Source organism: Lathyrus oleraceus, chromosome 7, assembly GCF_024323335.1.
Source record: "Lathyrus oleraceus cultivar Zhongwan6 chromosome 7, CAAS_Psat_ZW6_1.0, whole genome shotgun sequence".
In the NCBI taxonomy this organism is placed as follows: domain Eukaryota; kingdom Viridiplantae; phylum Streptophyta; class Magnoliopsida; order Fabales; family Fabaceae; genus Lathyrus; species Lathyrus oleraceus.
Genome location: NC_066585.1, coordinates 343,361,230 through 343,433,318, shown reverse-complemented (window position 1 = coordinate 343,433,318; position 72,089 = coordinate 343,361,230). Strand labels below are relative to the sequence as shown.

Genomic DNA, 72,089 nt, shown 5'->3' with positions numbered 1-72,089 from the left:
TTGGCATATTATGAGATATGGGCCAAAATGCACTTAAGTGGGCTTTTTGGCTTGAAGCCCACACAAGTGATTCTATAAATAGAACCCCTTGGGTAGAAGCATTGTAACTCACTGAGACAGAAAACACAACTGAAGAGTTGGAATTTCGTATCTCTCTCTCACTCAAAGCCTTCATTCATAACAGCTAGCACTGCGATTGAAGGAATCCGTTCGTGTGGACTGAGTAGAGACGTTGTCATCGTTCAACGTTCGTGATCGCCCCGTGGATCTGTATCAAAGGTTTTGATGATTATCAGAGATCTGCACCAAAGGTTTGAATCACCACAAGAGGTAACGATTCTATCACTGATCATGCCCATTCGTAAGGATCACTAAATGGAGAAATTTTTAAATTCCACTGCGCCTTGGATGGCAATTCTCCTACAGTGGTATCAAAGCCACTTACGAAACCATGAATCTGATATTTGTTTTTGTTCTGTAATAATATGATTAAAGGCAGAATGAATCAAAGGTTAAATTGAGATTGATCAAGTTACATATATGTGATATATGTAATCCTGATGCAAAATACATTATATATGATATACTGTTCTCGTTTCGTTCATTCAAACCCTCGATGATTGTTTTCCTTTGAGCGATCAATGGTTGTTTGCTTCTTGATCTGACATTAGTATGGTGAAGCAATGACGTGTTGATCAATCATACTGAATTAACAATCGAGATGTGTTTGACGGTCTGAAATTGGTGCATCAGGGTTAGTGACGGCACAAGGGTTGTGTTGTCAGAGAGTTATGCGATTGGGGTTTGACTGCACAAGAGTTGTGCGTTCTAAACACTTTTCCGAACAGTGTTAACCGGTTAATGCGTATGGTTAACCGGTTAACGAGAAACTGAATATAGCTTTCTAAACATTTTTGGAACAGTGTTAACCGGTTAACGCATATGGTTAACCGGTTAACGGAATGCGAAATAAATTTTTTGAGATTTTCAAATAGTGTTAACCGGTTAACGCATTTGGTTAACTGGTTAACGCAAGGCGGAAAACAGTTTTCCAAGACATTTTCAAATAGTGTTAACCGGTTAACGCATATGGTTAACCGGTTAACGCAAGGCAGAAAAGAATTTTCTAAAAGTTTTCAAACAGTGTTAACCGGTTAACGCATATGGTTAACCGGTTAACGCAAGGCAGAAAAGAATTTTCTAAAAGTTTTCAAACAGTGTTAACCGGTTAACGCATATGGTTAACCGGTTAACGCAAGGCAGAAAAGAATTTTCTAAAAGTTTTCAAACAGTGTTAACCGGTTAACGCATATGGTTAACCGGTTAACGCAAGGAAAAATTCACCCGTTCGGCTAGAAAAAGTGCTTTGAAGTATCAAGTGTTGATACGAAAAACGACGTCAATTTTAGCGGACCCCCGGCTAACTCTGCGTAGTGTGATCGGTCGTCGAAATTTAATTTGATTTTAATTAATTAAAGGAATTAATAATAATAATAAAAGTGTTTATTATTGTCTTGTGGTGATCGGTTATGGCCTTAGTTTTCCTTTATTTTGCTTTGGGTTTTTAAAATACGACCTACGTGTCGTGCCTCTCTCTTAATCTCCCAAATGTAACTTCTTTTCTCATTTCACTCCCTCGTATGTAAAACGAGTTTCTTTTGTAATGTAATGATATGAATAAAGCAAAGAAGTCAGTGCCAAAGGAGGACAACCTTGAAGATCTTGCTTGGAGAAGCTTAGATCGTTGTAGGTTAGCTTAGGTTCTCTCATTGGCCTGGGAGAACAATTGCGCTAGGGGCCATAACTGTTTCATTATGTATGTATGTATGTTGATGCATATGAATGTATGTTGATGCATGTGAGAGACGGTTTATATGATAAACAAGCTGGTGAGATCAGAAAAATTGCAATTCCCTCAAAATAAATATTAAGTTTTAAGCTTTCCAAGTTTTAACACTCATCAAGACTAGTATCGAATAATGTAGGTTTCGCCTACGCGAGGTGCATGTTCTATATTAGTAAGGTGCGATGGGATAATTGTAATATCCAACTGTTAAAATAATGGGTCAAACTTAACTAAACAAATTATAATAAGATTATATATATGTTTAGAAGCAAGAGTTGGGAATGATCCATATGATGGATTGGAATAAGGAGTTATTCACCCAACTGAAATTTTCGAGAGTTGTATGAGATACAATTGGAAGGAGTTCCTACCTAAATAACCTAGTTTTGTGTAATCCGCCTACGCGGACTTAGAACGAAGTGAAATATGGATCTCGACCCACTAGAAAATCTTCCAATGGGATTTTCCGAATCAAATTATGAGGGTCATTTGTTTTGAGTAAAATAGTGGGAGCATACTTAATTAAAGGCCTAATTGAATATGTCAATGATACTTATATTTTCATTAATCCTTATGTAGATTACCATGACAGCAAACACCTCTAACAACATCCTGCGATCAATCCTTGATAAGGAAAAATTGTCTGGGACAAATTTCCTGGATTGGCACCGAAACCTGAGGATTGTCCTCAAACATGATAAAAGCTGTATGTCTTGGAGACACCTGTTCCTGAAGAGGAACCTCCTAGTTCTGCACCTAAGGTAGAAAGAGATGCTTATAAGAAGCATGTCGATGATGCCAATGAAACTGCTTGTCTCATGCTAGCTACCATGAACTCAGAATTGCAAAAGCAACATGAGAACATGTCAGCGTTCGATATGATCGAACACCTGAAGTTGCTCTATCAAGAGCAAGCAAGGCATGAGAGGTTTGAAGTTTCAAAAGCCCTTTTTCAAAGCAAGTTAGCTGAGGGAGCCCCTGTAGGTCCCTATGTACTCAAGATGATTGGGCATGTGGAAAACCTTGAGAGATTGGGTTTTCCCCTCGAAAAGGAACTTGCAACTGATTTGATCTTGCAATCGTTGCCAGATAGTTTCAATCAATTTGTCCTAAATTTCAATATGATTGATATGGACAAATCTCTTCCTGAACTGCTCGCCATGTTAAGAACTGCCGAGTAGAATCTGAAGTCAAAAGGGAAGTCCATTCTGATGATCGGAAATGGAAAGAGACAGAAGAAAAGGCCCACTAAGCAGAGTGATAAGGGGAAGGGCAAGGAAGTTGCCAATCCCAGATCCACTGCTGCTTTGAAGCCTAGTGGAGGCATAACAAAAGAAGGCACCTGCTTCCATTGCGGTAAGACCGGACACTGGAAGAGGAACTGCCCAAAGTACCTAGAAGATAAGAAGAATGGAGTAGAGACTTCAACTTCAGGTATTTTTGTTATTAATTTATCTACTTCTGCATCATGGGTATTAGATACTGGATGCGGTTCTCACATTTGTACAAATGTGCAGGAACTAAAAAGGAGTAGAGATTTGGCAAAAGGTGAAGTCGACCTACGAGTTGGCTATGGAGCAAAGGTTGCTGCTTTAGCCGTAGGAACTTTTGTATTGACTTTACCTAGTGGTTTAATAATTCAGTTAGAGAACTGTTATTATGTACCTGCAATTAGCAGGAATATTATTTCCATTGCTTGTTTGGACAAGTTTGGTTTTTCATTTATAATAAAGAATAATTGTTGCTCAATTTATTTGAATGATATATTCTATGCTACTGCACAAATGAACAATGGACTATATGTCCTTGATCTTGAAATGCCTATTAATAACATTAATACAAAAGGGTGAAATCTAACGAGTTAAACTAAACTAAACTAGGTAAGAATATTAAAACTCTTCGATCAGATCGAAGTGATGAGTATTTAATCCTAGAGTTTGATGACCATCTGAAAGAGTGTGGGATCCTATCCCAACTTACTCCTCCTGGAACATCCCAATGGAAGGGTGTATCTGAGAGAAGAAATCGAACCCTGTTGGACATGGTCCGATCCATGATGAGTCACACCAATCTTCCAAACTCCTTTTGAGGACATACACCATTGACATCAGCTTACACACTTAATCGTGTTCCATCCAAAAGGTTGAAAGGACACCATATGAGATATGGAGTGGTAAGAGACCACATATGTCTTACATGAAGATTTGGGGTTGCGAAGTTTATGTGAAACGACAAATTTCAACTAAGCTTAAGCCCAAATCTGACCAATGCTTATTTGTGGGGGTATCCTAAAGAAACAAGAGGATATTACTTCTACAATCCTTCGGAGGGCAAAGTGTTTGTCGCTCGAACTGGAGTTTTCCTAGAAAAGGATTTTAATTCCAAAGGAACCAGTGGGAGGAAAGTAGAGCTTGAAGAAATTCAAGAATCACAAAGCATCGATACACCTATGGAGGAATTAGAGCAGGAAACACAAGTAGTTGTGTAAGAGCAACCTGCTCAAGTAGAACAATACTAGCGTAGGTCAGGCAGGATACGTCACTTTCCTGAGATATATGGATATCTGATCAAGGTGATGTATTACTCATGGATCAAGATGAGCCTGTGACCTACTCATGGAATCTTCGCCTTGATGAAACAGTAAAATTGTATGGATTCATCAAGAACGAAGATGAGCCTTGTGTCTACAAGAAGGTTAGTGGGAGCATGATCGTATTCCTGGTATTATATGTAGATGACATATTACTCATTGGAATCGATATCCCTACCCTGCAACAAGTAAAGTCTTGGTTGGGGAAATGCTTTTCTATGAAGGACCTGGGTGAAGCAGCCTATCAGAATCTATAGAGATAGATCATGAAATGCTTGGCCTAAGTCAGAGTACATAGACAAAGTGCTGAGACGCTTTAATATGAATGATTCCAATCTGGTTATGTGTTTTGCTTAAATGGTGGCACTGTGAGCTTGAAAAGTTCAACGCAAGATGCAGTTGTTGATTCTACAATTGAGGCCGAGTATATTGCTGCCTTAAGTGCAGCAAAGGAAGCTGTTTGGATCAATAAACTTGGCATAGTCCCTAGCATTATGGATCCCATTGGTCTCTATTATGATAACAATGGTGTTATCGCACAAGCTAAGGAGCCTAGATCTCACCAACGATCCAAACACATACTTAGACGTTGTGTGAAAATATGTAAAGTACCTACACTTGATAATGTTGCTAACCCACTGACAAAGCCTCTTGCGCAGCAGAAGCATGATGGCCATACTAGATCAATGGGCATGCGGGGTATGCCTGATTGGCTCTAGTGCTAGTGGGAGATTGTTGGTGTAAGCCCTACAGGCCAATACTTTTGGTACTTGTATCGAATTATTTAAAGGCATTTTCTTTATTATGGTTGATTAATAAAGTCCCTGGAATAGATAGTCTGTTTAATGTATTAAGTGTGACTTAATCATGAGAACACATTAAACATAAGGACACTATTCTTAAAGTATCTGTAGTCGAGCTTTAGTGTGAAGTGGGATAACATTAAAGCATTAAGACTATTATGTTTGTAGACTGATGATCACATCTCATGGATCATGGATAAAGAGTTATCAAGTCTTAAACATAGGTATGAATATTAGGAGTAATATTTATACCGGATTGACCCGCTATGAGAATACTATATAGAAAGTTATGCAAAGTGTCATAAGTAATTCTCATGGTGATAATAGTGTATACCACTCTTCGACCTGAAACCACTATGGATCCTAGATGTAGAGTCGAGTGCTTTATTGCTGATCCAACGTTGTCCGTAACTGGATAACCATAAAGACAGTTGATGGGTACTCCACAAAGCATGCTGAGGGACATGAGTGTCCTAGATGGAATTTGCCCATCCTGCGTAACAGGATAAATGTCTATGGGCCCAATATTGAACTGGACAGGGATGACACGGTCTATACCTTGTGTTCAATATAGACATAAGGGCAAAGGGGTAATTATACACATAATTATTATCACAGGAGGTTTTGTCATATCACATGACATTTTCGTGACTTGGGTAGCAGTGATGTGTTGCTAGATACCGCTCACTGTTTATTATGTTAAATATGTGATTTAATATAATTGTCAACGCCGCGAAAACCTATAGGGTCAAACACAAAGGACGGATTGATGAGAGATAGAATAATTAAGGAACATCGTAAGGTACGGTGTATTTAAGTAGAATACGAAATATGGTAAGGTACGAAGTACTTAAGTGATTTTGGCATATTATGAGATATGGGCCAAAATGCACTTAAGTGGGCTTTTTGGCTTGAAGCCCCTACAAGTGGTTATATAAATAGAACCCCTTGGGTAGAAGCATTGTAACTCACTGAGACAGAAAACACAACTGAAGAGTTGGAATTTCGTATCTCTCTCTCACTCAAAGCCTTCATTCATAACAGCTAGCACTGCGATTGAAGGAATCCGTTCGTGTGGACTGAGTAGAGACGTTGTCATTGTTCAACGTTCGTGATCGCCCCGTGGATCTGTATCAAAGGTTTTGATCATTATCAGAGATCTGCACCAAAGGTTTGAATCGCCACAAGAGGTAACGATTCTATCACTGATCATGCCCATTCGTAAGGATCACTAAATGGAGAAATTTTTAAATTCCGCTGCGCCTTGGATGGCAATTCTCCTATAACCTGCTCCTACACATCTGAAAGTCTCCAAAGATGTAAATAGTGTTAGTGTAGATCAAAGTCTCTAAAGAAGCATGATAGGAAGTCTGATATATCTCACAGCAAGCATACCTGACATTGCTTTTGCTGTAGGTGTTTGTGCCAGATATCAAGCTGAACCAAAAGTCAGTCACATAAACCAAGTGAAAAGGATACTGAAATATGTCAATGGCACCAGTGACTATGGAATGTTGTATACTCATGGATCTGGATCTATGCTGACTGGATACTGTGATGCTGACTGGGCTGGAAGTGTTGATGATAGGAAAAGCACATCAGGAGGATGTTTCTTCTTGAGGAATAACTTAATATCATGGTTTAGTAAGAAACAAAATTGTGTGTCCCTTCCCACTGTTGAAGTTGAATACATAGCAGCTGGAAGTAGTTGTTCTCAACTGGTTTGGATGAAACAGATGCTGACTGAATACAATGCCATGCAAGATGTCATGACATTGTACTGTGACAACCTGAGTGCTATAAATATTTCTAAGAATCCTATTCAGCACAGCAGGACAAAGCACATTGATATTCGTCATCACTTTATTAGAGAACTAGTGAAGGAGAAAATCATAGCCCTGGAGCATGTTACTACTGAAATGCAATTAGCTGACATATTTACAAAGGCTTTGGATGCTAATCAATTTGAATGTCTAAGAGGGAAATTAGGGATTTGTATCTATGAGAATTTATAGCAATTAATTTGGAGTGGAAAAGGTAATAAAAATATTGTCTGCCCACTTAAAAGAAAGTGCCCCATTTATGGTAAATCATTACCTAGTATTGGAACTTCCATCTATAGATTTTTCACATGCAACCTCAGCTCAAACATTTACACCTTCTTCAAACTTCATCGACCTTCTCTGCTAGGGCAGCAAAAATCCTTTCACAAGCTCAACAAGATGTCACAACATCCTTCATCTTCTAGTTCTAAAAACACCAAACCTGCGTACAAAGCTAGAACACCTTCCATGGATTTTCTAAATGAAGACATTTTGGAATTGATTCCCCTATCAGTCATCCCAGGCGACGCTCCTGGTCCATCCTCCACTGCAGGACATACTCAAGGTAACAGTTCTGATAACCCTACCTCTAAAGATGACATGCATCATACTGATCGTGTCATTAGAAATCTTGTCACGAGGATCCTAAATGAAGGACACTCTGTAAAGGGAGTTTCTTCTCCTCTATCTAGAAGAGACCCTTCTCCTGAGGTTGGACCTCACAATGAGAAAGATGATGATTCATCTAGGTCTGAGAAAGATATTGCTGCAGAAGGGTTGTGTTCTTTAGGGCAAACCTTGTCTTGTAAGAAATCTGTAGATGCTTCTCAGTCTAAGAAGCATGACTCTGCTAAGAAGGTGATCGACTTGAAAGATAAGAGCTCATATGATGAAGATGATAGCTTGCTTCATCACTTGAAGCCAAGTGCTGCTAAAAGGATGAAGACCAGGAAGGGTAGGTCTGTGGCTGAGATGATGACAGCCAAAACTGGTAAGAAGGCTACTGCTGTAGGCCCTTCAAAGTCTTGGAGTAAAGTGGAGGTAAAGAAGAGAAAGGTAAGAGAAAGTTCTGATTCAGAGGAAGATGTTGAAGACGATGTCCTCGACATCTCTCATGTGAAAAGGTCAAATGTTAGAAAATCCCCTGCAAAGGTTGCTGCTATACATTTGGATAACATTTCCTTCCATCTTGAAGATGGTGCAACAAAGTGGAAATTTGTAATCCAAAGGAGAGTGGCTATGGAAAGAGAACTGGGAAAGGATGTTGTGGAAGTTAAGGAGGTCATGGACCTGATTAAGTCTGTTGGATTAATGAAAACGGTTAGTGGGTTATCTTAGTGTTTTGAAGGTCTTGTTAAAGAGTTTGTGGTGAACATCCCTGAGGACATTGCTGACAAGAACAACAAAGAGTTTTGTAAGGTGTTTGTTAGAGGAAAGTGTGTGAAGTTTTCTCCAACTGTGATCAATAAGTTCCTAGGAAGAGGAACAGAAGGTGCTGGTGAACTAGACGCCACAGACAATGAGGTATGTAGGAAAATAACTGTTGGACAGGTCAAGGAGTGGCTAAGCAAAAATCATCTCTCTGTTGGAAAATTAACTGTGAAATATGCTATCTTGCACAAGATAGGGTCAGCAAACTGGGTACCAACAAATCACATCTCTACAATCTCAAATGATCTTGGAAGGCTCATATTTGCTATTGGAACCAACCTTAATTTTGATTATGGTAGATTCATGTTTGAACAAATTGTCAAACATGCTTCTACAAATGCAGTGAAGCTGCCCATAGCTTTTCCCTCAATAATTTGTGGGATAATCCTAAGCCAACAACCTGGATTTCTGAGCACAAGTGATATCCCTAGTAGAAGAAAACCTCCATTGTCAGTTCATTACAAATTATTTGAAGGCAATCATGTCAATGACATTGTGATGACATCTGTTGTGAAGAAGCTAGCCTCTCAAGGTGGCCTGATTGCTGAACTGAAAGAGACCTGTAAGGAATTGGAGATTGGGATAAGAAAATTCATTTCATTCATTAATCAATTAAAACCAATCTAACTAACTGAGTTCATCACTCATTAACTAACTAAGTTTGCAGTTAACTCAGTGAGTCACACCTAACTAACTCCTAACCACACTTAACTAACTCCTAACCTCATCCCAAGCCTAACCTAACTCCAAACCTAAGCTCTATTTAAACAATTCACCATCCATATTTTCATCACTCTTGGAACTCTGCGTGAATTTGCACACTCTCTCTGCAATCTCTTCCCTCACCCTCACTAGAGCTCTATTCTCTCCTTGAAGCCATTGAAGCTTCACATTGAAGCTTCAATTTCGCTTGAGCTAAGCCACACTCTCACTTTGCATTGGTCCAGTTTAGAAGAAGAAGAAGAAAGAGATGAAAAGAAGAAGAAAAAGAAAGGATCAAGGTCATAAAGCTTATCGGCGAACCTTCCGATCAACTTCTCCGGTATGTCATTTCCATTTCAGTGGCATTTTCTTGCTTTGAGCTCACCAAGTCATAGTATCTAAACTAGGGAGTAGAAACCCCATAGTTGTAGGGATTCATTTGCGCCATTCACGATTTAATTGAACTTGTAGATGTTAGGGTTCCTCTCTTTAGAGGTGTGATTCGACCAACACAAGGAGTGTTTCCCCGTTTCATTTCCATATTCATGATCAACTTGGCGTTGTGCTTTGTTGAGATGGAGATTTGGACCATTAGCCAGTACCGGCGCCGATGACGGATGCCGACGCGGCGAGCCAAGGTGGACGACGATGAGTTTGAGTGCGCGTGAGGAATTTCGTTTAAACTCTGTGGACTTGGGCAAGTCAACATAGGTGAGTGTTTTGGGCTCAATCAGCAAGGCCCGTTGTTTTTTTACTTACCATACACACATATTTCCAATACACCTCCCTATTGATTAGGAAGAAGTGAGTTGTGGGCTTGACTAGGCCTATTGGCACTTTTGCTGATTTACCACCCAATTCCAAAGCGCACCCCCTGTTTTGAGCGCTGGGATGTTGTTTGGGCTCAGGCAGCGTATTCTTGTTTTTGCTTCTCACACCCCCTATTTTTGGACATTAGATGGCTGTACAAAAAACAACAATGAGCTCTTCTAGCAGCCCAATAACCATTTTATCATTTTACACCCCTTTACCATTTTAATTGTTTCTTTTATTATTTTTACAATTCAATTAGGAACAACTTACATTTTTAGAATTTTAAGATTAATCTACATCTTAGAATTTTAATTAGGATTAACTCTCATTTTTAGAATTTCCATTAGAATTTAATTAGGATTTTAATTAGGAATTGGATTAAATTCTAATTAGGCTCTTGATTAATTTTAGGATTATGACACTTCTCCACATTAGGTTAATTTCTAAACATTAGGACTTAATCAACTTTAGGCCATGGTTAGAATTTGACATATTTTATAATTGACCATTTTTCCCTTATGGGCTTATTTTTAGTATTTTTGTGATGGAATGACATGATCCCATTAGGATTAGAATGTGACATGGAATTTAATCACTTCCTTATAATTTTAGGACTTATACATAGGATTCTGATCATTCACTTACAATTGTAGAACTTTCAATCAATATTTTGACCAATTTGCACATGCTCCCTTAGGACTTCTAACTTAGAATTTTCAATCAATTTCTAATGCATGATCCCTTAGGATAGTTTTTAACAATTACTAACTTTGATTAGATCCAAACCTAGTTCCCAAAAACAAAACAAAACCCATGATTAAATTGATCAAAAGCAATTTTGATTAGTTAAATCCTTTGAACTTATATAATCCCACAGTGTAAATTGAGTGACCAAAAGACCCTTGGTCACTTAATAAGACTTTTCTTTCAAGCTGTGGAGCTCAAGGCCTCAAGACAAGATCTTCAATCAAGGCATCCTCAGTTATACCAAGCAGCAGATTATCCAAGTATATCAAAGGTGGCATCTTCAAGAACTTGTTAAATCAAAGTTAGAAGCGTGTGACACGAGCCTTAAGCAATAGAGAAGGAGTGGGATTGGAGTATTCCTACCCCCATTCTGAATATCTTTGGGTATGGGACGTATGACCCAGCGCTCATCGTATTCACCTCTATTCATAGACTTCAGTACAATTCTAATCATACAATTGACAAGTCTCTCTCCAGAAAGCAAAAACAACAAAGCAAGGACTACCAACAACTTATCAATCATGAATCAAGTTGTACGATACGGGCCTTAAGTAATAGAGAATGAGTGGGACTAGAGTATTCCTACCCCCATTCTGAGTATCTTTGGGTATGGGACGTATGACCCAGCGCTCATCGTATTCACCTCTATTCATAAACTTTAGTGCAATTCGAATCGAGTGATTGTTAAGGTCTTCTTCAATACAAGAAACAACTACAAAGACTATCCTCTCTCTACTTGAAGTTTAAGACGAGAGTTACATGCCACGAGCCTTAAGTGGTAAAGAAGGAATGAGACTGGAGCTTTCCTACACTCATTCTGGATATCGTTGGGTGCGAGACGTTTGGCTTGTTGCTTATCATATTCCCCCTTATCCATAGACTTTATATAAAAATAATTACTCGATAATTTAAGGTGTCACCAACGACAACCCAACAACAAACTTTCAATAATTATCAACATGCAACGGAAATCATATTATAACAACTTCAATTTAAACTTCAACAAATAAAGTATTAAACTTTAAAAATGCTAAATTTAACATTAACTCAAAACATAACAAACATCTTATTCCCGATGTTATAGGTCAAAGCTCTAAAACCATTAAATTGTGATAAAACAATAAATAAAAGGAAGAATAACTCCAACAAGCCACCTTCCATACACAACAACAACTTTACTCCTGATTATAAGCAAGATGTCCATGGTGGATTACATTAAGTAAAAGGGGTGAGAAATAAACTTTGATATAAACTGTGTAAAGAGTGGAAAGGTAGAGAAACATACAACATGTCATACATTAAATACACAACCAACATCAACATAATCTCACACCCATTCACAATAAATTACAAATATATGTAATGCGACTTATGACACAACATGATACTATGCATGTGGTACCAACTCAATATTTGGTTCTCTAAGATACTAGGTCTCCCATTCTGAACCCATGAGCCCCCCCTTTTGAGCTCCAAGCCCCCCCCCCCCCCTCCAACCTTGCGACAAGCCACTCGTCCCCCTTTCTGAACTAGAGAACCTGCTTCTTTCAACGACACGACACAATGATGCATGTCCATACATATCAATGCAACAACAATAATAATGCTTACGACCCCCCTTCTGACCATAAACAACATGCATTGACACACAATAGTAATTTCCCCTTCTAAATTACTATCCACCAATAATAATAACAATGATCACCATTAATACATAATAAATCACCATATAATCACGCATTCCAACAACAATACAATCACGTTATCATCATGTAACAACATAAAACAACATCGTATGTATCTTATATCATATTTACACCATAGACGACAACATGTAATCAAGGCAATTACCATTCAACTATAATGATTCCAACATAATTAATTAATTAAATTCATAATAGTTAATTCACAACACCAACACACCCAAACAATATACATTCATCACTCAAACAACAGAACCACATCAAATATATGTATCGGCATCTCGAACTACACAAATAGGGATGATAACGCCTCTTCTGACAGCATGACGTGTAACCCGTCACCATGGTGACACCCGTCACCTGGTTAAATTTCTTAAACCATCATTATAATGATGACTAGCTTGGAAAACTAGGCCTGAAGACCATGTCGGTCTCCGCTTCATAACACTGACGCCCGTTAGTGTCTTAAGGTGCATGACGGGTAACTTATCATCTGGGTGACGCCCGTCACCATGCACAAGAAGGCAATAATACGGTTTGATCCATGTGAGTCCCCTTGAACTCCAATTTTCAAACCTCAATCATTCCAACACCCCCAAAAAATTATACCACATAGAATAACATCATCATAACATGCTAAATAACTGTTTTATACAATTCATTCATGATTCTCATGAATTTCATATTATGATCGAACCTTCACAATTCAAACAATGGCATACAAATATATACATATAAATAGAATCATACATATACGAATCCATCCACGAAAATTGGATAAACACGCCTTAAATCATCAATTTTCAGAATAACATATAACAACAACAATTCATAATAATTTCACATAATCCCTAAAGAGAGTAAGAGTCTCTCTTCTCTACCCCTTCATATTATACACCCATATGAAAGTCATTCCCCCATACCTCATATTCCTAGCCAAAATTCAGAATTAGGTTGATGATTTGTTCTTCCCTCTTCAAGCCCTAGCCTCCGTTTTTCTCCCAAAAGCTTCAACTTTACGTATTATTTTTCTCAAGACCCCGCTAACTTTTTTATTCATCTCTAAACCTAATTTACTATCTTGTTAATTACACATAGGCCTAATTCTTTTCATAATCCTCACCACTTCCCTTATTTTCTCTTCTTTTCTATTTTCCACCCCAAAACCTCTTTTATTATTTTATTTAAATTAATTAATAAAAAAAATTATCAATTCAAATTATTTTTAATTAATTTAATTATTTTAATCCTTCTACCACCCCACCAATGCTCTCACGACACCCCACCATACACCACATACACATACAACTCAATATGTATTTAATTAAAAGCACACCACATATTAATTAATTAAATAAAACAAGAATGATTTTATTAAATAACTTAATCAAATTTCAGGATTTTACAACTGTCCCCCACTTAGAGAACTTTCGCCATAAAAAAATATCTGAAGGACATGACGCAGGATACGAGTCTCTCATTTGACTCTCCAGCTCCCACGTCATGCTTACACCAGAAAGTCCTACCCACACCACCTTCACCAGCGTAATCTCCTTGTTTCTCAAGTGCTTCACTTCGCGCTCCTCTACTTTCATGGGAGATGCCTTAACTGTCAAGTACTTTATAACTTGCATATCGTCCACTTGAATCACGCAAGACAGATCAAGAATGTACTTTCTCAATTGAGACACATGAAAGACATCATGAAGATTCAAAAGAAATGACGGTAATGCAACTCTGTAGGACACTTCTCCTACTCGCTTGAGAATTAAAAAGGACCAATAAAATGCAGCGTGAGCTTTCTAGATTTCAAAGCTCGACAAACACCTTTTACCGGAGAACTCGCAAAAACACATGATCTCCTTTTTGGAACTAAATTGCTTTCTTCTCTTATCATGATAAATCTTAGGGCGACTCTATGAAACTTTCATCTTCTCTTGGATTATCTTGATCTTCTCGGCAGTCTATTGAACTATCTCAGGTCCACACATAACACTTTCACCATAATCATACTAACATAAAGGTGTCTTACACCTTCTACCATACAAAGCCTCGAACGGTTTCATTCCAATACTAGAATGGAAATTGTTGTTATAAGTGAACTCAACCAACGGTAAGTAACTATCCTAGTTACCCCACTGCTCCAAAATATAAGCTCTCAGTAAATCCTCTAAAGACTGGATAGTCCTCTCTGTCTAATCGTCCGTCTACGGATGATAAGCATAACTCAACTTCAGTGTAGTACCCATGGCTTCCTGAAACTCCCACAGAACCTCAATATGAATCTCTAATATCTATCAAAAACAATACTCGAAGGAATACCATGCAAGCAAACAACCTTTTCAATATACACTTCAGCCGACTTGTGCAATGAATAATTGATATTAAACGGGATGAAATAAGCCGATTTAGTCAATCTATCCATTATAACCCAAAGTGAATCACTTCCTTTAGAATTCTTGGTAAAACTCGTCACAAAATCCATAGATATGATGACATACTTCCACTCGGGAACACTCAACGGCTGTATCAGTCCCGATGATTTCTGATGTTCAATCTCCGACTTGTGGTAAGTCAAACACGCATAAACAAACTCGGTTATTTCCTTCTTCATTCTTGGCCGCCAAAACATTTTATTTAAGTATTGATACATTTTATTAGCATCAGGATGAATACGCAGACTACTTCTCTGACCTTTCTCTAAAATACTCTTCTTAAACTATGGTACATCTGGTACACGAACTATGTCTCTGAAATGCATCACACCATTCTCGTCGATTATAAAATCACCTCATTTTCCCTGATTGATTAACACCAACCGGTCGATCAATCCCAAGTCAATTTTTCGACCTTCTCTGATTTCTTCAAGGATACCACTAGTGAGCTTCAACATACAAAACTTCACACTGTTAAGAGTCATTTCACACACCAAACCGAGATCTCTGAATTGCTCAATCAACTACAATTATCCAACCATCATCGTCAACATATGTAACGAATTTATGCTCAAAGCATCAACTACAACATTGGATTTACCAAGATGGTAACTCAAGCCAAAATCACAATCCTTCAGAAATTCAAGCCACCTCCTCTGCCTCATATTCAACTCTTTTTGATCTAATAAGTACTTCAAACTCTTGTGGTCACTGAACACTTCAAATCTGGAACATAACAGATAATGCCTCCAAATGTTTTACATAAACACCACGGCCGCAAACTCTAGATCATGCATAGGATAATTTCTCTCTTGAGCTTTCAACTATCTAGAAGCATAAGCTACAACCTGAACATTCTGCATCAACACACCACCTAGACCCATCTTTGAAGCATCACAATACATAATAAAGGATTCACTTGGATTTGGAAAAATCAAAACTCGAGCATACATCAACTTCCTCTTGAGTTCTTGAAAGCTCTCCTCACATTTCACATCCCAAACATAAGCTTGACCCTTCCGAGTCAATTGAGTTAAAGGCAAAGTTAACTTTGAAAAGCCTTCAATAAACCTCATGTAATAACCATCCAAACCTAGGAAACTTATCATCTCCGTAACAGATTTCAGAGTCTCCCACTACAACACTGCATTTATCTTTGATGGATCAACAACAATATCACCACTAGAAATTACATGTCTGAGGAAACTCACATCTCATAACCAAAACTCACATTTGGGTAACTTCGCATATAACTTCTTTTCTTGCAAGGTCTACAACACAACTCTCAGATGTTCTGCGTGCTCTTCATCATACTTAGAGTATATCAAAATGTCGTCGATGAACATTGTCATACCCAATTTTGTCCGGGCATTTTAAATTTTCATGCATCCAACTTTATATTATTTTGTCTAAAATAAAATTTCGGTTTTACAGATAAATCGATTGAATCAATTTCTTAATCGCGTGTTAAATCAATGAACATTTTTTTTTCAGGTTTCGGTCTGTAATTATGTGTTTTATTGATCTACATTACACGTAGTTTAATCTGGCGTGCTCGTTGTATTTTTTGGCATATTCGGACGGTCGAATTTTGATCTGTCCGAGCTTTTTCATCCGAGTATTTTTAACTGCAAGATTTGATCAACGACTGTCTGTTTTACATAACTTTATTTCGCGTAAATTATTTTAATGCGTTCATTTTATTTTTTCGCGCATTTTTGGACCCGACTTTTATTCGATTTAATTTCTTTTACTTTTGTTTTTATCAAAATGTCTAGAAAAAATAAATAATCAATTTGGTTTTTATTAGTTTTTATTTTTAAAAAAGATATATTATGATTTTATTTTTTCAATTTGGTTTTAATTTGATCACAAAGTATTAAAAGGATAATTGTGGAATTGTATTAATATTTGAAAACCCTACCTATCCACTTTATATTGCAACTTACGCATGGAATTGTGAAGAGACCAATCAACATAAGCCGCCCACACATTCTCAGATCCATCTCTCTCATTTCAAAAGTAACTAATAAAAAAAGAGAGAGAAAGTGGTAGCAAGGAAAGAACGCACCATCATGAAAATGTTCTTCTGCGTTTCCAGCATGTAAATCCCTTCCCACCTCTCATCATTTTTCTAGCACACACTTTCCTACTAACACCATCCCTCTCAATCTCTTATTCACCTTCATCCTCCCTCACAGTCGCAGTATCATACTACTACAACAAACCACCACTTCCATTCATTTTTCAACACTATACTCCCTGCATCAACGTAACAACCATTAACCTCTCATTTTCACTTTTTCATCCACCAAAACAACGACCGTCTTCTCCTTTCTTTTCATGCACATCTTTCACAAACCGTGATCCTCTTTTTCCAAAGCATCACACAACACACTCCATATCTCCACCTCCCTTCAACACCACCATGGATCCACCCTTCTTACAACCTTGTCCTCCACCGATCAACCTCCAACCACCATACTGCAACCACAATAAACTTATCGACCACCTCCATTCCCTTACACGTGAAACCGAAATAGCCACCACCTCCAACAAACTTCCGACTGGCCAAACCTCACCTCTATTATTGCACCAAACCCAAACTACTTCGATTGCTTGTACTTTGAATTTCACTTTCTATCTGTGTATTTGGTTTTGTAAGTTGTTTATTCTGTTTACAGGTGTGATACGATGCCGAGTTCGGTTTTGTGAGTTTAGCAAGCTGAGTGGTCGGGTTCATCTTTAATGTTGCGTACGGGATTATGACTCAATGAATACGCCGGTCCGATAAATGTTAAGACACTATGTTGTTGTTGTGATTAATTTGTGTCATCAGTTCCGTTACGGTAACACTTTACTTCATTTTCGGCTTTCAAATTTGTAATCACTGTATCTTCGTTCTATTTGTGGTGGATTTTGGTTTTAATGTTGTAAGTGTATTTGCATAAATGTTAATTGGTTGCTTTTTCATTGCGTTACGATGTCGGGAGTTCGATCTCGGTTTCACTCTTGAATTCATATTGAACACACATATTATATTGGTTGCGTGGGAGTGTTTTTATTCTGTATTGACGATGGAATGTTGTAAATAGTTTTTGTAAGGATCAATAAGACTCTCATAGGTCATGATCGGACTATAAGGTCAATCAACGCAAGGATAGAGGAGACTCTAACATGTCACTCTCAAACTCAGAGAGTTATTTATCTTTTTCTGATCATCACGTGAAGATTTAAGCCAAAATTATTCATAGACATTTGGAATGCAATGGATAATTCATCTTTAAGCAAAGAGATTTCAAATGTTTTTTCAAAGGGATTAACATATCAAGTAACATTGCAACGTCTTTGATCAAACTTCTCCAAGACTCACTTGTACTCTTAAGAGACTCTTTTATATTTCTCTATATAAGGAGCTGAAGACTTGAAGAAATAAAAATGAACTATTGACAATAAAAGAGTTGTTACTCTGTCAAACAAAAAACAAAAGTTTAATTTAAAATTTCTTAACAGTTGTATATTTTAGAAATTCTTAAGTCTTAAAATGTCTTTTTATATTTTATTCTGTTTACATCACTGATTTTATATCAAGTGTAAGAAGTAAACAATCTTATCTTTGTAAGTTAGATTGTAAGATGCATCTTGCTTTTGTGCTTAAGAATTTGAAGTCTCTTATTAAGTGCTTGAGCATATGAAGTCTCTTGTTGTTTTGTTGAGAATTAGAAGTCTCTTGTATGTTTGAGCATTGAAAATCTCTTGCTTGTGTGCCTGAGCAAATTATAATCAGTTGTGATTATAGTGAAATCCTTGAAAATGCAAAAAGGGCCTGGACTGCTCTCGGTTCGTGGCAAGAATGTGAATAAATTTGACTCTCTCTCTCTCTCTCTCTCTCTCTCTCTCTCTCTCTCTCTCTCTCTCTCTCTCTCTCTCTCTCTCTCTCTCTCTCTCTCTCTCTCTCTCTCTCTCTCTCTCTATATATATATATATATATATATATATATATATATATATATATATATATATATATATATATATATATATATATATATATATATAACTCTAAACTTGTTATATCTGCTGCAAACCCTTAACTAAGTATCATATTCTAGACCTTGTGTTCAGAATCTGATAAAAGACATAGAGAAAACCAAGAAAAAGATAACACAATTCAACCCCTTTCTTGTGTTTTTATCACCTTCATTATTTAAGCTACTTCATTTCATACGCACTATGACTTTATTAAAGCTGCAAAGCACCCTTACAAACACATTAGGTTTACAATTTTGATACTTAAATTTTCTTGGGTCCTTGTGTGTTAGTAGTCCTAAGAAGTCTAGGATTACTGAATGGATTTAAATGGCAAAATCCATTACAGTAAGAGAATTTATAGACATGTCTATTTACTTTTTTCCTATTAAAACCTTTACTATGTGTTCTACCACATTAAAACCCTAATCTAGTTTTATTTAAGGAATGTCTTTAACTTGGTAGAACTAATTTAAGGTTTTCTTTCCCCTTAGTAAATTTACCTAACATTTCATGCAAGTATTTTACTTCCTTTTCCATCGAGACATAAGTCTCACATGTTCCAACTAGGTTTATAATATTAGTTATTTTGTGCTTAATTGTTTCATTAGTCTTTTCTAGAAACTTGGGATAATATTTAATATCTAAGTTGCGCTTCTTAATAATACCATTCTCCTTGGTTAACTTAACGCTTAATTTGAAGAACGACATGTATGATAACTTTGTTATCTCATAGTCATCTTCTTTGTTTAAAAAAATTTCATCTTTTTTAATGAACGGATATTCTTAGAAGTTTATATAGGAGGTTGAATATTTGAGGTTCCTCTTTGATGTTGAATCCATGAGTGTGTTGGTCATTGATACTTTCTTCTTTTTTCTTCTTTCTAAGATTCCACTAGATGAATATTCTTCTTCATATTCCCTTCTAGATGAATTTTCCCCATTTGATGTTGAATCCTCTCAGGATCGTTCAATTGCTAAGATTGTTCTTTCAAAAGAGACTACTGCATTTGATTCGTCTTCAAAGGAAATCATTGCTAGAGATGCTTTTATATTTGAGCTTATGCCTTCATATTTTAGTAGTTACTTAAATCATTCAACTTCTCTACAATTTCTTCATTCTTTGATTTTTCATGAAAGTTACAAACATTCATATCTCTCGATTAAGGATTGGATCAGGTTTTAGATTCCAATTCTTAGTTCTTGTATTTTTGTTAGTAACAAAGGTTCTAACGTTATTTCAAACATTTCTAAATTTTGAGAAGAATTTATGAAATAAACATTCATCTTCTTCACCTTGTGTGTTCATTCACTCTTTTTCGACACTTGGAGAAATTCCTTGTGCCATTTCAAGAGTGTCCCGAATTTCCTTGGCGGATTTACATTTATGAACATAGAATAATTAATTTCATCTAAGGACATAACTAAAAAGTTTTTAGTTTTAAAATTAATTTCAAACTTTTTCTTTTTCTCTATGGTCAAAAGGATATTTGTTTTATCTTCTACTTTTCCATTAACATAGTGAACAGGGATAAAATACCATTGATTATAGTTTCCCATAATTCAAGATATAAATTTTGTGTAAATATTTTAAATCTAATTTTCCATAATTCAAACCCATCACCATTAAAAGATGGAGGTGGATTTAGGAAAGTCATCTTGTTAAACACAATGTTGGAAGTCGTCTTCCTCCTGAGACAATTAGTCTTTAAACACGAGATAGGCTCTGATACCACTTGTTGAACATGCGACTCCATACACAACAGGGGGGTGGGGGTTGAATTGTGGAGGTTTGAAAAACGATAGCTTAAAAAAGAATTAACTTCTAAATTGGAGTATGAAAATATTTTAATAAAAACGTATCAATAAGTAGTGGAAATTAGCCATAAAAAAATTTCATTGCAAAATAAAAGAGATAAGGGAAGAGAGAATGACAAGAGAAATTTATAGAGGTTCTGTCTAAAGAAGTGACCTACTTCTCTCCACAAGAATTCATCTTGAGTATATCCACAATTTTCTTGAGAGATTTTAGAAGGTTAAGCCCATAAATCCCCATATACAAGGAAAATGAAGTTTCAGGCTAACTTCCCATCAAACAGAGGAATGAAGAATTTAGTTTTCACTCTAAACAACGAGCAGAGCTTCGAACGGTTAGTCTATAAGAAAAACTGAGATTTTGCATAGGCTGATATCAAACCAAATTGGACTTTTGAGTTGGCTATCCTTCAAATCGAAACGAGGTTTTACATGGGCTGACTATGACCCAAACTGAGATTTTCACCCGAATAATCTCTAACCTATTTAATTTTAGACATATTGAACTTAGAAACTGTGAAATTTTATATCAGACTAATCTAGAATCGGTAGAGCTTTTGACAAGGATGAGCTCAAGAACCGTTGTGAATATTTTTCTCTAGTTATTCTTCACGAACTCAAAAGGAGAGGTTTTCTTCAACAGTGGAGCTCACAAACAAAACAAGGACTTATACTAAAGAGCTTTTACACTAATTTATCTCCAAAACAAAATAATTGCTTTTCAAGGAAGAATGATTTACTCAGGAGGAAAAAGAATTCTTGGTACAATTATAATAACGTCTTTCATTCCGAACAATTTCCTCACTAAATTCAAAAAAGGCTTAAAGTATTATGACTAATTGATTAGGTACTTGCAACAATCGATTATTGCTATCCAAATTGAAAGGTTTTGATAGAGAGTCATTGTCATTCATTAAAACACTATCAAAATCGATTATAGACTTGATTCTCCATCATCTAATCGGTTAGGTATCAGTTCTAACTGATTAGATAGTTCAAAAACTTGTCCTAATCAATTTGACAGTTTTCAAAACAATCAGGCATACTCAATTTTTTTTTGGTGAATTTATTTGAGAAAATATGTGTGTGTGTGCATGCGGGGACGTGTGCGTGAGTGCATGCGTGCGTATGTGCGTTCGTGAGTGGGTGTGTGTTTTAGTCATTATACTTTCAGAAAAGCCCTTATGTCTTTACAATACACTGATGACTTAGAGGGACATGATCACACGAACATCACTCTTCCTCTCTTTCACACTTCGAAGCTTTAAGTTCTTTTGTCGGATATACCAATCATATAAACACTTCACTTGTATCTTCTTGTGGATGAGGCTTGAGACATGTTTAACTCAATCACCATCATCAAAGCATATCACTGGTGACCATACACCTTAAGTCTTTAGCTTGATTTGGAGAAATAGCTTTATCAACCACCTTGTGGATATTTCTGTTTCTATTTTTAGTGACCATAGGCTTCTCTTTGACTCTTTTCTTTCTTTAGGGGATAGGGTCATGTCTAGGGTTTGTTTGTCATGATTTTGTCATTATAGTATGGATCATTAAGAAAGCTCATAATGATATCATGTTTAATGGTGATTTCAAAGCCCTATCATCTACTTTACCCAATAGCGGATCGAATATTTACATTAATTTTGGAGTAGGTTATGGAATTTGGTTTTTGTTTTCTCTTGATGGAGTGTTTCGAAGGCTTGAACTCTAACATAAATCCTAAGGGATAAGTCGTTAAACACTTGGATGCTTTTCTTACAAATAGAACTTTTTCCATTAAAAAAAAAAAACTAATATCGACAAATATAATTATTCATAAATCACTCATTTCTTACAATTTTTACTAGTGAACTTATTCCATAAAAGCATTGGAATTCACACCAATATCTCACATATTACAATAAAGCTTGCAAACCATATTTCATAAGTAGTCTAAAGTCATTGTTCATCATATTCATGACATAGGGTTTTAATGTTACACAACACATTTCCTTCACTTATTTAAATATTATAGTCTTAATAATTAATCTCCAACTCATTCCTAGAGCTGAAAAATCCCATCTTGTAGAAACAATGGGTACGAAATATCAGTAGCAAATGGAACAAAGCTTGTGACAGAAGTATTCTCCAACACCTGTAAAATACAATGACATGAATAAGAATACATTTTTCTAAACAAGGTTACATTCTAATTTCTAAATAAAATCCATACTTAAAAAATAGAAATAGAAATGAAAATATTACCAAATCGTGGAGATATGTATTTGCTGCCTTAAGTGTTCCCTCCTTAAATAAATATAGAATAAAATACTGACTCAGTTATTAACATAAATTATAGAACAAGAAGAATAAGATAAGAGTAGGAGAGACATCTAACATTAAAGAGATCAAATTATTTTTAGTAAATTTTAATAAAATAATATATTTATTTTCAGTTTTTATTGTAATTATTCATAATGTAGAACTATTTTTAATTATAAATATTATATTAAATTTCTCAAACGTACATAGTAAAAAAAAATATAACATTTAAATTAAATATAAATATAAAATAATAATTATACTAAAAATTAAGCCAATTAGAATTTCAATATAGAAATCACATGAAATAACTATAGTAATAAGATGAATAGAAGTAATTTATCTTAATAAATTTATGCTAACCTTATCTCTCAAAGCTTGAATTTCTTGCGACATAATGTTCATCTGTAGTTCACAATATGTGGCACAATTATTCATTTTTATATATTCAAAACAAGAGGTAATTTATAAATAAATATATGATAATATTTTTGATAAAATAGATGTACTATGATAAAATAAATTTATTGGTACCTTCATTGAGCGAACATGATACATCCAGATTTCAAGATTCTTCTCAAGAACTTGTAGTTCATCCATTGCCATTGTCCCTAATCCTCCTCCAAACAAATACCTACCAATATTTTTAATAATCTTAGTATTTTGCATAACCATAAAAAAAATATATCTACCTCACACAATTTATACTTTTATTACTATTAATTTAAAAGTATAATTATTCTAAAATTTCATACAATTAGCACATCACAATTATTCATAGACATGACTTTTAAAATAATTATAATTAAAGTCAAATATTTTTAATTATTTAACTATTGTGATTGAGTGATAGTATACAAATTCATACAATAATATAAATAAATTAGATTTTAATTGAATTATTTTGTTGAGATACAAATACTAAGGTACGTACCTCATACCCTTTTGCAATGTGTCAATTTCTTGTTTAAGCACATTGGTTTCCTCTTTAGCATCCTAGATATCAACAATTTAGCAGCATAAACAATGTGACAAGAATACTACTTTTAAATTTGAAAATCACAAATAAATAAAAAACAATAATTTTGTAATTTGAGTTCTCAAATCTCACTATCATTTTTAAATATTTAACATGTACTTTACTTACAATGTCACTATTTGGTTTGAAAATAACATTATTGTCTTAAAAGTTAATCCGACATACTTTATTATCTGAGAATCAAGTCATACATGTGTCAAAACAAAAACTAAGAGAGAACAAAAGTACCTTGATTTGAATATATTATAATATATATTATATATTTTCATCAACACTATCATCTTATTATATAATTTTATTATTTAGTGATGCAAATGCACCAATTAGAGCATCTAATACCACTTATCACTACTCTTTTCCACATTATAAATATAATAAACATATATAACTTTTTTATCTAAAGCATTCATATTATAATAATATATCATTTTAATAGCATAATATAACTAGCTAGAGAAACATACCATTAGCAAATGATATGGTTCAGTGACAGCTTCAGATTGAGTCCCATGTGTGAACTTCAAGTACCTCTCTATTACCCCTTGCATGGTTCTTAAAACACAAACAAAGAAAGTAAAACTTTAGTCACAAAAATATACATTTTTGGATCTTAGTTGACTCTCATGCAACATGCACGAATTACATAGATTTAGTCTGATCTTCTGTAATTCTTATGTTACATATATTTTATCTTGCATAATGTTGCAGAGAATTCAAATACTTTGGTTTGAATTCTTTGCATCTCGGAAGCTATAGATATAATGCTTTGATCCTTTGCATGACTATATACGTTATGTCATGTATAATGTTGCAGAGAATCCAAACATATTTTTGTATGAGTATATTATTGATAGAAAGAAAAAGTGATTACCCTTTGGTGGCGAGTTCATAGAGTTTTCCATGAGCGGAGAAAATGACGAGGCCAATTTCAGCATCGCAAAGCACGGAGAGCTCCTTAGCCTTCTTCAGAAGCCCCGCTCGGCGTTTACAGAAGGTTACTTGTCTATGCACTGGGTTCTCAATTCGCTTCAGCTGAACCTTTCCACGAGCCATTACGATTTTTCGCTGAATTCAAATTGAACTAATCAACAAGTATTTTGATTTTTTGGTGCAATTCTATGCACACAACCTCCCACTAGTTTGAACTAGCTTCGAGGTTGTTGCAGCAAACAGGTTAGTACTCTCTCTTAGAGTTTCTTACTAATTTTCTCTCATTTTCCGAGGATTGAAAGCCTTATATAACCATCATCAAATTTTCAATCCCACAAAGGAATCTTCACTAGGTAAAGTTAATTAATAATTTAGTAGCAACACTAACAATGAGTAATTAACCATAATTAACAACTGTTAGTAGCCAACTTTACACCTCATTAAGTAGTGATTAGTCTTTATATATTAATTAATGATCACTTAGTTAGTGTATGGGTTCTACTGAATTTGATAATACGTCAAATCAAAGCATGTGATACTAAAGATTGTCTGGTCATTTCAACTTTTAGAATATGGTTCATTTTACTAAAATATTTATGTGCAGAGGCTTTATTCTGGTTTTATTGGTGGAACCTGTGCATGTTCTATATCATGCATGAAAGGTGCAACTGAAAATATAATATATATGCTATACTAATACTACTCTGTTATGCACTTGCAAAGGATCTTTATTAACCATGTTTAATTAGTACAGATATATTGTATAAGATTGCAGGGATGTGACCAAAATTTAAAAATATATTTGCATGAAACCAATAGGCAAAGAATATAAGATTTTGAAATTAAGAGTATATAGGGAAATAAAGATATATAATAGATAATCAAACCATCACAAGAGAAGAATGTTAATTATCTTAAATGTAAATTTATTCTTATTGAAATATACTTTTTAACGAGAAGGATATTTAGGCCTATGTTTGGAGAAGGAGGATAAGGTCTATTATGTCTAAAATATTTATATGGAAGTATGCACCAAAAACTTAAGTGATATAGAGAAGTTTTTGTTGAATAAACTTTAAATGTTACAGTTAATGAGCTTTTAATAATAAGTTAGTGGAGAGAATTGGAAGGTCAATAGACACTGGGAAAATTAAGAGTATTTACTATTTATCTTAATTAGTAGAATAGTTAAAGTTTTCTGTATGTATAAAAGTCCAAAATTGCATTCTAATAAAATACAGAAGTTTACAAACAAAATCGTTTCTTCTGACAAATTGGCATCAGAGCTAATGGCAAATATGATGAATCAAATGCCGTTACCACGGCTAACGAAGTTGAATTACGAAAACTGGAGTATCCAGATGAAAGCTCTTCCCGGATCTCTAGACGCGTGGGAGGTGACCAAAGATGGGTTTGAAGAACCAACAGATGTTGAGGGATATACGACAGCTCAAAACAAGGCGTTGAAAGAGACGCGATCGAAGGATAAAACGGCACTTTACATGCTGTTTAGGGCTGTTGATGAATCAGGCTTCGAAAAGATTGTCGGTTCGACTACATCGAAAGAAGCGTGGGACACACTGGAGAAAGTGTTCAAAGGAGCAGATCGAGTAAAGCAAGTTCGACTCCAAACACTTCGTGGCGAATTGGAGAGGATGCAGATGAAGGAGTCAGAAAATGTATCTGACTACATCACGCGTGTACAAAAAGTGGTGAACCAACTCACCAGAAATGGCGAAACAGTAACTGATGCACGAGTTGTCGAAAAGATTTTGAGATCTTTAACAGATAAGTTTGAGAATATTGTGTGTGCAATAGAAGAGTCGAAGGACCTTTCGACGCTCGCAGTCGAAGAGCTCGCAGGTTCCCTCGAAGCACACGAACAACGTAAGATGAAAAAGAAGGAAGAAGGAGTAGAGGACGCAAATTAAACCAAGGAGCAAATCAAAGACGAAAAGGTACTCTTTTCTCAAAATTTTCGAGGAAGAGGACGTGGTCGTGGAGGACGTGACAATGGTCGAAATGGTAGAGGCAGCAACTTCGACAGAGGACAGTCGATCCAGCAAAGTTGGCGTGGCAGAGGACGTGGTCAAAGAGGTGGTAGGTCGAATCATTCCAACTTTGAATGCTACAAGTGTGGGAAGTATGGTCATTATGCGAAGGATTGTAACTCATTCAAATGCTACAACTGTGATAAAGTGGGACATCTTGCAAAAGATTGTCGAATCGAAAAGAAGGTAGAAGAAACAACCAATCTAACTTTGGAAGCTGAAGCAAATGAAGGTTTTCTCTTGATGGCTCAAAATGAGATCAACACAAATGACAACGTTTGGTACCTTGACTCAGGAGCAAGTAACCATATGTGTGGTCACAAACACCTGTTTAAAGAAATGAGAAAGATTGAAGATGGCAATGTGTCTTTCGGAGATGCATCGAAAGTGAAGGTCGAAGGCAAAGGAACGATTCGTTACCTGCAGAAAGATGGGTTGATTGGATCAATTCAAGATGTTTATTATGTACCAAATCTTAAGACCAACATCTTGAGTTTGGGACAACTTACAGAAAAAGGTTATTCGATACTGATGAAAGAACGGATACTGTATTTGAAGGACAAGCTGGGACATCTGATTGCTCGTGTCGAAATGGAGAGAAATCGAATGTACAAACTGAATCTGATAAACGTTCGAGAAAAATGTTTACAAGTAAATGTCGAAGACAAAGCGTCACTATGGCATCTACGCTTTGGTCATCTACATCATGCTGGTTTAAGAAGGTTGGCGAAAAAGAACATGGTGCATGGACTACCAGATATGGATTATGAAGGAAAGTTCTGTGAAGAATGTGTGCTGAGCAAACAAACAAGAACTTCATTCCAAAAGAAGGCAGAATATCAAGCTAAGCATATCCTTGATTTGATTCACACCGACATATGTGGGCCAATCACGCCAGAATCTTTCAGTGGCAAAAGGTACTTTATTTCCTTTATCGACGATTACTCACGGAAGACATGGGTCTATTTCTTGAAAGAAAAGTCAGAAGCATTCGAGGTGTTCAAAAGGTTCAAAGTAATGGTGGAGAAGGAGACTGACAGACACATTAAAGCAGTTCGATCAGATAGAGGTGGTGAGTATACTTCGACAGCCTTTATGAAGTATTGTGAAGAGCAGGGTATAAGGAGATTTCTAACTGCAGCATACTCACCTCAACAAAATGGGGTGGCTGAAAGAAAGAATCGAACAGTCCTTGACATGGTTCGATCAATGCTTAAAAGCAAGAACATGCCAAAGGAGTTTTGGGGAGAAGCTGTAAAATGTGCCATTTATGTTCAAAATCGATGTCCACATTCGAAGTTAGAAGATCAAACACCACAAGAAGCGTGGAGCGGACAGAAGCCAACAGTCTCTCATCTCAAAGTATTTGGAAGTGTTGCTTATGCACACGTACCAGATCAACGAAGAACGAAACTTGAAGACAAAAGTCAGAAATACATACTCATTGGGTATGATGAGAAAACAAAAGGGTACAAGCTATTTGATCCCATAAGAAAGAAGGTGATAGTGCGTAGAGACGTTCGAATAAACGAAGCAAGTAAGTGGGACTGGAACAGTTCGACAGAAGCTGTTGTCGAAGTTGAAGAATCATCTGTCGCTGTACCATCAAACATTTCGACAAAACTTGAAGATTCTGACGATGAAGATGAACCTACACAACCCAGAATGCGAAGTTTGCAAGATCTGTATGATTCGACAAGTGAAGTGCACCTTGTATGTCTCCTGGCAGATGCTGAAAACATCAGTTTTGAAGAAGCAGTACGAGACAAGAAGTGGAAAAGTGCCATGGACGAAGAGATAAGGGCGATTATCCACAACAACACTTGGGAGCTAATTGAATTGCCAAAAGGTAGTCAACCCATTGGTGTAAAGTGGGTATTCAAGAAAAATATGAACGCTCAAGGAGAAATAGAACGATACAAAGCGAGACTTGTTGCGAAGGGATACAAACAGAAAGCAGGAGTTGATTATGACGAAGTATTTGCACCTGTTGCAAGAATGGAGACAATTCGATTACTCATATCTCAAGCTGCTCAATTCAAATGGCCAATATTTCAAATGGATGTCAAAACAGCTTTTCTGAATGGTGTACTAGAAGAAGAAGTCTATGTCGAACAACCACTCGGGTACATGAAAGCAGGAGAAGAGAAGAAGGTACTGAAATTGAAGAAAGCGCTATATGGGCTGAAGCAAGCACCGCGGGCATGGAACACACGTATCGACACATATTTCAAGGAGAATGGGTTCGAGCAATGTCCGTACGAACATGCCCTCTATGTGAAGAAAAAAGGAATGAATGTATTACTTGTTGCTCTCTATGTTGATGATCTTATTTTTTTGGGCAGTAATGATGAGATGATAGAAGAATTCAAAAGCACAATGACACGTGAATTCGAGATGACAGATTTAGGCCTGATGAGATTCTTTCTTGGTCTGGAAGTTCGACAAGAAGAAACAGGAATCTTCATTTCACAAGAAAAATATGCAAAAGAAATCTTGAAAAGATATAAGATGGAAAGCTGTAATCCGGCTTCGACGCCAATGGACCCAGGAACAAAGTTGTCGAAATTTGATGGAGGAGAACGTGTCGAAACAGGCAAATATCGAAGTTTGGTAGGAAGTCTTCGCTACCTCACATGTACAAGACCAGATATCTCATTAAGTGTAGGCATTGTAAGTCGATTCATGGAGGAGCCAGTTTATACACATTGGAAGGCATTGAAGCGAATTATGAGGTACATCCAAGGAACGGTGTCACTTGGGATGTTTTACTCGAATTCAGACAAATACAAGTTGGTTGGTTACTCTGACAGTGATTGGTGCGGAGACATAGATGATCGAAAAAGCACTTCTGGATATGTGTTTTTCATGGGAAATACTGCATTCACTTGGCTTTCTAAAAAGCAGCCAATAGTAACACTTTCGACATGTGAAGCAGAATATGTAGCAGCATCCTGGTGTGTTTGTCATGCAATATGGCTCAGAAGATTGATGAGTAAAATGGAGCTAGAACAGAAAGATGCTACAATAATACAAGTTGACAACAGGTCAGCAATTGAGTTAGCAAAGAATCCAGTAAACCATGAAAGGAGCAAACACATTGACGTTCGCTTCCACTTCATTCGAGAACACGTGAAGGAAGGAAGTGTCGAATTGAAGCATGTAGCAAGTAAGGACCAAGCAGCAGACATTTTTACAAAACCACTATCAAAAGAAATTTTCGACAGAGGCAAGAAATTGATAGGGATGATGAATGGAAGAAACATTTAAGTTTACAGAGGAGTTTTGTTGAATAAACTTTAAATGTTACAGTTAATGGGCTTTTAATAATAAGTTAGTGGAGAGAATTGAAAGGTCAATAGACAGTGGGAAAATTAAGAGTATTTACTATTTATCTTAATTAGTAGAATAACAAAGTTTTCTGTATGTATAAAAGTCCAAAATTGCATTCTAATAAAATACAGAAGTTTACAAACAAAATCGTTTCTTCTGACAGTTTTTATTTTGTTTTGTTTTTTTAGCATTGATATGTGCAAAGGTCGGAGGATCGAACATTGATGGGCCGACCACAACTAGAAAATATATCTTCGATAACAAAATATTACAACGGTCATTTTTTATCGTAGTCATATTTCATTTTTTACGTGCATGATTTATTCTATATTATTAAGAAATCTTTCATTACGGTTCCTAAAAGTAACCGTGGTCACACAAATTGGATGACAAGCTCAGAAACCCAACTTCAATATTTTTCCATTTTTTCAATAAAAATAAGCGCATGTCCCTTCACATTTATTGTTATTTAAAAATTTAGATCATGTGCATATAATCATATTAGGATGTTGTGTGTGTAGCATTAATGTGTCATTCACATTAGTCTTTTATATAAATTTCAGAAGTTGTTAGGCTCGTCGTTGGATGAAAGCTGGTAGATTATGTCCGGTGTATGAGAATGGAATTCTTGAATTCCTTTAATTCGCCGAAAAAAATTATCCTGACAATAATGATATCTTTTATTATCCTTGTGTTGTTTGCGAGAATATCAAAAAATGGTCAAAGAAAGAAATATGTCAAAATTTTACAATATGGATGTGGCATGGAGAAGTGGATATTAATCAAAATGCGTGTCACAAATGGATGAAGATGATGAAGATATGGATGATCAACTAGAAGATATGATTTGTGATATTGGAGAATCGTCTTATATACAAACTCATATTTATGATACTTTATGTAGAGACAAAGATGTGCCTTTATATAAGAGGTGCACCAGTTTTACACGATTGTCCGCGTTGTTAAAAAAATTTAATCTGATGGAAAAAGGTGGGTGGTCGGATAAAAGTTTCACAAATTTGCGTGATTTGTTGAAACAAATGCTACTAGAAGATATAATTTTGTCTGATTGTTGTTATGAGGCCAATGGATTTGGGCTATGTCAAAATACATGCATGCCCTAATGATTGCATATAATATAGGAAACAATATGAAAATATGGATCAATATCCAGAATGTGGTGAGTCGCGCTACAAGTTGAAGAACAACAATGGTGATGACAATGACAGTGTAAGCAAGAAGCGTCCTCCTACTAAAGTGTTATAGTATTTTCCAATAATTTAAAGGTTAAAGAGACTTTTTGCTAATGCGAATGATACAAAGAATATTAGATGACATACAGATGAAAGAAAATGTGATGGAAACATTCGCCATGTAGCTGATCCTTTGCAATGGAAGAAAATTGATTCAGTGTTTCCTGATTTTGGACTTGAGACAAGAAACCTTACAATTGGGTTTGCCACAGATGGAATGAACCCCTTTGGTAATATGATTACTAACTATTCTCCGTGGCCTGTTCTTCTCACGATTTATAACCTCTCTCCTTGGATGTGCATAAAGCACACATATATGATGTTAAGTATGATAATTTCTGGACCAAGACAACCTGGAAACGACATCAATGTTTATCTAATTCCATTAACTGAGGATTTAAAACTTTTGTGGGATAAAGGTGTTGACGTTGATGATGCATATTCTAGTGAAAAGTTTAAGATGTGTTCAATGTTATTTTGCACAATCAACGATTTTCTTGCATATGGTGATTTGGATGGATATAGTGTTAAAGGACATAAAACGTGTCTTATATGTGAATGTAATACCTATTTTAACCAGCTTGAATTTAGAAAAAAGACCGTTTACCTTGGGCATAAAAAAAATTCTAAAATCCAATCATCTGTATCGTAGATTGCAAAAGGCTTTTAAAGGGGAGCAGGATTTTGAAATCGCTCATAAACCTTTAAGCGGCGATGAAGTTTATCAACAACAAGAACACCTTACTAATGTCTTTGGAAAAAATAAAGACGGTCCCGTTGAGAAAAATATTTGGAAAAAGAGATCGATGTTCTTTGATCTTCCATATTGGTCTAGCCTCGATGTAAGACATTATCTTGATGTGATGCATGTGCAGAAAAATGTGTGTGATAGTTTGATAGGAACAATTCTAAACATTCCAGGAAAGACTAAAGATAATAATAACTCCCGTTTAGATATGGTGGATATGGGTATATGACAACAATTGGCCCAGGAAGATAGAGGAAAAAGATCTTATTTGCCTTCAGCATGTCACACTCTATCTAAAATAGAAAAGAAAAGTTTGTGCGAGTGTTTGGATGGTATCAAAGTTCCCCAAGGTTACTCTTAGCACATCAAAAAACATGTATCATTGAAAGATCTCAAGGTAATTGGCTTAAAATCTCATGATTGTCATGTCTTTATGCAACAACTTCTACTTGTGGATATCCATGGCATCTTTCCAAAAAATGTAAGAGTAACTATAACCAGATTGTGCTTATTCTTCAATGTTATATGTAATAACGTTCTTGATTTCAAAAAATTAGATGAATTAGGAGATGAGGCTCCATCATTTTTTGACATTACGGTTCACTTACTTTTTCATCTTGTCAGAGAAATATGATTTTTTGGTCTAGTTAATTTAAGGTGGATGTATCATATAGAGCGATAAATGAATATATTTAAAGGATATACTAAGAATCATCACTGACCGAAAGCTTCGATCGTTGAAAGGTACATCACATAAGAAGCTCCTGACTTTTGTTCAAACTATTTATCAGAAACAAAGTCTATTGGAATTCCAAAGTCTCGTCATGCCGACAGATTTAAAGGTAAAGGTACTCAAGGTTTAAATGTTAAGTCAATGAATCAGGATATAGTACTTGAAGCACATTTCTATATATTGAATAATCTTAGTGTAGTTGAACCTTACATAACTACACACAAAAAAGTTATAAAGAAAAAATATCCCCGAATGAATGATAAGTGGTTGTGACACGACATAACAAGGAATTCATAAGTTGGCTTAATAAGATGATTTCTAATTATGATTGTACATTCGAGAAATTAAATGGTTTTCGTACATGTCAAAATTTACTGTGATAACTTGAATGAAAAATAGTGGGGTTATGGTTAAGGCCGAAGCCATTTATTTCTCTATTTCGGAAGATAAGAATCCTATTTTGGCAACCACCGCATTCTATGGTGTAATTGAGGAGATTTTGGAGATTGATTATGTTATTTTCAAAGTGCCTTTATTTAAATGAAAGTGGTTTACCAATAGCAATGGTGTACAAACTAATGAGTTTGGATTCACACGGGTTGACCTTGGCAAGGAAACTTATAACACCGAACCGTTCATCATGGCTACTCAAGCAAAATAAATTTTTTAAGTACAGACCATGCGGACGTATCAAACAGATGGTCAATTGTTCTCAAAGGAAAACACATTCCTCATAGTGATGATGAAGGTTTTGGTATTTCTTCCACTTCTTCTTATGCAACACAAGTGCCTACTTCATATGAAGAATTTGATAGAAATGATGTACATGTTATTCGTAACAATGATTAAGAAGGCATATGGGAAAATTAACAAGTAAGTATTTTATATTCTTCATTTATAACTTATTGTATATTATAATTTCTAATGATGTTATTTTCTAACAACTATTACTATTTTAAATCATAGGTGTTTAAAGTTAAGACACGAAGAGACAAGACACCAAGACAACAAGATAGTATTCTTTGATATAATGATGTGTACATTGTATGTTGTTTTGTGCCATTTTGATTTTGATGTAATATAAAATGTTTGGTTCTTAATGGAATCATGTCATTGATGTATTACACTTTTTGGTTCCTAATGAAATTGTGTCATTGATGTAATAATTTTTTTTATCTAATTCAATTCACAATGGGTGTATTGCTGTTTCTAGTATGATATGATCCAAACCATAAGAATGGCGTTGTAGGGATTCAAACCCAGAGCCTGTAAATCATTTCACAATAGTTATTTTCTTTAACTACTGTTATACGTAGCGCGCTACCTAACTTATAACCACGGTCACTCGCCCGTTGTGGAAACCAACTTACATACAATCACATATTTCCTAACAACGGACGTGAAACCCTCATTATATGTGTTTCGCAACCGTCATTATATGTTTTTCCTTAGTAGTGGACATAGTTGGAACAACAATAGTGATAGGTTCTAGAGGTCAGCAGCTCACCTCGAGTTGGGTCGTTACTCAAATTAGCAAATTTGATCCATCGTGTTTTCAATCCTTTATAAATGCGATTCTCTGTCCATTTTGCAGAATGACGAGAGAGGTGGTGAGATTATGGTAAAAGATGTTGGTGCACAAGGTGATAAAGATGAACAATGGAAACAAACAAGAGAGAGAAGAGAGAATAATAACAGACTTCCACTACTCTTAAAATGGTTGCGCGCGCACACACACACACACATACACACACACACACACTGCAAAAGGAATAAAGGTACGGTTTGTTCACACCACTCACTTGCTTAAATACAAGTGGAACTTATGGAGAAATACTAAAATACCATCTAACAAACTTTGTCAACAAGTTTATGAAAATATAAATTAGTTATAATACCATCCCTTAATTCCTATTCAGCTTAACCAAAACTAACAACACCAATTCCATCCCTTAAGTGGAGAAATTGATCAGTCTTGATCGCCTTCATCAGAACATCTTCCAGCTGCTTTTGGGTGCTACAATGCACAACTTCTATCACTCCATTCTAAACCTAATTTCTCAAAAAGTGATACTTAGTCTTAATATGCTTGCTTTTACCATGCAACACTGAGTTCTAGGAAAGACTGGTTGCAGGCTTCTTATCAATCATTGGCTTCAGAGACTTGTTTACATTGATCTCCAGATCCTACAGTAAATTCAGAAGCCACACAACTTAACATACAATCACAACACCTGCAATATATTCTACTTCGCAGGTTGACAAAGCAACAATTGGTTGCTTCTTGGAACACCAAGAAATAGGACTTCCCAGAAACTTAAACAAGTACCTAGAAGTACTTCTTCTGTCAACTCTGTCTCCACATCAATCAGAACCTGAGTAAATCAGAAGTTCCGAGTCAGTTTCAGCATCAAAATGGAACAAAACTCCATACTTCAGAGTTCCATTTATATACCTCAGAATTCTAACGGTGGTTTGGTAATGAGACCACTTCGGTTTACTCATAAACCTACACATCATTCCAACTGCATAACAAATGTCAGGTATGGTATTACGTAAATACCTCAAGGACCCTACCAACTGCTTGAATGTTGTCACATCTACATCATCACCATCAGAATCAGAATCGAATTTCTGATTTGTATCAGAAGGTGTTACAACAACTTTACAATTCAGCAGCTCAAATATCTTAAGAAGCTCAAGTTCTTATTTCAGTAGATGTAAAATTTTGCCTTTATCAGAGTACATTATCTCCATCCCTAAAAAATAAACCGTATTTCCTAGATCAGTCATCTCAAACTCATTCTTCATCTCCTTCTTGAACTTAGCTATCTCATGTTCACAACTTCCTATTCGCAATATGTTATCAACATACAAACATACATGAATCATATTTCCTTAAGAAGTATGTTGAACATAGACACCATACTCCATATCATATTTCTGAAATCCCTTATTCTGGAAAAATGAATCAATTTTCAGATTCCAAGCTCTAGGGGCTTGCTTCAGTCGATACAAGGCTTTGTGTAATCTGTACACCATCCCTTCCTGATTATTTTTCTAAAATCCAAGAGGTTATGACACATAAACCTTTTCTTCTAATGGAACATTCAAAAATGAATATTTGACGTCTAAATGCATCGGAGGCCAATTCCTGTTAGAAGTTATTGCAATCATCAGCCTGATTGTTTCATGTCTTGCTATAGCTGCAAACACTGCAAAGTAATCTAATCCAGGTTTATACGAAAAACCTCTCACAACTAACCTTTCTTTGTGTTTTCCAATTGATCCATATGGATTTAGTTTCACCTTATAAACCCATCTCACGCTGATGGCTTTCTTGTTCTTTGGAAGTTCTGTCAGCTTCCAAGTCTTGTTTCTCTCTATAGCATCAAGTTCTTCTTTCATGGCATTTAGCTAGACTTTCTTCTTGAGAGATTCTTTCGTACTCACGGGTTCATAATCTACTAACATGCCACACTGAATAATTTCCCCTTCAGTATCTTGCAACATGTCAAACTCTACAAACCTTCTCGGAATGTTTCTGATTCTTTGTGGCCTTTGAACTTGTTCAGAACCTTCTGATTCTGGAATTGTATCAGATACTAGAACTCCTGAAGTACCGACTTCATAAGCATGACCACCTTCAGAGTCTGGAATATTCCTAGAATTTGGACTACCACCATAATCTGAATCACCATCAGAATCTAGATCACCAGAATCTGAATCATCATCAGAATATGGATCAGGATCAGATTCTTCCTCTTAATCAATCTCGCCTTCTGATTCTGACTCACTCTCAAAATCATTTTTAGGCTTTGACTCATCTTGAGAATCATAATCAATATCTTCAGAAGTTAACTCTACACCGAAGTCTGATTTAGACTTACTCCAATCCCATACTTTTGACTCTTTCCAACAACATATCTTTTGACTTCAAACTTATTAGTGAATGAACAATAAAGCTTATAAGCAACTGTACTATGATACCCCACCAGTAACATCACCTTGCTTCTATCATCCAACTTCTTTCTAGTAGTATCAAGAATGTGTTTATAATATACAAAACTAAATACTCTAAAATGATCCACACTTTGCTTATCTCCACTCCACCTTTCAAAAGTAACAATTTCCTTCAGCTTCTTGGTTGGACACTTATTGAGCATATATGTTGCAGTGGCAACAACTTCTCCCTCCAAAGTCTTAGGAAGCTTCTTCTCCTTAAGGATGCTCCTTGTCATATCAAGCAAAGTTCAGTTTGTCCTTTCAATAAGACTGTTGTGTTGAGGAGTGTATGGAGTAGTCACTTCATGCTCAATTCTATTCTATTCACATAACTTCTTGAAATCTATAGAGTTATACTCACATCCACCATCAATTATGAGAATCTTCAAACTCTGACCACTCTGTTTCTCAACCTTGATTTTGAATTTCTTAAATTCAGCAAACACCTTATGTTTGAACTTTATAAGGGATACCCATGTCATCCTTGCGAACTCATCCACAAATGACACAAAGTATTTATTCCCTCCTAGTGAAGGTTCTGGAAATGGTCCACACACATATCAGAATCCACTACTCCTAAAGCATATTTTGCTCTTTGAGCTACTTCTAATGCAAATGGTAGTCTTGGTTATGATCCTCTCATGCACACCTTGCATGACTTTTCTGGTTTCTTAATTACAGGAATTCCACGTACCAGTTTCTTTGAATTTAGATGCCCTAAGCTTATGAAGTTCAAATGACCAAATCTTTTGTGCCACATCTCACTTTCCTTCACAACACTTGTTGTGCTAAGGCATTCAGAGTCTGCAATTTTAACATTCACCTTGAATGTTCTATTCCTTCCCTGATCTGACTTCATAATCAGCTTCTGATTACAATTATACAACTTCAAAATATTTCCCTTCATTGTAACTGAGAATCCCTTTTCAATTAATTGAGCTACACTCCTCTGATTGCTCTTCATGCCAGGAACATACTAGACATTCTGAATTAACGCAGATTTCCCATTATTCAGAGTTAGTATAACATTCCTCATTCCTTCAACATTCAGATACTTGTCATCAGCACATCTGATTTTGGTCCTCTTCCCAGAGTCAAAATCAACCATCCATTTCTTATTTTTAGTAAGATGGTTTGAACAACCAGTGTCCATATACCACCAGTCTTCTAGAGATGCACTATAAAAATCAGAAGCCATTAATAACACATGTTTATCATCAGAACTTCTGGCTATATTCGCTTCTTTTGATTTCCTCTCCTTGTTTGACCAATAATCTATAGTGAAATGGCTAAACTTCTTGCAACAGTAACATTGAACTTTTATCTTGTCATACTTCTCCTTTCCTTTCTGACTCCTAGAAGTTGAGGTTTCTGACTTCTGAGACCTACCATGTCTTTTCTTGGCTTCTGACCAAGACTGCTTATAGTCTTTCTTGACAAAGGAATCTTTCAGAGCCTGCTCTACCTCTCTCTCAGAGGTTCTCTCAGTCAGACGCAACTCTTATGCCTATAGACTACTTTACAACTCTTCTATTCTCATGGTGCTCAGATCCTTATTATGTTCAATTGCTACAACAATGTAATCAAATTGAGGAGTAAGATATATAAGTACCTTCTCAATGATACTTTCTTTAAAGAGAGTTTTTCCACACGACTTCATCTCATTTGTGATCAGAATCACTCTAGAGATGTAGTCAGGTACCTTCCCACTATTCTTCATATTGAGATTCTCATACTGCTTACATAGAGACTGAAGCTTCACCTTATTCACTGATGCATCACCTCTATAGCACCGCACCAGTTTATCCCACACAACTTTCACCATCGTCGAATCAACGATTTTCTCAAACACATTCACATCCACACACTGATAGATATAGAATAGAGCCTTCTGATCCTTCGTCCTCAAATTACGTTGAGCATTTCTCTACGCATCTGTTGTAGTTTCTGAAGTACATCTTGAACGTAATCGTGTTTGATGAGATCAAGAACATCTTGAGCTCTAAACAACACTCACATCTGAATCATCCAATGATTCCAATTCTTGCCATCGAACACTGGAAGCTTGGTGCTCAGATTGTTTCTGCTCATCTTCAACCTTGTGCAATACACTCAGATCTCACCTAAACATAGTGTTTCCCGATCCCATAAAATCAAGATATATAATTCTGTTACAATTCTGAACATAAATTTAACACGAGTTCTCCTAACGGAAGTCAATCACACAACGCCTCACTGTTTCACTTGTGATTCCCGTGGTGTTTCCCTGTGGATCTGAACCGGGGCTCTAGATACCAATTGTTGGTGCACAAGGTGATAAAGATAAACAATGTAAACAAACAAGAGAGATAAGAAAGAATAATAACAAACTTCCACTACTCTTAAAATGGTTACAAAATTGTGGCATACACACACTGCAAAAGGAATAAAGGTACAATTTTCTCACACCACTCACTTGCTTAAATACAAGTGGGACTTTAGGATAAATCCTATAATACCATCTAACAAACTTTGTCTACAAGTTTATGAAAATATGAATTAATTCTAACAAAAGAAACTTAGAGTGGAAAAGGGAAATATTTTTAGGACTCAATGTTCTAAGATTTGAAAGAACTTTTGGGATATCTAAGTGGATTGAGAAAGATTTATAAAGGCATTGGGTTTATGTAATTTATATATTTAAAGAATGAGAGATTGCGAAACACTTGGTAGAAAATAAGCGTTGTTCTTGTGAAGTTGTAAAACCATTTTATTGTAACTCATTATAATATCTTATAACAACTCTTAAAGTATAATGGATTGGAGAACTGATATCTCCCCCATAGTAGATCAATTTGATCAAATATGGTAAACAAATTATGTATGTTCTCGTCTTTTATTTTATTCTTGCTCGTGCGGATTTGCTCACATTGTTTGGTAGGTTGAGTTTTCTCACTACCATTCTTTTTTTTGTCATTGTTACTTGTCCCACGCATCAGCATTCTTAGTGTGAATCATATTTCAATCCTATTTCATAATAAATAGTGCCCACCATTGGGCGAAAAGTTTAAGTTTACTAGTGAGCACCATAAGTTTCAAATGGTACATCAAAATGTTTTCCGGATACATTAATATTTTTAGTTTGTGAAAAGTCAATATGTAAGAAATCTTAACTAAGAAAAAGTGTGCATAACCAATAAAGGGGAAAACATTGATGATTGCACGCTTAACAGAAGTAGAGAAGACTGAGATGGTGAATAAGATCAAAAATGTCATTATCTTGTGCCTTAGAGATAAAATCCTAAGGGAAGTCTCTTGAGAGAAGACCGCGACCGAGATGTGGGTCAAACTTGAATCATTTCATATGACGAGGTCATTGGCTCACTAATTATGTTTGAAACAACAACTCTACTTTTTTAGAACTGCAGAGAACATATATATTATGGAGAAATTGGTATAATTTCACAAGATCATTGAAGACTTGGAAAATATTAAGGTGAAGATTAATGATGAGGATAAATCTCTACTCTTGTTTAACTCTTTACCCATATTATTTGTGAACTTCAAGGATTTCCTTCTTTATGATAAGGAATGTATTATCACATTGGATAAATTCCAAACATATATAAGGTTCAAGGAACCGTCAAAGATGAAACATTTAAAGGTTGACAATATTGGTGAAGGCTTGAGTGTATCAAGAGGAAGAAGTTGTTAAACATGTGACTCCATACACAAGATAGGGGGAGGGGAATTATGGTGGTTTAAAATAAAATCATTTTCTAAATCGGAATTAATTTTTTTTTCCAAAAAAATGTTTGGTTATGCAACAGAACTCAAGTTATTTCTGATGGTATTCAGATTAATCAAAGTTCAAAAGGAGCATATATCCATCAGAGCAAGTATACCAAAGATATTCTGAAGAAGTTTGACATGTCAGAATGCAAGATAGCAAAGACTCATATACATCCTACATGTATCCTTGAGAAGGATGAGGTAAGCACAACGATAGATAAAAAGGTATACATAGGTATGGCAGATTCTCTCTTATACTTAACTGCTTTTAGACCTGACATTTTATTTAGTGTCGCTTCAAGTATCTAAAAGGTACTATTAACCTTCGCTTGTGTTATAGAAAATCAAAAGAGTACAATCTATTAGGTTATTGTGATGCTGATTACGCTGGAGATAGACTTGAAAGAAAAAGCACTTATGTAAGTTGTCAATTTCTAGGAGATAAATTGATCTCATGGTCCAGCAAGAGACAATTAACCATAGAACTATCAACAACAGAAGTTGAATACATTACAGCTTTTGGATGCAACACTCATATGCTCTGGATCAAAATTCAGCTAGAAGATTTTCAGATATATGAAGAGTAACATTCCTATTCTCTATGATAATACTTCTGCTATTTGTTTATTTAAGAATTCCATTTTACATTCTAGAGCTAAACATATTAAGATTAAACATCACTTTATACATGACTATGTTCAGAAGGGAATTTAAAATTTAAAATTTATTAATACAAACCATCAATGGGATGATATCTTTACAAAACCCCTTGATGAAGATAGATATGTTTTCATTCCAAAGAATTTAAAAATGGATATATGTCCAGAATGAAAAGGATGATTATCTCAGAATGTTTAATTTTTTAGAATGGTTTAATGAGACTCAGAGATTTATTGACTCTGAGCAATTAAGTCTTCTGAAGTGAGAAGTTTTAATGAGTTTAGAAGTGTCCAATCAAAACCTCTTTGTTAAACATTATATCTTCTAGATACTCAACATTTTCTAAATTAATTAGCTGTTAATCAGTCTTGGTTCATGGGTTAGTTTTAAAGACAACTATCTTAGAAAACTAAAACGCTTCTAATGACTGAGTTACACATTCAGTGAAGATATTTCTAGGGAATAAGTAAAATCTCTCTACGTCTTCCCTCTTGTGAGAATTATTGCATTGTTCAATATTTTGTCATCATTGCAAAACCTTTATAAAACCCACTTCACTCACATTTCATACACTTACTCTACTCTTCTCCTACAATTTCTCTCTTTCAAACCAAATTTTATCTACAACTCTAAAACCTTATTCATAACCATGGTTGTATCACAACAATAAGCTCAACAACAACAACAAGCTACTCAAAAACAACAATACAATCAACAAAAAGGTCATATGAAAGAAGGAATTCAAGAACTCACTCTTTCTACTTCAGTTACGTAGTTAGAAGTTATATGTGAACTGCTTGTAAATTTTGAAAACCTTAAAGCAAACAAGTTTGATCTCACTTAAGGATTTAACTCTCAGAGATGGTAAGGGTTCTTTCATCGTCTCAAAGGACCTGTTTATCTTGAACTAGTAAATCAGTTTTGGATTTTGCAACAATGTCAAACTGGAAAGTTACTTCTTACGTGCTTGGGCACAAAATCACCATTTCTGAGAAGTCAAATGCTAAACTCCTCAACCATGACGGTTCTGGGAAAATATGCTTTAATATGTTTTCTAAGAAGGATAAAATTGATGAGATTGTTGGAGTGATTTTACAGGATGGAAATAACTCCTCCAATGCCAAGAATTTGCATGATAATCCAAGGTTGTAGTCATCACAAACCCTTAACAAATTCTTTTGACTACATCAACACATATCAAAAGTATATGTTTTACTATCTGTCATCTGGGATTAAGATGAATTTTCCCTCTATACTTTTCCAGTATCCGGGGGAGCTGGTCGAGGAAACAAGATATGGATCTCCAAAGCCCATAAAGTGGATACCTCTGGGAAGATTAATGTCAGGCATCCTCTTTGAAAGCAAGATGGTTAAAACTCTAATACATGTGGTTTTGACAAAGGAAGTTAAGATTGACGTGGGAAAGACCTTCAATGGAAGGAATCTGAAGAATATATCTTTAATCACTACTGTCTCTGACCCTTCAAAGACTCTGGCTATGAATATTGTTACTTCCAGAAGAATCATAATTGTTGATTATCCTATCTTCACCAAGGAAGATCCTCCATAACGTTTGGAATCCCACGTTGTTGATTGCTTGGAAATAGGTTTAAATTCAATTTCTTACTCATTTGATGAACTCCTAGAGCATGCTCCTGACTTCTATTCTCTCACGAGAAAGTGGAAGTCTGAGTCAAGTGATGATGGACCCTTTATAAATCCTCAACCTCTAACCAATATTGCCAAAACTTCTGACGTCTTAAAGAACACTATGGGACCAGAACCAGAAGATGTTGGTGCTGAGAGTGCTAGCCCAGTTGTAGTGTTTACAACTCAGACAAGACCTCACGGTAAGTCTCATATGACTAGGACTCCATTTAATTCTGCTTATTCTGTATTTTCTACTTCATTTACTCATATCCTACCAATTCCAACATCATCACTTTCTATTCCTTTTGTAACCATCTCAACTCCCATAAAAAAACATCAGTATATGTAACATATTTTCAACAAAAACCATATTTTCAGCAATCACTACTTGTGTAGCAATAACATCAGAAACCACTATGAACAATCCACCAGAAATATCACCAATACTTCTCTCCCAAATTTTAAATCCAAATGAAAACACCACATCTAAAAAACTCCCCATATAAACACTGAACAACCATATGAACCACCAACGCAACCACTAACTGCTGAAATAGACCCATCTGACCCTCAACCAAATCATCCATAAGACTCTTCTTTTAATAAAACTCATTCCACCCCCTCTTCATTCACACTCACCATTCCTGAAGCCCGTGCCTTTCCAGAAGACACCCTCACATCACCAACTCCACCCCTCAACCTACCATCATAGATGAACCAGTCATTGACACCTTCATAGAAAATATAAGAAACAATGAAACCTCAACCCCTGATTCTTCTAACCAAACCATAGACATATCATATGATACTGAGATAGAATCTAAACCTAAACCTCAAACCATCACTGAACTTGAGGATATTTATGATTTAGTTTGGAAGTTTGAATCAGAAGAAAATGAGCGTCTATACTCTACAATATAAGATTGCACATAATGTGTTAATCCTTCTCAGATTGATGTTGTTTGGGATTATTTCAGAAGATGAATGAATTCACCCTCTTAGGAGCTAAAGAAACTTTATTATAAAGCTGCTCATATAAGATTTCAGGATAATATTTATGAGGTTATATAGCATATTTTAGAAATATTTACTCTAAGATCTCCTCCAAGAGCTTTTCCTTCTCTAGAAATTGTTGTCCCAGAAATTCTTAGTTCTTAAGTAGAAGATGATGTTGTGGTCACTCCTCTTCTAGTTACTGAAATTGCAATTGTATTTGGAACGAAGCCAATGGTGGAAGTTGGACATATCCCTTTGGTGCTGAAGACTCTACAAGAGTTTAAAGAAGTGAATGAAGTTTTTAGGTCTCACTTGGATAAGCAAGATGATGTGTTCAAAGAAACCTACTTTTAAAAAAACTTATTGCTTTCTTGTTTTCATGTTTAAGTCTTTGTTTATGTATCTTTATCTTTAATCATTTTGAATGAAGTGAAGTTTATTTTGTGTTTATACTCTATCTTTATCTTTTTGCATATTCTTTTTTATTGGTGACAAAGGGGGAGAAGAGTGGACATGATTTTGATACTTATTTGCTCTCTGAATCCCAAACATTTGATTCTGATACTTCTATATTTTCTGATGCTGATCACTAATCTGGGAGCTTTGAATAAGTTCACCATTATTGTTAACTTTTTCAATCAAGCTAACCAGGTTATTCAGAAGTTAAAACCCTTCAGAAGTTCTAGAACTTCATAACCAGAAGGCATTAACCACACCTATATGGTTATTTAAACTTAGTTATGATTCAAGCAAGTTTCCAACCATAGTTTGATACAAGATATTAAGAATTTTTAATCCAGTTATGATACAAGTTCAATCAAGACTTTGACTAGATCGTCTTCTGACAACCATACTTTCAAATACTTGAAATCAAGAAAGATCAGAAGATATTTTAACCAGGCTTCCTCGTTTAGGGAAGTTATTTCTTTCACACTTATTAAAATGTTTTATGTGTTAGAATTATTTTTAGTCTTAAACTCATGGGGAGCTTGCAAACCTAACTCTGAAACTTTAAGTTAAGAAATAAATTTAATAGTATAAAATTTAGGGAGAGCTTACAAACCTCACTCTGATGTTTTTTTGTGATTAAACCAAGCAAAAGTTATTCATCAAAATTTATGGTTTTGTCATCATCGAAAAGTGGGAGATTGCAAGAATAAGATTTGGCTATGCATTTAGCCTTATGTTTTGATGATAAGAATTTATAGACTTTTAGAGAACAATTTTATACCCTAATCATTTTGTGTAGTGTGTAGATACTAGATACAAGTTCTGACTCTAAGTGAATAACAGGTGATCTCATCATATTCTGAACCTAGTGAACTCTGAATCAAGATATGTAGTTTACAATATAATCAAGCTATGGATTATGTACTCAATGCTTCTCATTTTATCTCACCAAAGTTTTGTTACTCTGACTTCTATGAAACTAATATGCTCTAAATCCCTACGCTCAAACAACTATGAACTGTGCCACCAGACTTTGAAGACCAGGATCCGATGAACTATATCAAGACTCTGAAGACAGTTTCTGAATTTCTCTAACCATACTCTTACTCTTCTCTTATGCATGCTTCATCATCTATCTATCATATGCCTATGAGTGTTGAAGATAAGATCAAAAGGTTTTACGTAATAAAAATAGTACATAATACAAGATCAAATATTCCTTCCACTACACTGATTTTGTGGGTGAAGGATTCTATTATTGTACCATTTTGTCTCCCATTTTCTCAAGCCGTTATGCAAGGAGACAATTGTATTTTTCTATTCCAATTCTACCTCCAACAAATCTTTTCTTTTCCTATATAAAGAAGACATGGATGAATGGAAATGAGCTCCTACACTCTAAGAGATTATCATATACGTGAACAATGCTCTTTGTATAATATTTGAGAGAAGAGAAACACACACAATAACTTTTGATCATACTCTTTATAGAATACATTTTATGTGATATACTTGTTATTCATTTGTGTATTCTGCTTTCTTAGGAGCATTTTTGTAAATACGCTTTGTATCTCGATCAATTTGATTGCAATTCCTTGAGTGACTAGGGTTTAGTCAGTATTACTCAACAAGACATTGACAATTGGTCTTTGAGTGGTAATCAAGTTTGTTTATAGTGGATTAATTCCTTGTTACTAAGGAGAAATTACCTTGGCGGGTGGACTAGAAGTAACTTAGTTAACCACGAACCAGGATAAAAATAATAGTTCCACTACTTTTTTTCTTTTTGTTGTGTTGGGTAGAAAATTGTTTCATTTTTAGATACCCAATTCAACCCCCCCCCCCCCCCCCCTCTTGTGTTTCTCGTAACCTTCAGAACCAGAATAAACTTTATATGTTTATTTACTTTTTCTTATGACTGTTTACCATGCCCTTGCAACATAACTTTATTTTCAGACTCTGAACTTGTTTATATTCTAAAACTAGTTTCATAAGTACAAAAATAATTATCATACACAATTCAACCCCCTCCCCTTCTTATGTATTTTACTCATCTCCAGTTACAATTCCAGATGCAAGAATGCTTATTTATTTCCCCATTCAGTAATTTCCCCATTGAGTCCTTTCAAAAAGTGGCTCCCCAGCGAGCTGGCTCCCTTGTAAGTCTTTTTTGGAACCTCCCTAGTAGATGGTCATCTTAAATGACTCATGCTAACTTGTGAGTAGGAGTTGACCTCTCATATTCCCAGCAAATCTCCTTACCTTGATCCAAGCATTGACCTTCCGATAGAGGATGATGAATGTATCCTTAGTCTAAGCATCGACTTTCAAGTTGGCAACGACTGGTTTCGATCTAAGCATTGATATTCAATGATGATCTCTTTTTGTTTCGATCTAAGCACCAGTCTCCAAAAACGATCTCCTTTTGTTTTAATCTAAGCACCGATCTTCGAAGAAGGTCTCTTTTTGTTTCGATCTAAGCATTGATCTTCAGCGACGATCTTTTTTTGTTTCTGTCTAAGCATCGGCATTCGACGAAGATCTCCGATTGTTTCGACCTAAGAACCAGTCTCTTTCTGGAAAATTAAGTTAGGGTTTGAAGGTAGAAGATGAAGATGGTTAGAATTCATGTTTGGAATCATTTTGTTTCATGCCTGGGCAGCTAGGGATCATGTTATTGTTTGTATTAGGTTTAGGGTTCCTCCTAGGCAGCTAGGGTTCATGTTATGGTTCTTGGTTTTAGGTTAGGGTTCTTTAGGGATGGATGAAGGTTTGAATTTTCTAATGAATGCTTATCGGAAAACTGGGTTTGGTGGCATTTGATGAGGTAGCTTATACAAGGGTAGGGTGGCGGGAGAATGGTTCAGAGAGAGATAAGGGAGAGAACAAGAGAGGGTGTAGAGGTTAAGAGAGAGAAGGGAAAATGAGAAATGAAATTTCACTGAAGAAGTTGAGTTTATATACTCCCTCTATTTCCGTTTTGATAAGCGCCAAATGGCATCTCTAATGGGCTCTGGATTGGTTGACTTCCATAGTCAACCAATGGCTCCTATGCAGAAAGCCCACCATGCTTACCATGTCCCCCCTCAAATCTAAACACTTTAGCTAATTGACCCCCTAATAGTCAACTGATCCAATGTCCTAGACTGATCTTTGACTGTCCATGGAAGTTTAATCCAATGGCCATGTTTTTTCCTTTTTTATGTATTTTATTTCTTTTCCTAGTTTTCTCAGTGGACTTGTAAACACTGGGCCGTTATTATTTTTGTTTTCTACACTTCCCCGTTTCTTTCTGCACCCTCAGTCCATTTGTTTAATTTCTTTCTATTTATTTAGTTATTTCATTTAATTAATTGTTTGATTTATTTTTAGTTAACTTATTTAGTTAAGTTAATTAGGATATTTAATATACAAAAATCCAAAAAAAAACTTTTATTTTATTGAGTTATTTAATTAAAAAATGCAAAATACATATCTCATTTATTCATCAAAAATACAAAAAAAAAACCCTTCTCATCATCAACATGTATATAATCTTGTACAAAAATCAAAACAATTTTACAATCAAATTAATTTAACCTTTTCGCAAATAATTAGATGGGTGGAGGAACATATACACCGTCCTCTAGTAATCGTTTGGTTGGTGTGTGTTGTATTGATCGATAGTTCGAATTTAAAACATTAAAATCAACATTAATGCATCAAATAATTTGTGGCTTTGCGCACATAATTCAAACTCTTTTCATAAAGAGAATGGCTTAGGTCATTTCGACACGTAATACAAAAAAGCGCTTTTGCCCCCATCGTGCGAGCATACAAGCCAATCTTTTCTTTCCCATTTGCACAAGCCGTTATGGAAGGGTACAATTGCATCTCGTATTCCAATTCTACCCTCCAACAGATCTTTTCTTTTCCTATATAAAGAAGAGTTGGATGAATGGAAATAAGCTGCTACACTCTAATAGATTATCATATACGTGAATAATGCTCTTTGTGAAATATTTGAGATAAGAGAAACACACACAAGAACTTTTGATCATACTCTTCATAAAATATATTTTATGTGATATACTTGTTATTCATTTGTGTATTCTGCTTTCTTAGAAGGATTTTTGTAAACACGCTTTGTATCTCAATCTGTTTGATTGCATTTCCTTGAGTGACTAAGGTTTAGTCAGTATTACTCAAGAAGGCATTGACACTTGGTCTTTGTGTGGTAATCAAGTTTGATTATAGTCGATTAATTCCCTGTTGCTAAAGTGAAATTACCTTGGCGGGAGGACTAGAGGTAGCTTAGTTAACCGCGAACCAGGATAAATATAACGGTTCCACTATTTTTTTTGTTTTTCTTTCTTTTTGTTGTGTTGGGTAGAAAAATATTTCATTTTTAGAAACCCAACACAACCCCCACCCCCCACCCTTTTGTTTCTCGCCACCTTCAGAACCAGGATAAACTTTATATGTTTATTTAATTTTGCTTACGACTATTTATCATGTCACCGCAACATAACTTTATGTTCAGACTCTAAACTTGTTTATATTTTGAAACTAGTTTCGTAAGTACAAAAATAATTATCATACACAATTGAACTATCTCCCCTTCTTGTGTATTTTTCTCATCTTCAGTTACAATTCCACATGCAAGAATGCTTATTTATTTCCCAATTAAGTAATTTCCCCATGAATCCATTCAAAAATTGGCTCCCCGGCGAGCTCGCTCCCTAGTAAGTATTTTTTGGAACCTCCCTAGTAGATGGTCATCTTAAATGACTCATGCTAACTTTTGAGTAGTTGTTGACCTCTCATATTCCCAACAAATCTCCTTACCTTGATCCAAGCATCAACCTTCCGATAGAGGATGATGAATCTATCCTTAGTCTAAGCATCGACTTTCAAGTTGGCGACGACTTGTTTCGATCTAAGCACATATATTCAATAATGATCTTTTTTTATTTCGATCTAAGCATAGGTCTCTAGAAACGATCTCTTTTTGTTTTAATCTAAGCACCTATCTCCAGAAATGATATCCTTTCGTTTTAATCTAAGCACTAATCTTCTAAGAAGGTCTCTTTTTGTTTTGATCTAAGCATCGATATTCGACGAAGATCTCTATTTGTTTCGACCTAAGCACCCGTCTCTTTCTAGAAAATGGGGTTAGGGTTTGAAGGTAGAAGATAAAGATGGTTAGGGTTCATGTTTCGGTTTGTATTAGGTTTAGGGTTCCTGCTGGGTAGCTAGGGTTCATGTTATGGTTTTTGGTTTTAGGTTAGGGTTCTTTAGGAATGGATGAAGGTTTGAATTTTTTGATGAATGCTTATCGGAAAACCGGGTTTGGTGGCATTTGATGAGGTAGCTTATAGTAGGGTAGGGTGGCGGGAGAATGGTTCAGAGAGAGAGAGAACTGAGAGAACAAGAGAGAATTTAGAGGTTAAGAGAGAGAAGGGAAAATGAGAAATGAAATTTCTCTGAAGAAGTTGAGTTTATATACTCCTTCTATTTCCATTCTGATGAGCGCCAAATGGCATCTCTAATAGGCTCTGGATTGGTTAACTTCCACAGTCAACCAATGGCTTCTGCGCAGAAAGCCCACCATGCTTACCATGTCCCCTTCAAATCTAAACCATTTATCTAGTTGACCCCCTAATGGTCAACTTATCCAATGTCCTAGACTGGTCTTTGACTGTCCATGGAAGGTTAATCCAATGGCCATGTTTTTTCCTTTTTGATATATTTTATTTCTTTTCCTAGTTTTCTAAGTGGACTTGTAAACACTGGGCCGTTATTAATTTTGTTTTCTAGACTTCCACGTTTCTTTCTGCACCCTCAGTCCATTTGTTTAATTTCCTTCTATTTATTTAATTAGTTTATTTATTTTTAGATAAGTTATTTAGTTAAGTTAATTAGGTTATTTAATATACAAAAATCCAAATAAAAATCCTTTATTTTATTGAGTTATTTAATTAAAAAATGCAAAATACATATCTCATTTATTCATCAAAAATACAAAAAAAAAAACGATTCTCATCATCAACATGTATATAATCTTGTACAAAAATCAAAACAATTTCCAATCAAATTAATTTAACCTTTTTGCAAATAATTAGATCGGTGGAGGAACATATACACTGTCCTCTAGTAATTGTTTGGTTGGTGTGTGTTGTATCGATCGATAGTTCAAATTTAAAACATTAAAATCAACATTAACACATCAAATAATTTGTGGCTTTGCGCACATAATTCAAATTCTTTTCTAAAAGAGAATAGTTTAGGTCATTTCGACAAGTAATACAAACCAGCGCTTTCGCCTCCATCATGCGAGCATACAAGCCATTCTTTCCCATTTGCATAAGTCGTTATGGAAGGATACAGTTGCATTTGGGTATTCCAATTCTACACCAACCGATCATTTCTTTTCCTATATAAAGAAGACTTGGAAGAATAGAAATGAGTTGTTACACTCTAAGAGATTATCATATACGTAAACAGTGCTCTTTGTGGAAAATTTGAGAGAAGAGAAACACACACAGGAACTTTTGATCATACTCTTCATAGAATATATTTTATGTGATATACTTGTTATTCATTTGTGTATTCTGCTTTCTTAGGAGGATTTTTGTAAACACGCTTTGTATCTCAATCTGTTTGATTGCATTTCCTTGAGTGACTAGGGTTTAGGCAGTATTACTTAAGAAGACATTGACAGTTGGTCTTTGTGCGGTAATCAAGTTTGATTATTATGGATTAATTCCTTGTTGCCAAGGCGAAATTATCTTGGTGGGAGGACTAGAGGTAGCTTAGTTAACCGCGAACCAGGATAAAAATAACGGTTCCACTATTTTTTTTTCTTTTTCTTTCTTTTTGTTGTGTTGGGTAGAAAAATATTTCATTTTTAGAAACCCAATTCAACCCCCCCTTTCTTGTTTTCTCGTCACCTTCAGAACTAGGATAAACTTTATATGTTTATTTACTTTTGCTTACAACTATTCATCATGTCGTTGCAACGTAGCTTTATGTTCAAACTCTGAACTTGTTTATATTCTGAAACTAGTTTTATAAGTACAAAAATAATTATCACACATAATTCAACTACCTCCCCTTCTTGTGTATTTTTCTCATCTTCAATTACAATTCCACATGCAAGAATGCTTATTTATTTCCCCATTAATTAATTTCCCCATTGAGTCTTTTCAAAAAATGGCTCCCTAACAAGCTCGCTCCCTAGTAAGTCTTCTTTGGAACCTTCCTAGTAGATGGCCATCTTAAATGTCTCATGCTTACTTGGGAGTAGTTATTGACCTCTCATATTCCCAACAAATATCCTTACCTTGATCCAAGCATCGACCTTCCGATAGAGGATGATGAATGTATCCTTAGTCTAAGCATCGACTTTCAAGTTGGCGACGATTTATTTCGATCTAAGCACTGATATTCAACAATGATCTCTTTTTGTTTCGATCTAAGCACCGGTCTCCAGAAACGATCTCATTTTTTTTTAACCTAAGCACTGATCTTCGAAGAAGGTCTCTTTTTGTTTCGATCTAAGCATTAATCTTCAGCGACGATCTTTTTTTGTTTCGCTCTAAGCATCGACATTTGACGAAGATCTTCGTTTGTTTCGACCTAAGCACCAGTCTCTTTCTGGAAAATAGGGTTAGGGTTTGAAGGTAGAAGATGAAGATGGTTAAGATTCATGTTTGGGATTGTTAGCGTTCAGGCATCGGCAGCTAGGGTTCCTGTTAGTGTATGTATTAGGTTTAGGGTTCCTCCTGGGCAGCTAGGGTTCATGTTATGGTTCTTGGTTTTAGGTTAGGGTTCTTTAGGGATGGATGAAGGTTTGAATTTTCTGATGAATGCTTATCGGAAAATTGGGTTTGGTAGCCTTTGATGGGGTGGTTTAGAGTAGGGTAGGATGGGGGGAGAATGGTTTAGAGAGAGAGAAGGGAGAGAATAAGAGAGAGCGTAGAGGTTAAGAGAGAGAAGGGAAAATGAGAAATGAAATTTCTCTAAAGAAGTTGAGTTTATATACTCCCTCTATTTCCGTTTTGGTAAGCACCAAATGGCATTTCTAATGGGCTCTGGATTAGTTTACTTCTACAATCAACCAATGGCTCCTGCGCAGAAAGCCCACTATGTTTACCATGTCCCCCTCAAATCTAAACCCTTTAGCTAGTTGACCCCCTAATTGTCAACTGATCCAATGGCCATGTTTTTTTCCTTTTTTATATATTTTATTTCTTTTCCTAGTTTTCTACGTGGACTTGTAAAAACGGGGCCCTTATTATTTTTGTTTTCTACACTTCCCCGTTTCTTTCCGCACCCTTACTCCTTTTGATTAACTTCTTTGTATTTATTTAGTTATTTCATTTAATTAATTAGTTTATTTATGTTTAGTTGACTTATTTAGTTAAGTTAATTAGGTTATTTAATATACAAAAATCCAAAAAAAAGTTCCTTTATTTTATTGAGTTATTTAATTAAAAAATGCAAAATACATATCTCATTTATTCAACAAAAATACAAAAAAAATAAAACTCTTCTCATCATCAACATGTATATAATTCTGTACAAAAATCAAAACAATTTTACAATAAAATTAATTTAACCGTTTCGCAAATAATTAGATGGGTGGAGGGACATATACACTGCCCTCGAGTAATCGATTGGTTGGTGTGTGTTGTATTGATCGGTAGTTCAAATTTAAAACATTAAAATCAACATTAACGCATCAAATAATTTGTGGCTTTGCTCACATAATTCAAACTCTTTTCATAAAGAGAATCGTTTAGGTCATATTGACACGTAATACAAACAAGCGCTTTCGCCTCCATCGTGTGAGCATACAAGCCAATCTTTACTTTCTCATTTGCGCAGGCCGTTATGGAAGGATACAGTTGCATTTTGGGATTCCAATTCTATCCTCTAATAGATCTTTTCTTTTCCTATATAAAGAAGACTTGGATGAATGGAAATGAGTTGCTACACAATAAGAGATTATCATATACGTGAATAGTGCTTTTTGTGAAATATTTGAGAGAAGAGAAACACACACAAGAACTTTTGATCATACTCTTCATAGAATATATTTTACGTGATATAGTTGTTATTCATTTGTGTATTCTTCTTTCTTAGGAGCATTTTTGTAAACACACTTCATAACCGCGAACCAGGATAAAAATAATTGTTCCACTATTTTTTTTTCTTTTTATTGTGTTGGGTAGAAAATATTACATTTTTAGAAACCCAATTCAACCGCGAACCAGGATAAAAATAATTGTTCCACTATTTTTTTTTCTTTTTATTGTGTTGGGTAGAAAATATTACATTTTTAGAAACCCAATTCAACCCCCCCCCCCCCCTTTGTTGTGTTTTTCGTCACCTTCAGAACCAGGATAAAGTTTATATGCTTATTTACTTTTGCTTATGACTGTTTATCATGCCGCTGCAATATAACTTTATGTTTAGACTCTGAACTTGTTTATATTTTGAAACTAGTTTCATAAGTACAAAAATAATTATCATACACAGTTCAACCCCCTCCCCTTCTTGTGCATTTTTCTCATCTTCAGTTACAATTCCACATACAAGAATGCTTATTTATTTCCCCATTATGTAATTTCCCCATTGATTCATTTCAAAAAGTGGCTCCCTAGCGAGCTCGCTCCCTAGTATGTCTTTTTTGGAACCTCCCTAGTAGATGGTCATCTTAAATGACTCATGCTAACTTGTGAGTAGGTGTTGGCCTCTCATAGCTCCAACAAATCTCCTTACCTTAGTCCAAGCATCAACCTTTCGATAGAGGATGATGAATGTATCCTTACTCTATGCATCGACTTACAAGTTGGCGACAACTTGTTTCGATCTAAGCACTGATATTCAATGATGATCACTTTTTGTTTCGATCTAAGCACTAGTCTCCAAAAACGATCGCATTTTGTATTAATCTAAGCACCGATCTTCGAAGAAGGTTTCCTTTTGTTTTGATCAAAGCACTAGTCTTCAGTGACATAATTTTTTGTTTCGATATAAGCATCAACGTTCGACGAAGATCTCCGTTTGTTTCGACCTAAGCACCGGTCTCTTTCTGGAAAATGCGGTTAGGGTTTGAAGGTAGAAGATAAAGATGGTTAGGATTCATGTTTAGGATTGTTAGGGTTCATGTATGGGCAGCTAGGGTTCATGTTAGTGTTTGTATTAGGTTTAGGGTTCCTCCTGGGCAACTAGGGTTCATGTTATGGTTATGGGTTTTGGGTTAGGGTTCTTTAGGGATGGATGAAGGTTTGAACTCTATTATGAATTCTTATCGATAAACTGGGTTTGGTGGCATTTGATGGGGTAGTTTATAGTAGGGTAGGGTGGCAAGAGAATGGTAGAGAGAGAGAAAGAGAGAGAGAGAGAGAGAGAGAGAGAGAGAGAGAGAGAGAGAACAGGAGATAATTTAGAGGTTAAGAGAGAGAAGGGAAAATGAGAAATGAAATTTCTTTGAAGAAGTTGAGTTTATATACTCCTTATATTTCCATTCTGATGAGCGCCAAATGGCATCTCTAATAGGCTCTGGATTGGTTAACTTCCACAGTCAACCAATGGCTCCTGCGCAGAAAGCCCACCATGCTTACCATGTCCCCTTCAAATCTAAACCATTTATCTAGTTGACCCCCTAATGGTCAACTTATCTAATGTCCTAAACTGATCATTGACTGTCCATGGAAGGTTAATCCAATGGCCATGTTTTTTTTCCTAGTTTTCTAAGTGGACTTGTAAACACTGGGCCATTATTATTTTTTTATTCCACACTTCCCCATTTCTTTTTGCACCCACAGTCCATTTGTTTAATTTCTTTCTATTTATTTAGTTATTTCATTTAATTAATTAGTTTATTTATTTTTAGTCAACTTATTTAGTTAAGTTAATTAGGTTATTTAATATACAAAAATCCAAAAAAAAAAGTTCTTTATTTTATTTAGTTATTTAATTAAAAAATTAAGAATACATATCTCATTTATTCATCAAAAATACATAAAAAATAAAACCCTTCTCATCATCAACATGTATATAATCTTGTATAAAAATCAAAACAATTTTACAATCAAATTAATTTAACCTTTTCGCAAATAATTAGATGGGTGGAGGAACATATACACTGTCATCTAGTAATCGATTGGGTGGTGTGCGTTGTATGGATCCGTAGTTCAAATTTAAAACTTTAAAATCAACATTAACGCATCAAATAATTTGTGGCTTTACGCACATAATTCAAACTCTTTTCATAAACAGAATAGTTTAGGTCATTTTGACACGTAATATAAACAAGCGCTTTCGCCTCCATCGTGCAAGCATACAAGCCAATCTTTTCTTTCCCATTTGCACAAGCCGTTATGAAAGGATACAATTACATTTTGGTATTCCAATTCTATCATCCAACTGGTCTTTTCTTTTCCTATATAAAGAAGACTTGGATGAATGGAGATGAGCTGCTACACTCTAAGAGATTATCATATATGTGAATAGTGGTCTATGTGAAATATTTGAGAGAAGTAAAAGTCACACAAGAACTTTTGATCATACTCTTCATAGAATATATTTTATGTGATATACTTGTTATTCATTTGTGTATTCTACTTTCTTAGGAGGATTTTTGTAAACACGCTTTGTATCTCAATTTGTTTGATTGCATTTCCTTGAATGACTAGGGTTTAGTCAGTATTACTCAAGAATACATTGACAGTTGATCTTTGTGTGATAATAAAGTTTGATTATAGTGGATTAATTCCTTGTTACTAAGGAGAAATTACCTTGGCGGGTGGACTAGAGGTAGCTTAGTTAATCGCGAACCAGGATTAAAATAATAGTTCCCCTATTTTTTTGTTGTTGTTGTATTGGGTAGAAAAATATTTCATTTTTAGAAACCCATTTCAAACCCCCCCCCCCCCTTTCTTGTGTTACTCGTTACCTTCAGAACCAGGATAAACTTTATATGTTTATTTACTTTTACTTACGATTATTATCATGTCACTGCAACATAACATTATGTTCAGACTTTGAACTTATTTATATTCTGAAACTAGTTTCATAACTACAAAAATAATTATTATACAAAATTCAACCACCTCCCCTTCTTGTGTATTTTTCTCATCTTCAGTTACAATTCCATGTGCAAGAATGCTTATTTATTTCCCAATTAAGTAATTTCCTCATTGAGTCATTTCAAAAAGTGGCTCCCCAGCAAGCAAGCTCCCTAGTAAGTCTTTTTTTGGAACCTCCCTAGTAGATGGTCATCTTAAAATGACTCATGCTACCTTGTGAGTAGTTCTTGACCTCTCAGATTCCCAACAAATCTCTTTACCTTGATCCAAGCACCGACCTTCCGATAGAATACGATGAATGTATCCTTAGTCTAAGCATCGACTTTCAAGTTGGCGACGACTTGTTTCGATCTAAGCACTGATATCCAATGATGATCTCTTTTTGTTTCGATCTAAGCACCAATCTCCAAAAACAATCTCCTGTTGTTTTAATCTAAGCATCGATCTTCGAATAAGGTCTCTTGTTGTTTCAATCTAAGCATTGATCTTCAGCGACGATCTTTTTTTGTTTCGATCTAAGCATCGACATTCGACGAAGATATCCGTTTGTTTGGACCTAAGCACCAACCTCTTTCTGGAAAATGGGGTTAGGGTTTGAAGGTAGAAGATGAAGATGGTTAGGATTCATGTTTGGGATTGTTAGGGTTCATGCCTGGGTAGCTAGGGTTCATGTTAGTGTTTGTATTAGGTTTAGAGTTCCTCTTGGACAACTAGGGTTCATGTTATGGTTCTTGGTTTTAGGTTAGAGTTCTTTAGGTATGGATGAACTTTTGAATTTTCTGATGAATGCTTATTGGAAAACTGGGTTTGGTGGCATTTGATGGGGTAGTTTATAATAGGGTAGGGTGGCGGGAGAATGGTTCAGAGAGAGAGAAGGGAGAGAACAAGAGAGAGTATAAAGGTTAAGAGAGAGAAGGGAAAATGAGAAATGAAATTTCTCTGAAGAAGTTGAGTTTATGTACTCCCTCTATATTCGTTCTGATGAGCGCCAAATGACATCTCTAATGGGCTCTGGATTGGTTGACTTCTACAGGTAACCAATGGCTCCTGCGCAGAAAGCCCACCTTGCTTACCATGTCCCCCCTAAAATCTAAACCCTTTAGCTAGTTGACCCCCTAATGGTCAATTGATCCAATGTCCTAAACTGGTCTTTGATTGTCCATGGAAGGTTAATCCAATGGCCATGTTTTTTCCTGTTTTATATATTTTATTTCTTTTCCTAGTTTTCTAAGTGGACCTGTAAACACTGGGCCCTTATTATATTTTTCTACACTTCCTCGTTTCTTTCCGCACCCTCAGTCCATTTCTTTAATTTCTTTCTATTTATTTAGTTATTTCATTTAATTAATTAGTTTATTTATTTTTAGTTAACTTATGTAGTTAAGTTAATTAGGTTATTTAATATACAAAAATCCAAAAAAAAAGTTCCTTTATTTTATTGAGTTATTTAATTAAAAAATGTAAAATACATCTCATTTATTCATCAAAAATACAAAAAAAAAACCCTTCTCATTATCAACATGTATATAATCTTGTACAAAAATCAAAACAATTTTACAATCAAATTAATTTAACTGTTTCGCAAATAATTAGATGGGTGGAGGAACATATACACTTTCTTTGAGTAATCGATTAGTTGGTGTGTGTTGTATCGATCGGTAGTTCAAATTTAAAACATTAAAACCAACATTAACGCATCAAATAATTTGCAGCTTTGCGCACATAATTCAAGCTCTTTTCATAAAGGGAATAGTTTAGGTCATTTCGACACGTAGTACAAAGAAACGCTTTCGCCTCCATCGTGCGAGCATACAAGCCAATCTTTTCTTTCCCATTTGTACAAGCCATTATGGAAGGATACAGATGCATTTTGGCATTCCAATTCTACTCTCCAACGGATCTTTTCTTTTCCTATATAAAGAAAACTAGGATGAATGGAAATGAGCTGCTACACTCTAAGAGATTATCATATATGTGAATAGTGCTCTTTATGAAATATTTGAGAGAAGAGAAACACACACAAGAACTTTTGGTCATACTCTTCATATAATATATTTTATGTGATATACTTGTTATTCATTTGTGTATTCTTCTTTCTTAGGAGCATTTTTGTAAACACGTTTTGTATCTCAATCTGTTTGATCGCATTTCCTTGAGTGACTAGGGTTTAGTCAGTATTACTCAAGAAGACATTGACAGTTGGTCTTTGTGTGGTAATCAAGTTTGATTGTAGTGGATTAAATCCGTGTTGCTAAGGCGAACTTACCTTGGCGGGTGGCCTAGAGGTAGCTTAGTTAACCGCGAACCAGGATAAAAATAACTGTTCCACTATTTTTTTCCTTTTTGTTGTGCTGAGTAGAAAATATTACATTTTTAGAAACCCAATTCAAACCCCCCCTTTGTTGTGTTTCTCGTCACCTTCAGAACCAAGATAAACTTTATATCTTTATTTACTTTTGCTTATGACTGTTTATCTTTCCGCTGCAACATAACTTTATTTTCAGACTCTGAACTTGTTTATATTTTGAAACTAGTTTCATAAGTACAAAAATAATTATCATACACAATTCAAACCCCTCCCCTTCTTATGCATTCTTCTCATCTTCAGATACAATTCCACATGCAAGAATGCTTATTTATTTCCCCATTAAGTAATTTCCCCATTGAGTCATTTCAAAAAGTGGCTCCCTAGTAAGTCTATTTTGGAACCTCCCTAGTAGATGCTCATCTTAAATTACTCAGCCTAACTTATGAGTAGGTGTTAGCCTCTCATAGCCCCATCAAATCTCCTTACCTTGATCCAAGCATCAACCTTCCGATAGAGGATGATGAATGTATTCTTACTCTAAGCATCGACTTACAAGTTGGCGACGACTTGTTTCGATCTAAGCACTGATATTCAACGATGATCTCTTTTTGTTTCGATCTAAGCACCAGTCTCCAGAAACGATCTCATTTTTTTTAATCTAAGCACCAATATTCGAAGAAGGTCTCCTTTTGTTTTGATCTAAGCACTGGTCTTCAACGACAATATTTTTTGTTTCGATCTAAGCATCAACATTCGACGAAGATCTCCGTTTGTTTCGACCTAAGCACCAGTCTGTTTTTGGAAAATAGGTTTAGAGTTTGAAGGTAGAATATGAAGATGGTTAGGATTCATGTTTAGGATTGTTAGGGTTCATGTCTGGGCAACTAGGGTTCATGTTAGTGTTTGTATTAGGTTTAGGGTTCCTCCAAGGCAACTAGGGTTCATGTTATGGTTCTTGGTTTTGGGTTAGGGTTCTTTAAGGAAGGATGAAGGCTTGAACTTTCTTATGAATACTTATCAGAAAACTGGGTTCGGTGGCATTTGATGGGGTAGTTTATAGTAGGGTAGGGTGGAGGGAGAATGGTAAAGATAGAGAGAGAGAGAACAAAGAGAAGAATAGAGAATTTAGAGGTTAAGAGAGAGAAGGGAAAATGAGAAATGAAATTTCTTTGAAGAAGTTGAGTTTATATACTCCTTATATTTCCATTCTGATGAGCGCCAAATGGCATCTCTAATAGGCTTTGGATTGGTTAACTTCCACAGTCAACCAATGGCTCATGCGCAGAAAGCCCACCATGCTTACCATGTCCCCTTCAAATCTAAACCATTTATCTAGTTGACCCCCTAATGGTCAACTTATCTAATGTCCTAGACTGATCTTTGACTGTCCATGGAAGGTTAATCCAATGGCCATGTTTTTTTTCCTTTTTTATATATATTATTTATTTTCCTAGTTTTCTAAGTGGACTTGTAAACACTGGGCCGTTATTATTTTTGTATTCCACACTTCCCCATTTCTTTTTGCACCCATAGTCCATTTGTTTAATTTCTTTCTATTTATTTAGTTATTTCATTTAATTAATTAGTTTATTTATTTTTAGTCAACTTATTTAGTTAAGTTAATTAGGTTATTTAATATACAAAAATCCAAAAAAAAAGTTCCTTTATTTTATTGAGTTATTTAATTAAAAAATGCAAAATATATATCTCATTTATTCATCAAAAATACAAAACAAAATAAAACCCTTCTCATTATCAACATGTATATAATCTTGTACTAAAGTCAAAACAATTTTACAATCAAATTAATTTAACTCTTTCGCAAATAATTAGATGGGTGGAGGAACATATACATTGTCCTCTAGTAATTGATTGGTTGGTGTGTGTTGTATCGATCGGTAGTTCAAATTTAAAACATTAAAATCAACATAAACGCATCAAATAATTTGTGGCTTTACGCACATAATTCAAACTCTTTTCATAAAGAGAACAGTTTAGGTCATTTTGACACGTAATACAAACAAGCGCTTTCGCCTCCATCGTGCAAGCATACAAGCCAATCTTTTCTTTCCCATTTGCACAAGCAGTTATGGAAGGATAAAATTGCATTTTGGTATTCCAATTCTATCATCCAACGGTCTTTTCTTTTCCTATATAAAGAAGACTTGAATGAATGGAAATGAGCTGCTACACTCTAAGAGATTATCATATATGTGAATAGTGCTCTTTGTGAAATATTTGAGAGAAGAGAAACACACACAAGAACTTTTGATCATACTCTTCATAGAATATATTTTATGTGATATACTTGTTATTCATTTGCGTATTCTACTTTCTTAGGAGGATTTTATTAAACACGCTTTGTATCTCAATCTGTTTGATTGCATTGCCTTGAATGACTAGGGTTTAGTCAGTATTACTCAAGAATACATTGACAGTTGATCGCGACTTTATAAGTCTATTGGGGTACTAACTGCAAGTGCACAGTTCTATCGCGTAGTTTTAAAAGATATCGATCCCACAGTGACTTATGAATCGATATACTGTTTTCTAAGGTTACTTCGTAAAGCTAAGGCGGATGATACTTTGATGATTAGGGGGAAAAGTAAAACTAAAATTGGATCTAATTTAAATATTAATTAAGCGGATATCGGTATGTAGTTCGTCGTAATTAGGGAATCAAATCTTCGTTGGTTTCTTGGTTTTTAAAATAAATCTTTTCAGTAGACACTATTGATTTAAAAGTCTTATCTCAAACTCTCGCTCTGTTGAATAGACTATGACTTTATGTTAACGTAGCTGTCACTTATTAGTTAAGTCCAAAATCACTTTTTGAAAACAACAGAATCTATAGAAACTCTTTTCATTAAAATAATAACCGTTTAAACACCCTCGTCTCAAACTCTCGCTCTATTGACTTAGATTATATAATTAAACTTAAATGCTTAACTCTCGTCCTCACATTTAACCTTTAAAAATATTTTTTGAAAAAGATTAGAATTTAATTAACTCTAAAAATTGCTTTCGCCCTGATTTAGAATTAATGTCCAATTTACACTGTCCAGTTAAAAACTCAAACCGTCGTTCTATTGATTTTAACTTCTTTATGTCTTTTACTTTCGTACAAAAACCTTGGTATTAACTCTGTAAATTGAGACCATAAAAAGAGTGACTTTAATTTTAAATAAAATTAAACCAACTTAGTTTTGATTCCTTATTCCGCTTACTTTACATACCGATATCTAAAATAATTAGCCGGACATGCTAAACAGGTCTGAACAATTATCATGCTTAAATAAAACCATATCAGGCAAACAATATAAATAAACAGTAATGCAAAGCATATATAAATTAAAACAATAAATTAAAGAACCTGAATAATTAATGGGAATCTTGAACACTCCACCACAGACCGGTTGGATTTGTTCTTGCAATCTTCAATCGGACAGGAAAATAAAAGCAAAGGAATAAAATAGTATGATCTAACGTAAGGTTAGATCCAGTAAAAGATACACAATAATTTCCGGTGTAGAAACTATTGTGTGAAAAATTAATTAAGTGCTCTGAAAATTGACTGGAAAAGAAAAGGAAATATAAAAATTGCTAATAATAGAAAGCTGTAGAAAATTAATGCTGTAAATGCTTGCACGGCGGAAAAAGAAGCGAGACCGAGGGAGCTGCAGGGTTGGCATCTTTGGCTCTATTTATATTACTCTCATTTGTAACCGTTTCCCTTTGGTAGATTTCTCACGTCAATTGGTCAAGCGAAGAAAGAGGAGGAACGTGCTTCCGTTGCTTCTGTTACGCGTCAAACCCAAAAATATAGGAATGGGGGTGTGACGCTCGTCACACCTTGTGTTACGCTCGTAACACTTAGCAGGGGGCGTGACGCTCGTCACACCTTGTGTGGCGGTCGTCACAGCTTCAGCGCTTCTGACTTGTAATTGTGGGCTGGGCTTTAGTGGAATTTGCTTTCATCCTCTTTTTGCACCCCCTTTTCTTCCTTTTTCACTTATGCTTCAAATAAGTTACCTGAGATAAAAAGAAGGGAAAATACCATGTAATATCGAATAATATGAAATAAATTTAAACAAATAATAATATAATTTAATTAAATCGAGTCCAAAAATGTGATATTATTTCATGTTATCAAACTCCCCCATACTTAGACCTTTGTTTGTCCTCAAGCTAGATAAGTATAGAAATCAGTTTAAAGTATTAGCCAAATGAAATTTCCAAACACAAATCAAGTCGTAATAGGTTGCAAGTAAATCTCGTTTAGAAATAACCTGAGCTTAACCTTAACATCAACAACTACCGTTACAACCTCAGATAACCCCACCTTATGCAAACCAGTTCGAGTAACGCCATTATAGCTATCCTAGTTCCTTTGCTCTTATTTCACCCGTTTTCATTCTAGCGAAATCACATTAAGCCATTTATCTTTTCGCGCATATAGTGGAGTAACCGGTTAGTGATTCTGATCCCCTTTTTAGCTTGAAGTTCTGGTACATAAGTTGGATAACTTCGTTATTTAGTCCATTGCAAATTGCGGGGGATCGGACCGTAGTCCGCCCTACCAAGTTTAGCACCAGATACCTGCTGAACCAACTCATAATGGATCTTTCGTATTATGCTTTTGTATGATCTGCAACCTTTAGATTAAATGATCTGGTAAGGATCACCTAACTTAATTAGTGCATTTCCTGATATATATATTTTTTTGTTATTTTGGGAATCATTCACTTATATTCATCGGCTCTCCACGTAGTTTGCTATTAAGATGGTGTTGACTTCTTGTATAAACTACTCGGGGTTACTATAAAACTAAAAGTTCAAGGGATTGGTATAATAGGTACTTTTCTGATCTAACATGTTGAGGTTTGTTTAGAGCGTTGGTATGGTAATAATTTTGTCTTGATTTCACTCAAGTTTGATAAAATAAGCAACCTTTATATTTACTGAGTGTGTTGAATTTTTGTTATGGCTCATGAAAATTGAGGGGAATAGATAATAGAAATTTTTCACACTAGGGACTTAACTTAAAATAAATATATATTATAATTTTTTTTCTTCATAATAAGGAAGGGAAATAACAATGAAAGGGAAAATAACATACTTGAAAAGGGAAGGTTGAAAGAACAAGGTTTTCCCCCCCACACTTAAATGAAACATTGTCCCTAATGTTTCAAAGAAAACAAAAGAAATAGAAAACAGAAAAAGAAACTAAAGTCAATGCTGCCTGCCGCCTCTTGTTCTTGGACCTGGTGATCGTTGACGTACTCCTAAGTCGTCAAACCTGCTGAGCAACTCAGTGAACCGCTGTCCGGTTATTGCATTCCTCGCTTCCTGTTGTTGTTGCATCTGGCGCATCATTTGCATCACTTCGAGATTCTGCGCTTGCATACCATCAATAGCATCCATGATGTCGTCGTTGGTTGTTGGCCTTCTTCGTCGGCGACGTCGTGAGGATGGACCAGTTGCATTATCGGAAGGTTTGAGCGGGATTGATTGTTGCTCAGGACCTTGATCACCTTGCTCCGTTTCTTCAAACTTGTCTGGAGGCGGGTTTGCGTGTGTAGGCTCGGTAGCTTCGGGAGCATTAAGGTCGTAGATGAAGCAGTTGGGGTTGGTGACATCTGTGAGGGCAATGTTGGGTAAAACAACGCTTGGGACTTCTTGGTTGTTTACCATAAGATAGTATCTTCCGCCTACCCTATTTTTGATTAGGCGGCTGGACCGACAATAGCTTATATCCATAAGTAGGGGTGGGAGAGCTTGTAAATTTTGAAGTCGGTCCCCTAGATTCAAACCAAGTGCTATGGAGGTTATTAATCCTCCAATCACAAAAGGTTGACCACCTCTAGCACATAGGGTGCGGATATGATGAAATAAGAAAGAAGCAGCGTTTACCTTTGTATCCATTTCAAAGACGTAGTGGAGGAAGAATAATTCCTTGGCGTTGACTTTGCTGTTGTTCGGTCTTCCAAAAACTGTGTTTTGCAGGATGCGGATAAAATACCGTATGGTTGGGTTATGTATATGCGAAGCAAGTAGTACATCCCAGTTGTTGGTTTCAACACCAGATATTTTTCTAAAGAGGTCGAAGGCGTTTATGTGCCACTGGGAGTTCGGAGGGATTCTTGGGTGGACTCGGTCTCCTATAGGGAACTGTAGCATGGCACTCAACTGATCCTGGGATAGTGAGTATTCGGTGTTGAACATGCGGAAGGTTGCGGTGTCGGTTAAGTACTCGTCTTCACCGGTAGGAGTGTTGTACGAATAAGAACTTAAAAATTCTAAGGTGAGAGATGGGTAGGTAGGTTGATTGTGTGTGCATAGAAAGGTTAAATCAGCGAGGCGGAGCATCCATTGTATACCCTGAAGTAATCCTAATTCTTGTAAACAATTTAAATCAGGATACCTGGTAGATACGACACCTCGCTGTTGGAAACGCTCGAACTGCTCCCTTTGATAATTATCATCTTCGGATCGGAAGATGATATTTTCGAATTGTTGGTTTCCCGTCATACTGATAAGTGGGTTGAAAGGAGGAGAAGGGATGAAAAGGGATTTTGTATGGAGAAATGTATGTTGGGATGATGTAGAAAGAAAGGTATGGTGGGTATTTATAGGAAAAGTTTTGGAAGTTGGAAAGGGAGTGGGTGAAAAATAATTAAATATGGGTAAATGTGAGTAAATGGGTAAGTGAATGGGGAAGGTAAAAAGTGGGGTGGGTGAACGGTCATGTCCCAACGGTTACTAATGTTCACCTAGTCTGAAGGTGTCACGCTCGTGACAGGAGTGTTACGGGCGTCACAGGCACTTGGTGTGACGACCGTGATGGCGTGTGTGACGCTCGTCACACAGTCAGCTTGCAACGGTCACTGCTTGCGTGGGTGCTTCATAATTTGTTTTTATTATTATATTTTATTTTGTTATTTTGTTTTGCTTATGCTTATTTTATTTTGCTATTGTAATGCTTTTAAATTGCCTTGCATGCTATTCTACTACCATAATATATGTATTTCTTTAACAGGCATAGTAATTATTAGCATATAGTGGATATCATTACTTGTAATTATAGAAATTGCATAGATCAAAATAAAATAAACCAATAATGCAATAGCTTCATAAAATAATCATAATGTAACATTGGAAAACAAAAGCAAACATGCGAAAGAAAAACAAATACTAATATTAAAAATAATGTGAAACAAAACTAATAAATAGCCTAAACTAAAACTAAGTAACTAAGAAAAACAACTTCTAGCCACTTGCAGGATCTCTGGCCGGAGGAGCGAATGAGTTAACACGGTTTAGCAACTCGTGGAATTGATTTGTCATGCTGCTCATGTATCCCAGAAATTCTTGTCCCATATTAGCTAACTCTTCTCTGAGGGCGTCTTGTTCTGACATCAAAGCTTGAATGGTGGTGTTAAAATTAGCTCCGGGCATATGATGTCTAAGATCTGGTATTGCCGACTCTTCGGTCGGGATAGGTTGAGGTGGAGGGTCAATATCATAATAACCAGATGGTGTCTGAGGGTCAGACTCAGTATAAGGAATCTGGTCGTCACAAATCTCATAGTTCTGGATGGATTCAGTAGATTTAGCAGGAGAAGGTGTTCCGTTCAGGTTGTAGAGCCAGTTATTGCGGTTATGAACACTAGTCCTCGGACTAGGCAAGGTGAATAGGCAAAGAACTTGGTTGTCAATTATTAGTTCGAACTCTTCAGGCCCGAGGTTTGCTATAAACATAATGTTGAAAAGGAAGGGTATACTCATAGTCGCAATGCCACAAAAAGGGCTTAGGTCAAGCATAGGTTGACGTAATCCGATAGCATTACCAATCATGGTTATCAATCCGCCTATTTGAATCGGTGCTCGTTCATCTTGGATAAGGCGGTCAAAGTTCGCCAACATAAAAGTGGCACCATTCACTGGATGGTTCTGGGAAGCACAAAATATGATGAAGAGTTCATCACGTGATACTGTAGTAATATTTGACTTCTTCCCAAAAAGGGTGTGAGCCAGGATCTTATGGAAATAACGAAAGGCCGGGTTATGTATGTTTCCAGAAAGAAACTCATGTTCCTCGGGGTCGTCATTTCCAGTCAAACTTCCCCAAAAATGTTCAAGTTCTCTATATTCAAAAAGGTCTTCTTGGCTCACTGTGAATGTATCAAAAGAGGTAGGGAAACCTAAAAGGTTAGTAAAGTCTCGAATGTTAAATTGATACTCCATGTTGAACATTCTGAACTGAATGAAACCTCTGCTTATTCCTTTTCCATGACTGGGTAGATAGATCAGAGAGCTAAGGAATTCTAGAGTCAGTCTCTGGTAAGTGACGAATTGTCTTCCAATAGGAGTGGTCTCCCACCCTATTTGACTCAACAAATACATGACACTTTCTCTTAGTCCAAGGGCAGTCATTGCCCAGTCATCAGCATACAAGCTAGGTAGCATCTCTCTCTCTGCTAGTTCCTCAAACTTTTGTTTCTGAGCTTTCCCTCTGAATTTGATACCCATACGATCAATTTTTCCCATCAGGTTAGTGTTAGCTAGAGAAAAGAAAAACAAGAGTTTTAGTCAGGATTTGGCCAAATGCCGAAAGAAGAAAAGAAGAATTTTTTTATAAATTAAAATAAATGAAGAATGAATACTAAATAAAATTTAAAAGAATAGTCAAAGAAGAAATAAAAATAAAAAATATTTGTGGGTTGTCTCCCACGAAGCGCTTTGTTTAATGTCGCAAGCTCGACATAAAAACTATCAAATATAATCTATAAATTCTGGAGGCATTACGTCTAAGTGCAGGACTTGCGAATCTTCATTGTTCTCAGCATAATGATAATGTTTTAGGCACTGCCCGTTTACGATAAATGGTTCAATAGATTTTCCTTTAATTTGCACCGCTCCACTTGGAAAGACATTGGTGATTTGGAAAGGGCCTGACCATCTAGAACGTAGTTTTCCTGGGAATAACTTAAGTCTAGAGTTGAACAAAAGGACTATATCGCCTTGTTTTAAGATTTTTCTTGATATACGTTTATCATGCCATTTTTTCGTTCTTTCTTTGTAGATTCTGGCGTTTTCGTAGGCGTCTTGTCGAAGTTCCTCCAATTCGTTTATGTCAAGAATTCGCTTTTCACCAGCGGTCTTATAGTTTAAATTTAGATTTTTAATAGCCCAGTAGGCCTTATTGTCTAATTCTACCGGGAGGTGGCAAGATTTTCCATAAATAAGCTTAAATGGGGTTGTTCCTATGGGAGTTTTGTAGGCGGTTCGATATGCCCATAAAGCTTCGGATAGTTTTGATGACCAGTCTTTCCTTGAGGTGGCGACTGTTTTTTCTAATATGTGTTTAATTTCTCTGTTAGACACTTCCACTTGTCCGCTGGTTTGAGGATGGTAAGGTGTTGCTACTCGATGCTTTACACCATACTTAAACAGTAGTTTTTCGAGTACCTTAGATATGAAATGCGATCCTCCATCACTGACTACTATTCTTGGGACACCAAATCTTGGGAAAATTATATTCTTAAAGAGTCTATTTACTACTCGTGTGTCGTTTGTTGGAGACGTTATAGCTTCAATCCATTTTGATAAGTAGTCAACTGCTACGAGTATGTACTTGTTACCAAAAGAAGGCGGAAAAGGTCCCATGAAATCTATTCCCCACACGTTGAAAATCTCTACTTCCAAAATGCCCTTTTGTGGCATCTCGTCACGTCTAGATATGTTTCCTGTGCGTTGACATCTATCAAATTTCTTGATGGCATTATGTACATCTTTCCATATGTTTGGCCAATAAAGACCGGCTTGTAGGATTTTAGAACAGGTCTTGGATGTACTTGCATGTCCATCATAAGGAGCGGAGTGACAGTGTTGGATTATATTTTCTACCTCTTCTTCAGGTACACACCGACGGAAGATACCATCGGGGCCTCTTTTGAAAAGTAAAGGGTCATCCCAGTAATAATGTTTTATGTCATGGAAGAATCGTTTCTTTTGTTGGTAAGATAGATTAGGTGGAACTATTCCGGCAGCTAAATAATTGACGAGATCGGCGTACCATGGTGTAACACATATAGCTAGGGTGGTCTCTACCTGTTTATCAGCTTTATTTTCTTCCAAAGTAGCTATAAGTTTATCGTACGAGAAATCATCGTTGATTGATGTTCTTTCCGGTTCCAGGTTTTCAAGTCTAGAGAGGTGATCTGCTACTACGTTTTCAGTTCCATTCTTATCTTTGATATCCAAATCGAATTCTTGTAGCAACAAAATCCACCTTAGGAGTCTAGGTTTAGCGTCCTTTTTTGTTAAGAGGTACTTAATGGCGGCGTGGTCAGTGTAAACGATTATTTTAGCTCCGACCAAGTAAGAACGAAATTTATCTAGTGCAAATACTACTGCTAAGAGTTCTTTCTCGGTCGTGGCGTAATTCATTTGTGCTTCGTCTCGGGTTCTACTTGCGTAATATATGACGTGAAGTTTTTTATCTTTTCGTTGTCCTAAGACAGCACCTACGGCGTAGTCACTTGCGTCACACATTATTTCGAATGGTTCATTCCAATCTGGAGCCTGCATTATGGGCGCGGAGATCAATGCTTGTTTAAGCGTTTGAAATGCTTCTAAACATTTATTGTCGAAGATGAATTCAGCATCTTTCATCAATAATCCGGTTAAAGGTTTAGTTATTTTAGAGAAATCTTTAATGAATCGTCGGTAAAAACCGGCATGTCCTAAGAAGCTTCGTACTTCTCTCACAGTTTTTGGAGGTTGAAGGTTTTCGATTACTTCTATTTTGGCTTTGTCTACTTCAATTCCTCTATTTGATATGATGTGTCCTAAAACAATTCCTTCTTGTACCATAAAGTGACATTTTTCCCAATTAAGTACTAGGTTTACTTTTACACATCGTTCTAGAACTCTTTCTAGGTTTTCAAGACATTCTTCAAAGCTTTGTCCGCATACGGAATAATCATCCATAAATACTTCCATGATGTTTTCGAGAAAATCGGCGAATATTGCCATCATGCACCTTTGGAAGGTTGCAGGAGCATTGCACAAGCCGAACGGCATTCGTCGATAAGCGAAGGTACCAAAAGGACATGTGAATGTTGTCTTTTCTTGGTCATCAGGATGAATTGGTATTTGAAAGAAGCCTCAGTATCCGTCTAGATAGCAGAAATGAGAATGTTTTGCTAATCGTTCTAACATCTGGTCAATGAATGGTAAAGGGAAATGATCTTTTCGGGTTGCTTTGTTTAGTTTCCTATAGTCAATGCACATTCTTCATCCCGATTCGATTCGTTTGGTTATAGTTTCTCCTTTTTCATTTTCAATAACTGTTATACCTCCTTTCTTTGGTACTACGTGTACAGGACTAACCCATTTGCTATCAGATATAGGATATATGATACCTGCCTCTAATAACTTTGTTACTTCCTTTTTCACTACCTCACTCAGGATCGGGTTTAGTCTCCTCTGATGTTCCCTAGAAGTTTTACAGTCTTCTTCTAGCATGATGCGGTGCATACAAATAGAAGGACTTATCCCTTTAAGATCGGTGATGTTGTATCCTAGTGCGGTTGGGTATTTTCTTAAGATATGTAGGAGTTTTTCGGTTTCGAGTTTTCCTAGGTCTGCATTAACTATCACTGGTCGTTCAAGTTCTAAGTCTAGGAATTCATATCTCATATTTTTGGGAAGTGTTTTCAGGTCGAGGTTTGGTTTCTTAAGGCATTGCGTAGGATCCGATGTCATCGCTAAACATTGGTTAAGTCTGTCTTCTACACGATAGTCAGACAATTTGTCATTTTCTAACTCTGTTTCTTTTATGCATTCATAGATGATATCCATGAAGTAACATGTGTCGTCTATTGCAGGTGCTTTCAAAAATTGGGAAAGAATGAACTCAATTTTCTCTTCTCCTACTTCGAAAGTGAGTCGTCCTCGTTTTACGTCTATGATAGCACCGGCGGTTGCTAAGAATGGTCTTCCCAATATAATGGGTGTAACTTCATCTTCTCTTATGTCCATAATTATAAAATCGGTTGGAATGTAGAATTGACCTATGCGCACGGGAACGTTTTCAAGAATTCCTACAGGATATCTAACGGAACGATCTGCTAATTGCACAGACATTTTAGTTGGTCTTAATTCTCCCATTTCCAGTTTCTTGCATATGGATAAAGGCATAACACTGATACCGGCTCCTAAATCGCATAGAGCTTTGTCTATGACAAATTTTCCTATGTGACAGGGTATAGAGAAACTACCAGGATCTTTAAGTTTAGGAGGCATATTCTGGATTATAGCGTTGCATTCAGCAGTGAGTGTAACGGTTTTGCTTTCTTCAAGTTTCCTTTTATTAGAAAGAATTTCTTTTAAGAACTTAGCATATGAGGGCATCTGCGTAATAGCTTCTGTAAAAGGAATTGTGACGTTTAATTGTTTCAGTAAGTCAACAAATTTTTTAAATTGGCCCGCATCTTTGGTTTTAATAAGCCTTTGAGGGTAAGGGATAGGTGGTTTATAAGGTGGTGGAGGTACATAAGGTTCTTTCTTTTCTACGGTTTCCTTATTACTCTCCTCCTTTTCCTTAGGTTTATTTTCTTCCTCAGTTGACTTTTTAGAGTTTTGGTTTTCAATTCTTGGATCAGACGGCCCTTCTACCTCTGTTCCACTTCTCAATATGATTGCATGAGCGTGGCTTTTCGGATTAGGTTGGGGCTGTCCAGGAAATGTACCAGTTGGGGCAGCGCTAGGCGCTTGTTGTTGAGCTACTTGTGATATTTGTGTTTCCAGCATTTTGTTATGGGTAGCCAGGGCATCTACTTTACTTGCTAGTTGTTTGATTTGTTCGCTAGTGTGTACATTCTGGTTTAAGAAATCTTTATTGGTTTGCTGTTGAGAAGCTATGAAGTTCTCCATCATGATTTCCAAGTTGGATTTCCTAGGAACATTATTGTTAGGTGTAGATGGGGTCGGCTTTTGATATCCAGGGGGTATAGGTGGGGCTTGACTGGGAGC

The 72,089-nt window shown here is 35.7% G+C and overlaps 1 protein-coding gene across 1 annotated transcript; it reads right to left on the bottom strand.

Moving 5' to 3' along the window:
• Nucleotides 1-22,539: 22,539 nt before the first annotated feature.
• LOC127101590 (agamous-like MADS-box protein AGL12) lies at nucleotides 22,540-25,293 on the bottom strand. The gene is made up of 7 exons (XM_051039043.1): nucleotides 24,952-25,293; nucleotides 24,545-24,632; nucleotides 23,976-24,037; nucleotides 23,576-23,675; nucleotides 23,405-23,446; nucleotides 22,985-23,026; nucleotides 22,540-22,874 (listed from the first exon to the last, which is right to left on the bottom strand). The coding sequence occupies exons 1-7, from the start codon at nucleotides 25,131-25,133 to the stop codon at nucleotides 22,782-22,784; spliced, it is 609 nt and encodes a 202-aa protein (XP_050895000.1). The 5' UTR covers nucleotides 25,134-25,293; the 3' UTR covers nucleotides 22,540-22,781.
• Nucleotides 25,294-72,089: the final 46,796 nt, after the last annotated feature.

What these genes read in the sequence shown, in the direction of transcription:
- LOC127101590 (XM_051039043.1), bottom strand. Translation starts at nt 25,133, where the DNA reads ATGGCTCGTGGAAAGGTTCAGCTGAAGCGAATTGAGAACCCAGTGCAT. An exon ending in TATGAACTCGCCACCAAAGG is followed by an intron (nt 24,633 to 24,951) that starts GTAATCACTTTT and finishes TTGTGTTTTAAG; the next exon opens with AACCATGCAAGGGGTAATAG. An exon ending in TTCAAGCTTTGAGAGATAAG is followed by an intron (nt 23,027 to 23,404) that starts GTTAGCATAAAT and finishes TATTTATTTAAG; the next exon opens with GAGGGAACACTTAAGGCAGC.